At 38.8% G+C, this 72,089-nt stretch overlaps 2 protein-coding genes and 1 long non-coding RNA gene across 3 annotated transcripts in view; 2 read left to right on the top strand and 1 right to left on the bottom strand.

Annotated features, from left to right (window-relative positions):
* Window positions 1–32,726: 32,726 nt before the first annotated feature.
* On the top strand, window positions 32,727–49,267 carry LOC140226534 (uncharacterized). Its single transcript, XM_072306984.1, has 9 exons — window positions 32,727–32,813; window positions 33,454–33,550; window positions 36,111–36,197; window positions 36,669–36,836; window positions 37,337–37,405; window positions 38,965–39,126; window positions 40,125–40,592; window positions 41,323–41,583; window positions 42,816–49,267. The coding sequence occupies exons 3-9, from the start codon at window positions 36,131–36,133 to the stop codon at window positions 46,556–46,558; spliced, it is 4,938 nt and encodes a 1,645-aa protein (XP_072163085.1). The 5' UTR covers window positions 32,727–32,813; window positions 33,454–33,550; window positions 36,111–36,130; the 3' UTR covers window positions 46,559–49,267.
* A 1,464-nt stretch (window positions 49,268–50,731) lies between these two features.
* Window positions 50,732–66,433, bottom strand: LOC140226535 (uncharacterized). The gene is made up of 7 exons (XM_072306985.1): window positions 66,342–66,433; window positions 65,224–65,391; window positions 63,650–63,718; window positions 60,010–60,171; window positions 58,669–59,307; window positions 56,489–56,653; window positions 50,732–55,721 (listed from the first exon to the last, which is right to left on the bottom strand). Exons 1-7 carry the CDS (start codon window positions 66,409–66,411, stop codon window positions 52,168–52,170), a joined length of 4,827 nt encoding a protein of 1,608 aa, XP_072163086.1. The 5' UTR covers window positions 66,412–66,433; the 3' UTR covers window positions 50,732–52,167.
* A 5,321-nt stretch (window positions 66,434–71,754) lies between these two features.
* LOC140247044 (uncharacterized) overlaps window positions 71,755–72,089 on the top strand; it is a 10,985-nt gene continuing 10,650 nt past the window's right edge. The window contains exon 1 of the long non-coding RNA XR_011902586.1: window positions 71,755–71,888. This is a non-coding gene — a long non-coding RNA (uncharacterized lncRNA). The remainder of the gene's footprint in view (window positions 71,889–72,089) is intronic.

The raw sequence follows: 72,089 nt of genomic DNA, 5'->3' as shown, positions 1-72,089 counted from the left end.
AGCGAAGAAAAAAAAAAGGAGGTGAACTTAAAGGGATGGTATAATTCAGGTGAGATTCGGATTCAGGTTTAAACTTTATGCGAGATAATTAGAAACTACTAATATGACAAATTGAATAACATATGACTGTAAGATGGATTAAAAGTCTATTTGATGAAAATCGGTTTTGAGATAGATGAGATATCAAACTGATCAAATAAACCAGCTGGAATCGACCTGTCATCAACTGTGGGGTGTTTTTTTCGACACGTTTGTTTAAAGCGTAGATCAGCAGTTGCGATCTTGCACATTTCATTTTGTGTAGATGGCAGACAAACTGAAGAAAATTCATGCCTCGTATCTTCACACCTCTGCTCAATAATCTCACATTGCTTTCATGCGAGAGACCTATTGTCCGCGTAACCCAGGGGTATACCACAATTTTAGTCCAATTCATTTAGTCCAATTTTTATGACCCACGTCTTTCTTCAGGAATCTCCTCCCTTCAAGACTGAATTCAACGTGTGTTTTTCTTGTTTAACTTTTTTGGGAGGTCATAAAAGGGTAAAACAACCAACTCCAATGAATAAAACAATTATAGACACGTACACAAATGGAGAAGTTTTGAGGACAGGAAAAAGAAAAGCGTGGACTTGCACATACATAATCTATAATGTTGTGTAATATCCTGACACTGTCGACAGTTTCACTTTGTAGGTCGAGGATGAAGCTAAAACAAAACCCACAAAAGCAACGAGGTATCACTATTCAAGCGCGCCTTTTGTTCAAGCTTTAAAAGACGATATCATCGGCTTAATGGATCGATTAGGCAGATCAATAACCTAGCTCTAAACGCACGTTGACATTAACTTCATTGACCACTAAGATACTGCCATAAAGAGTGTGATTAATGTTTGAGTCTGCGTCAAAAACAAAAACTCCAAACTCTGACCGGCAGTTTCTAGACATTGACACAAACCGAAATTTAGCATCGGCGAAGTCAAGACAAGTTGCTGTCCTTGACATAATGATTATCTTATGTTTCGATTCCATATGTATGGCGGTGGGAATTTTGATCAATCAGTAGTAAGAAATTGCAGAGAACAGGCTAAACACCTTCTCGATACTAAAAGTACAGAATAGCCCTTTTAAGTTCCATATAAACCACCGCTCATTTTGGTTCGTGTTTCGCTATTTTTTTCTCAACGATGAACCGCCTTGGAAACTTACCATTAGCATTGTAACGTCCGAGCAGTGAACGAATTTTCTCCGGCATTGTCCTAGATTTCAAAGAAGAGAGGGTATAGTAGTTTCAGGGGAGGATTCAGCCTTTACCATTTTGCAAGAGATTTAGAAACGTCTTTATGAAATGTTTAAGAACATACCATTCTATTAAGAGGAATTCAAAGTTAATTAGACAAAAATCGCTTTTGAAAGTGGCCGAGATATCCAAAAACAAAGTAAGGCAAGCGGTTGTAATAAAAAGTGGGTCACACCTGTTATTAGGATTGCTTGGTTTTTGGATATCATGTTTTACCCCTTGTAAAACATTTCATGTTTTACAAGGGGTTTCTCATTATCTTTAAAAAAAAAAAAAATCATCATCAAAAACGCTGGAAACCTTTCAGCTCCATCCCAATCGAAACTATACTACCCCTTTAAAATCGGAGTGAAATAAGATTATCCAGAGAGGCAGACTATGAGTAGTGAATGGATGTGTAAAATGAGGTCAACTTTTGGAAGGAATGAAAGCTCAGTGTGTATGATGTCAATGTGTAAGGCGGATATTCCTCTTTTGGTTTTTCACCTAGCTAGGTTGCTAAACGATACAAAACGTAGTTTGGTATTAATATGCTTTGATAATGACGTTTCGAGTTACAGTAAATAATGTGTATAATATATCTATATATCTATATATCTATATATATATATATATATATATATATATATATATATATATAGATATATATATATATATATATATATATATAGATATATATATATATATATATATATATATATATATATATATATAATAGAGATAGAGAGAGGGAGGGTGAGAGATTAAGAAATATTGTCAAAATTTGAGGTAGTATAATTTATGCATACACACACACTCACACTCATATACATATTATATGTATGTATGTATATATATATATATATATATATATATATATACAGTTGAACCTCTCGTATCCGGACAAGTCGGGACCGGGGCTCATCCGGATAAGGGATTTGGCCGGATACGGGAGACTCAATGCTTTATACATGTACATACATACACATGTACTGATGTAGCCCATTGTAGTACCACATGTAGTAATGTGTATACTGCAACCTTTTCATTGTTACATTTGGGGATGTTTGGGGATGTTAAAATGTCTGAGGGTAAGCAATTTGGAAGGAAATTTGATGTAATGTATGTTAATCATGTTGGAAGTAATATGTAATTCATGTGTGTTTGTGTATGAGTTCTCAAGGAGTTGGGCAAAATCACGGCGAGATTGCGTCCGGATAATAGAGAGATCCGGATAAAGGGAGGCCGGATAATAGAGGTTCAACTGTATATATATATGAAGAGTTTTATCGCAAAACGGTCCAAGCACCATTTTTTAACATTTAAAAGTAATTCCATCATCAGATAGAGCAAAATTAGACCTTTCCAGTAATACCTCACTCGCGAAATAACAAGGAATATTCTAGGAGTTGTGATTAAAAACATGCGTTATTTTCTTATTATTTTCTGTTTTTTAGCAGCTTTAATCACTATTATATCTGAATAAAAAGAGAATTGACATAGCTCGTTTTGCGATAAAATTCTTATTGATTAGTACGTGAAATGTAGCCCCTTTCTAGGTGACAGCCTTTATTGACACGCTATCACATAAAAAACAATGGTTTGATGCTGAAGCCGACATTCCTGGTGTTCGGAATAAAGAGGGGGTGGGGGGAGGGGCGGGGGTTAAATCATTTTCTTAGAGATTTAGTCTCTATATATAACATGCTTTATCGGCTGGTATTCGTTTGCTTTCGTCCTTTTTTCTTCTGTTGTATCTATTGATTCATTATGAAATGAATGAAATGAAATGAAATGAAATGAGAGGAAAGGAAATCAACTTTAACAAACAAACATCGCCAACATAGTCACAGCATTCAATAGTTGAAGTACAAATTGGAAAAAAAAAAAGAAGCGGCAATAGCGTGCAGGCTAGTCGAGGCCAGACCATTCAATGATATAGATTATGGTAAGTATATCAATATTCTAATACGGTATGTCATGTTTATCCCAATAGTTGAAAATCCTATATCCCTTGACGAGAAAGGTGACGTGTTTGTACATCAAGAGTTCACTTTACAGTACATATATTATTGAAAACAGAATAGGTTTAATTTTGCGCATTTACAAGGATCACACTGGGAGCACCTTTGCGGTTGCAACTTTGCACCTTTCAGACCAGAGAGGAGAAAAGTTGCACCTTTAAAGGTCTGGATAGGGAAAGGAATACAAGCATTATGGTGTTGTAAAAGAATCGTCACAACAACTGTTTTGCAAATTGAAATCAGATATATCAATGGGCGAAAATAAAAGACATGCTGTTGGAAATGCAATGGTAGGAGTAGGAGTGGTGGTAGTATAGTAATAGTATAGTCGTGGTAGACGAATTACGCCTACATGTGGCAGTGGTATAGAAGGTAATTGTAGAAGGTATAAGCAGCTGCTATTGTCATGGCTAATCCTGTCGCAGCAATGATAACAGTTATAGTTGCAATAGCAATATCCTGCCTTCGCCTTTTGGCAAACCCTCGTATCTCTGTTTTTTTTTTTTTTTTTTTTTCGGGGGGGGGGGGTGTTTTGTTTTGTTTTTTAAAGATTTTAGAGGAAAGATTTTTCCCGCAGTTGTAACCCTAAAATCTTTACCACCACTTGCATCTTTTGATACAAGCTGAATCTACTTCATTTTATATGGTGCAGTTCTGTTTTAAAAGTATTTACACTACGAAAATGATTGTAACCACTTGTTGTTGTTGTTGTTGTTGTTGTTTGTGTTTTCACGTTATCAGGGGCTTTCTCGAGATACTTGGCTTTGCCAACGAAGTCGCCACCATTTCAGTTGTATTTCATGGTTTCGACAAACCGCGTACCTTAACCAAGTAAACGTTAATTCTTTTTACGTCTCCCCGGAGGTAAGAGGTGCAGCTGCAAAATAACAACTCTGACGTAAGGCTGTTAATTTGGCAAACCCACGTAGGCCTACATCTCGGAGAAAGGAGATTCGTGGTTCTGCCAAATTATTTTGAGCTGAAATCAGAAATTGCTGAACTTAAGTTAAAATAACTACCCAAAACGAGGTGAAGTCCCATTTTTTACCGAATGAAAGACCACGAATAACTGTAGACGAACAAGTTAAAAAGCTGGAATTTGCCACATGTTAGTTTTGCCAAATCACAGCCAATAGTACTAGGAGCAAAAAGGTAAAATCATTACAATAATTGTAATAAAATTACCAGTAAGAACTGGAGGTGGAAAAGATAGTGTGGTAGTGGTACCCGTTGGTTTTAAGGTGGTCGCAGGGGCGGCAACATTAAATTCAAAATCAAATTCAAATGAGATTTTATTTCCAATATCACATTTTTGTTGATACATTTTCAAGGGGGGAAAAAATCGAAACAAGAAAAGCCTGAGGTTGTTTTTGTTCCTTTTTGTTCTTCTTTTTTTTTTTTGTTATTGTTTGAATGTTTGTTTGTGAGCGGGTTTTTGTTTTGTTTTGTTTTGCTTTGCTTTTCTTTTTCTTTTTCTTTTTGCCGGTCCAGATTGACCAGGATCCTATCAGCTGAAAATAGATGAAGAAACCTAACATTCAATTCAACTTCCCAGCAGATTATAGGACGGAAGTCCAAGGGTCCCGGTCTTATTGTTGTGACGACGTCAAAATGATAAAAGCATAGGTTATTAAACTTTCATTTCAAGCTTTTTCACGCTGGCAGTATAACCATGTTTTACGTAAGAGAGAGAGAGGGAAAGTGAACTTGGGAGGGGGACTAACTCAAAAACAATCTGCCGAGACGTCGTCGTACCAAGGTAGATCGTGTCACTACGCAAAACAAAAAGCTACCAAGAAAGACCCCCCCCCCAAAAAAAAAAAAAAAGGACATGGGTGTGAATTTAAAATGGAGGGGAGGAGGACCTAGCCGTTATCATCATTGGCAACAAAAACACCAACAAAGACATTCATACACGCAATAAAATGAACATACAATAGAAACAACAGAGAAGCTGAATTATAGTAACCGGCAGGTCTTTTAGCCGACAGACAATGCGCCACCTTTGTTTTACTTTTTTTTCAGCGAAACGAAGATCGAGAGCAGAAAATACCAAAGACGCCAAGCACTACTATAACTTACTATAGAAACAAAACATTATCCTCATTTCGAATGGACCACAGATAATAGTATATTTAAAGTCAATAAGTCGCAAGTGCTTTATTTAAGTTTCGAAAGAGAAAAACAGACTGAACTATGACGTAAGTAAAGGCAACAATATCCTTACCCGTTAAACGGATCGGAGGGTCCTTTCGATTCCGGGTGGCAAAAAGCATGTGCAGTAAGTGTTTGTGCCGGGAATCCGAAGATAAAAGAGAAAGGGAAAATTAAGGTCGATAATAAGCGCGTAGGAAGGCTTGATGACATCCTTGTTAAACACGCTATTTTGTGTTGCACTCAGCGAACGAAATCTGTCATCTGCAATTCCTGGCGTTTGAAGCAATCCCCAAAACTTTCCGGACGCTCCCGCCAAATTAAGAAATCAATAATTGTTGTCTGACTCATGTGCATTTTACGGTGATCTTCCTATCATCGAAAGCGATTATCAGCACGTAGAGAAGCGTTAGAGCAGATAGGCTATAAATAATGGATTGCGCCGTCACTAGAAGAACAATTCCATCGTTTTTGTTTAAAGGTGAGCGAACAGCTCTCGAGACGCCAAACAGAGACGTACCTATACAACTAGCTCTCTCATTAGCATTGATATTGTAACGTATATTAGCATTCACGTAAAGTGATCTAAACTGGTAATACCGTGACTGTTTACCTACTAACTCCACTAGGGATCTGGTTGTTATCCACGTCCTCGATCATTACTGCTGCTGCCCTCCCGGAAACGCTGAGGATTATGGGGCTAAAAATGGTAAGTCAAGCATCATGTTTGACAGGGCTCTTATCACGGCCTCTTTTGTAGTGCACCTCGACTTGCAGATATAGTTAACAAAAAAAAAAAAAAATGCCGCCTTCTTATCAGACTGGTCCTATGAGTATGATCATTTCAATGAAATGAAGATGCAGATGCCTAAAATGAGTGACTATTTTCCTTGATCTGAGGCTCGAAATATCGGCAAAGTTTGTCTCTGAAAATTACAAAGCTCCTCAGAGTCTGAACTTTACCGCCACCATGTTTACACTGTAGACCGTATTGGGGCTAAGCAGTCTGGTTGCTCAATATTTTTGACTTCTTTTTTTTTCGACGAAGCGTAATCGTCTTAAGCCGCTTTTCCTTTAACAGAATTTTGTTTTTATCGAATGGCCTTTTGTTTGCTTGCTTTTCCACGCATGTAAGAAACCATAAGTCTCGCAGTCTGAAGTGGAAACTAGCTGCTCGTCATTAAGCGTGGGAAAGATGATAATTATATCATGACTGATAGTGTGCAAATATTACACGCCCAGATCCATGTGCACTGAGGCGGATGAACGCGTTTTAAAGGGTTTCTTCATTGGTAGCGGGAGTTTAAAACCACAGCAACAGAAGTTTGATACAAACTTAAAACTGTGCATTATTTGTTTTATTAGACAGCCCATTTATACTTATCATATACTCAAAAGGTCGAGACCTTTTAAGTCACGACATGTCGTTTTACCATGCACGAACTACTATCTTGGAAATCAATATCGTACCCACTCTACCGGGTCTACCTTCGGTTCGTCGCCCGACACTTAGCGATACTCTCGGATTTGTGTAAACGTTGCTGCCGGCTTTAGCGACAGAAAACTTAACTCTGCCCCGTAAACTTGCCTTACGATGATTTTTTTTTTCCTAAATCCAGCGGCGAAAATTTTTCGCCTTCGTTCTGGAGAAATAAATGCAAATGGAACGGAAAGCATGTGCAATTTATTTGCAGGTGATCCCACCGTTTAAACACGATTTGATCTCCAAGAGAATTAAGATACCATTATTTATGAGATGATACATTGTAATATTTGATACATTTATAAATAACACCCAATTCCTATACAAGATATTGACATAATTGATATTTTGTATACTTACCATGTGATATGTTGACTTTGCTGATATCGACATGTATATCTTCTGTAATATTGCAAATATGTTTGTTTACCTGTTGGTTTATATTCAATAAAAAGTTAAAAAGATACCATAATTGAGCACATTATGTGAAATACACATTGTTAACGTCAGCAAACTTAATCACTTCGGTACCTTATATTGAAGTATGATATAAGATCTGTACACGTGGCAAAGTGTACATAGGTGTGCGCGCGGAATTTGTACACTTAGGCCTGTGACGCATTGGCATTCAAGAAAGGGTTAATGAAACATCGAGCAGTTATACACTGCAAAAACACCGATCAAGTGTCAATAGAGGACCACACCCACGTGCAGGACTGGTGTAGAAAGTGCGTTGTGAGGGTGTTGAAAAGTGTTCACCTGGTACTTCTTGGTGTTTATTTGACAATGACACCGCATGATGTTGATTTGATATTGCTGGTGTTAATGTCAATGGTATATCACCCGTCCAGCTTCAATATGAGACCACACCAACTGGTGTTACTATGGTGTAAATGTGTTCACACTTTTGTTTTTAATCAAGTAGTTTGTCGGAAAATTCTTGATCGTCTTGCTGAAGTTCAAAATCAACAAGAAGAATAGTAACTAAGAAACTATTTAAAACACAATTTTATGCTTTTAAATAACACTCTGAGGTGTTAATCTAACACCATAAATGAGCACCCAAAATTTAACAGCTTGTTGTTTCATATTTAAAGGGGATGGCTAGTAACTGATCAGTGGGAATGCTGGGGATGATTGTCCCAATCCTTTTGGGATTCTTAAGAGTACATCATATCTATTGTTGTGTGAAAATTATTTGCTTCAGAATGGTCTCATATTCAAGTAATGCGCAGTTTAATGTTTTCAGGTTAGCATGCCTGTACAGTGACAGGGCATTAAACTGCACATTACTTGAATATGAGACCGTTCTGAAGCAAATAATTTTCACACAACAATAGATATATAATGTACTCTTAAATGAATCCCACAAAAATTGGAACAATCATCCCCAAGCATTCCCACTGATTCCCACTGATCAGTTACTAGCCATCCCCTTTAACACCGGACTTTTTGCAGTGTAGACATGTCTATCTACTCACGCCTTGATTGGCAGTCAAGTCGAAGAAGACAGAGGGATGGGGTGGGATGGTAGTAATCATAATCCTTTGAAAAATTATAACACCTTAATCTCAGACGAAACGACCTATGGTGCCAATCTATGTGTACCGCAGAGGTCCACTCTTCCAATTTCATGCGGCGTTCCCACTATCACGATTGGCGCCACGATTGAAATCGTGGTCTTAATCGTGGTCTTAATCGTGGTCTTAATCGTGGAGCAATCGTGATGATCTTATCAGATCGTATCAGATCTTGAAGTCACTTGCGACAATCGCGTTAATCGTAGAAAATTGTTGAACCGCACCCCCCCCCCCCCCCAAAAAAAATGTATACGAATAAGACGATTGCACAATTGACCTCAAGATCTGATACGATTTGGTAAGATCATCACGATTTTTTTCGAGATTAAGACCGCGATTTCAATCGTGGCGCAAATCGAGATAGTGGGAACGCCTCATTAGGGGGGAGGGGGGCACCCCACTGTCCCCAAACTGGCACATAGTGATAATAGGAACATGAACACTCGCAAGCCTACATAATTCTTTTTGGGCTTGCCAAAGAATTCGCCACCGCGCGAGATGTTGCTGCCGGAGTCCGAGAAACTCCATGCGATCGCATAAGTGCCCCTTATGAGTTTCGTTCTAAAAGGGGTTATATACGTCAAGATGGATCCAAATCAGAAACGGGTGCGCATGCGTGACTGTGCATTTTGACCCTAGAGTGAGACCAATCTGACTATAGATTTTTTCCTACCTGTGGCGCTTTACTGGTGCCATGTTACTTGCTTATCAGCTGTGAAATGCATCATTCCATGCATACAAATTGTTTGGAGAGTAGGGGAAAAGAGGAGAAGAATGAATCATCACAGAAATATACGCAAAATCACAGAATCTAGTTACTAAAATATAATTTCAGTGATGGTCATCACGATGCTAAAATTTCTGTTCCAGAAGGCGTTAAATCTACAAAATCCCCCAAATTAACTCTAATACATTAATATCAGGGCAGAAACCTAGATTAATTTTTTTCCGAAACACATTTTCTTTATCCTATATCGGGTCCTCTAATTTGACATAGAATTATTGCATGAAACACTTAGAAGCATGTGAAATGAAAATTCATCTCCTGACCATAAAATGAAATAGTGGATTTACCACCTTTTTGTGGTTGACATGCAATGACATCTTTGCCTAAACTAATTGGTTCATGGAGTTGAGACCATCTGCATCATTCTTACGTGGGTTGAGAGCTTGCAACTGAAATGCGTATGGCTATGCTCTATCTATCATTATAAGTCTTTATGTTGAATTTGATATTTCTACGTTACCGGACTTTAAGTCGAGGCTGTCGACTTTTTGTTTTGTTTTGCTTTGTTTTGTTCCAATCACAATGGTGCCGCGGTTGCATGGATCTTTTACTATTTCCGAATGACTGAATTTTCATTCATTAGATAATCAGAGAATATACCAACGGAGTCGATCCAGGCACGCGGTAGGGGGTAAACAAGGAAATTTGAAACCATTAGCAGGTGGGAGGTAGATTGGAAGAGGGAGAAGGGATGTTGGAGGATGGCTAGAAAAGAAAGAAATAGATAAAAAGAAAACTCTTTGGATCAAAGTCCAAGAACCATAAAATGCACGTACAGTACATACTAAGTATTTCATTCTGGTATTATGAGATCTGTTTATTCACATACAAAATAATGCATGTTTGAATAAATGTATGCACACTATCACACTCACATACAGACAGACAGACACACCTACACGCAGACATACATGTAGACATAACTTAAGCCCTATAGCATGCAATTATTAGCCAAGATTGATGTAGAGAAAGTGTTTGAAGAATAAACGTCTCAAAAGTGAGTTGTTGCTACATGCCGTTATGTCTTTCCTCTGGTGCCGAAACATGATACAAGTGAGGAAAAAACAAAACAGTTTGTAGTGAGAAATTTTTGATTACCACACGTCGAGACGGATAGTTTTGTGTATACGCTTGCACGCTTGGAAAAAGAAAAAGAAATATGTTTATCTATCCATTTGTTCATTCTTTCTTCCTTTGCTTTTCTTTTCGCTTTTTTTTGGGGGGGGGGGTGGGAATAGGGCTGAAGGTAGTTTCACAAAAGAACATTGGTGCTTCCGATCCTCAAGCATTCATAAACAACCATTCATGGGGATCGAAAAACAGAAATAGGCCCATAACACTTCACAGACATCACGCGTCAAAACAGGCAGAGGAGGAAACGTCAAAAAAAAAAAAAATGATTCAACGTGACCTGCTGACCTTTAGTAGTCTAGATTGACAGGAGTTTCTTTAAAATGCCCACACCTTATTAGCTCGTTGCTTTGATAATTGAAATTCTATCTCTATTACCTAATTACTGGCAAATATCCTGCCACATGTGCAGTGGACATGGTGAATTGTTTTTTTCTTTCACCTATAGACCTCAATACATACATCTTTCCGAGTACATGAAAACAAATTTCATTCGAATCTAATTTCCGCACTTTGCAAATGTGATATTATGACAAAAGCAATAACTTTATAAATATAATTCATAGCATATATATTATAATATAATGTAAGCGTAATTAGCGTGTGCGTAAGTACGACATAACGGTGTTCGTGTTATTATGATATTTACATCATGCAAAATTAACCACTAAAACCATATTTTCTGAAGTGTGATATGCAAAGTAACCACAAGTAAAATATTCTATATCATATGAAAAAAAAAAGAACAGAAATACGGTAAAAAGTTATTGTCTTTTTTTCCCACTGTGCTTTTGTTTGATGCAGCTCTTGGCAAAACTTGTTCTGATGCTTGTGACGTCACACGCAACTGCCCATCTGATTCGTCGAAATGCGAACCCCACGGTGCAGCGTAAGTACCCCAATTATATTGATTCAGTGAATGCGACATTGTTTAAAAGAATGCATCAGTGGAGGCTGAGGAAAACCTAACAATCTGTCCATGATTGTGTACATGGTAGTGGCAGTTGTGATTTAAAGAAACTATGAAGATTATTCCACGAATTTTCTGGCACAATGAAAGACACTTTAACTTAGCTCTTTCAGAAGGTAGGGAAAATGGTATCACTCCTAATACATTGTCTGCAATCAAGCGAGAAAAAAAATGTACAGTATAATCATAAAGAATAAAATTTTCAATTCAATTTCGATTCAAACAAATTTATTTCAAATCGACCAAATCAAGACCATCCTTTTATAATCATTGTAAATGTTAAATAACAGCAGCATGATGAACATTTACAGTATAGTATAATCATAGCAATATATTACACGTTGTTTTGTTTGAACTTCTTCATTTTTTTCTTTTTCTTTTTTTTTCTTTTTTACAGCGATTATCAAAATCTCTTGGTCACTAAGACAACGGGGACCCATTGGGAAAACAAAAACCATGATTGGTGTGCAACAATGCGTACAGAGCATAACTGAAACGTAATTTATTATCATGCAATATCGCTCGACACTATTCAATAGGCAAAAGCAATGTAAAGAGAATCATACTTTTAGACACTTATGATTTTCTTTTTCCTCTAATTCACCCTTCCTTTTTATCGATATTTGACCGAATTCGGATATCCAGCGCTTGATGGCAGTTCCATGGCCGACAGCGAGGTGGTCTACGAATCGAGCAGCGGCGACATCGACGGCATTCTGCACTCTCTCTTCATGAGCATCGGCAGCGATGGGTTGTCTTCTACCGGAGACGAGTGCGCGGAGCCTGCGGAAGACGAAATCCGAAAAAAGATAGACTGTCTCGAGCAGGGGGACGCGGACGGTACCAGGACGCCACCCCATCCAGCCGCGGAGTTCTTCGACACGCTCAGCATCCGCCAGTGGTGGCTGAATCACTCCGATTTTCACGTTTACTCTGCCGAAACGCTGCCACCGGAATATTATGAACAGGATCTGACGGACGGCGCCCTCAACGATCGAACTCTCTGCCCCTGGCAGTATGTGGTTAACAGTGCCCCTGACAGGTTTGTGTTTTTGTTTTCATCCCCCCCCCCTTCCCCCATATAGCACATATTCAGCTGCAATAACTGGTCTTCCGTTGGGGTCTCGTTGGATGTGAGGCGGCGCCATTCCAACTGTCTATCTGCTAAACTGTAGACATGTAGAGCTACTGCTCTACAGCATCCCGATCGATATCATCGAATACACTTTAATTTGTACTTTGAATGTAAACGCTGCGCTACGCGTGATACTGGCACGTTTATGACGGATTTGCTTCAGGTTCATTATAAACTGGATGTTTCTATCATAATCATACAAACATTGACTGTAGGAGCAGGGTTTTAACACTATTTGCCCAGAGGTAATTTCTCGACAGTGCCATGTCCAGAAGAGAAGTTTGCTATAAAGAATTAGAGATTTTGGCAGAAGTTTGAACACTACAGATAGTTTTTCGTAAAGAGGGAACTCAATTGGAACTGAATTGCATGAAAATTCACTGCAGTAAATGACTATGTACTCCTTTTTCTAACGAACACAGTTATAACGAAGTAAAAATTCAGGTCGTAGCTTTATTCACTCTATCATGTCTACGTTTCTTTCTTTTTTTTATTATTGTTCATTCTTCAGGAATAACGAAATTTCGATATTACAAAAGAAAACTGCCTGTCACGAGAACTTCGCTGTAACCGGAATTCACTGTACGAAGAATTCGTTGGAAAGAAATATAATATTCCGCAACTGTCGTCTTTCGCTGCTCCTTTTCTTTCTTTCTTTCTTTCTTTCTTTCTTTCTTTCTTTCTTTTCAATCGTGTTAATAAACAGAGAGCTTAGCAGCTGCTTGAAGACGGATATTCCAATATTTCTTTATTTCTTAATTATCATAAATATGTTATTACGTTATCATAATATTAATTATTATATTATCATATTATTATTGTTATATTATCATATACTTATATTGTTTCTATTTTTCTTTTTTTCTTTGTTTACTTGAAGATTCCCGAGGGACATCCTCTTCGCACAGTGCCGCTGCCACCGCTGCATCAACCCGACCACACACTCGCTCTTCGAGGGCGAAACACTGTGCAAGCCGATCATTGTATGGCGGACTGTCTTGAAAAGAGGGGAGTGTGTAAACGGCGTTTACCAGTAAGTATCCCATGAATATTCATGACGGTTTGTGAAGTTAGATAAGAAAACTTGTCGATGCTAACAGTTGATGTAGATTTGTGTTTGTTTGTTTGTTTGTTTGTTGGTTTGTTTTACATATCTAATGTTAAAGATGCGTAGAAAAATTATATGAATTATACATTACCAAAAAAAAAAAAAGAAATAGAGGGGATGCCTATAAATTTTGAGATTGACTCTGATTTCATTTCTATCTTTAGTTGCGTCCAATATACAGAAAAGCTGAAAATTGTATTCATAAATAGTAGGATATTCAGTGTTTAAGCATGCACTTGTCTTTTATAATGATACATATTCCATCCTCCCATAACTAAAAACAGTAAATCCTTGACAAGGCTGTTGTTGTTGTTGCATCTTTCAGAGGAATCTTTTGATAGATGATAGACGACAGCAAAAATGAAACAAAACGAATTAACCAATCAATAATATGTGTATTATACTATAATTAATATTGTACCTAACCCCTTTTAATAGTTTGGGCCTCCGTTTACATTGTTTTATTGCCTGCAAACAATGTTTTACAAACAAAACTGTAAAACTACACAAAAAAACATGCACATCACTATACTATATACTTAAGTCCACCTTATCTCAAAATTCACAAACCTGACTGTGACTGCAATAATTTAAAACAATTGTGTACAATGTCATTATCTAAATCCAAATTTACTAAATGGACACTTGCTATAATGCACTCTTTCACCATGATTCTGCTAAACAAAATAAACGACTACATTCAAATTATATTCATTTTATATTGACGTTTTTCGTTGTATTGGGGCGGAAAAGTAATTTGATTTATGCATGGAATTATATCGAGGAAAATAAATAAAACAAACAATGGAAAGAGTTCATTTTGCTCTATATTAGTATGTACTTACTTTATAATGATTATCAAAACGACGCTTAAGTCGTTTTTTTTTTTAGATCTAAATCGCCACAAATATACGTGTGCATGTTTATAATTGTGTATCAAATGAATATACTATTCGTATAAACACATGCTTATAACTATTCTCCTCCCCTTTGTCTTCTCCAAGGTATAACCAAGAAGAACGAATCCCAGTACCTGTGGGCTGTGCTTGCGACCGTGGACGTGTCATCTAGAAGACCGATGAGTATTATGAATTAATTTGCCCGATGATTGTCTTGAAATCTTATAGTAATATATATCGTAATATAATGGTCTGTACTCCGTACGGTTTCCCTCTTTAAATCATCGATAGAGACGAGTCAGCGCTTTCTCCTTTTACTATTATTGTCTTGAATGGCATTCTTATCATCTACGTATATCAATTCTTCATTTCTTATTGCTGAAAATTTGGCAACATTTCTGCTCAAGTATGGAGCAATTACCTCAAAGAGTAAGCTTTAGTCAAACTTATTTTAAACTATTTTTGATCTGATGTAAGACTATTCGCTGGATTAAATTTGGTCAGATATTGTGGTTTGGACGAGACTGGTACTTTCGATTGCAACTACGTGAAACCGATCATGGAGGAGCGTTTTATTTTCTGTTGCGTGCAAAGTAAGAAAGTTAAATGGTAGAATTATGTATGACATGCCCCAAACTGGAAGTACTGCCTTTATGACATCATTGCCATGAAAAGGGAATATTTATCCCACCGGACAGTATTTATTCTAACACATTGGAGTAGAGATCATTAATGTTCTCCTGTTCTGATGTGATATCAAGATTGTACACACTCGATATTAGATATCAATCAAAATTAATAGTCAACAGGATTAACATCAAGATCTTTAATCATGACGTCACTAGATCGTGTCTTTGCACAGGGAACACTCATAATTTTCCTTTTCAGTACTTCGTAACCATTCCCCATCATATACTTTGACTTCATCACGTTTTGTTTTGAATCCATCCTCAATTACCCCCGTAATTATGGGCACGGGAATTTTCAGCCATTGTATTACACTTTCGGTTAAGGTGACTGCTAGGGCAAACTCAACTGATTTCACATCAGATGTTGCGCTTAATGGGTGTCATCAAACTTTATTACGTGCTTGCGATTATGATTGTGTGCGTCTGTGGTGAGGGTCCATGCGTGGGTTGCCAATGTGTGTACGTGTTCGCTGTGACTTTCTTCGAACAGCTTTCATCAGGACTTTGTAAACAAGTTGTGCAATTTTTACTTTCTTAATAACTTTGCTACTTTCGCAGAGATACAACTATTGTAATCAGTTCCACTCCCGCAATATCTATAACGTTGCAGAATATTTATACTACCTACAACAATGTACCAGAGTAGCTAGTATAACCACAGAAGTCAAATGTAACTCTGGAAGGCTCGTGTGCACGAAGAAAGTACCCCACCTGGAGCCATTTTGTTCTAGTCCCTATGAGCACAAAATCAGAGAAGTCGAGGACTCTTCGGCTTAACAACCAACACATCAATTCACAAAAGTATATCTGTGGTTTGATGCTGTTTTTTTTTTCCATAACTGTTAGTTACATTATTCATTATTGCGTAAATCATTGCAAATCATTTTACTATAGAATAGGATCTTTTTTTTTCATAATCCATATTGGCAACACATTTGTGAAGTCGAAAGTTGAAGTTCTCTTTTTTTTTCTATATCTCTCTCCCTACAAAAGCACAGTACAACAAACGGAAGTCTAGCACACGATTTTGGAATAAACTTGTTTAAATTATATCTTAATATATCTCTATGTATACATGTATACCTAATGTACTTTATGCGCCCGACGTATGGATCCATCAATGGGTCGTGAAGCATTTAACTTTCTGTGTATGTTCATGTAATGATCTATGTTTTGCGTGTTGTACGTGGATATGTGATGAAATAATGCATTTAAACATTCGTAATTCCGATCGAACTGAATTAGTTGTTAATATTATGGATGTCAATGCTAACGTAAGCTGTATCAGCAACTGCAGTACTTCCCCACAACCTTGACTTTTAAAGCGTGATTATTCATGATATTCTTGAATTTATTGTAATACAGTGAAAGAAAAGAATCTGCCGTAGAATGGTAGTTGTAGCTTAATGTGTGTTAGTTCTCCTCTTCGGTTATCTATCATGTGTCATTCATGTTCATACATTCAGTTTTCAGTTTGTCGAGTTTTCGTACAGGAGTTCAACATTTTTTATACTATCAGTACTAACTCAGGTACAGTTATTGTAAATTACCTTCTCATGCATTCCAGGCTTAGCCTAATGAATACTTTGTCTTTGATTGTATAAATTTTTTGTCATATGGATGTAAGTCATCGCACAAATTGTGAATCCCTCTCTGACAAATGCATGAATGATAATGCATTACAAGTGATGCATAATGAATGATATGATGTCAATATAATTATTTCATACCTCTGTAGTACTGAAAATTCCAGAAAAGACACTGTCATAGAGGATTAAGAAAAACATAATTCAAATCTGGTTCATTATAAGTTTCACTGATGCAAAATGACAAGCACCGTATCATGGGCTCCTTTAGGAAGCTTGTTTCTTCTCTTTCCTTACCTCGCTGTTACAAGTCATTTAATGTTTTCAATATTTTCCTTCAGACCTTTTCTTTTTTCTCCAACTCACTTCAACTTTCTTTCTTCAAACACAGGGGATAAGAAATGATGATGCTACGTATGTGAGGGAGAAATTTCGATAATAGTAGATTGTTATTGTCCACTTTCATGACGGTATTGTTGTATGTGTATTCCAACTATCGTACTATGGATTTATGTAAAATTAACTCTACAGGGTCTTTGCCAGCAATGATATATTTGTAACTATTTTGTATTTCGTGGACCTGTATTAGTATTTACTCGTGTTACCAGATAGATGAGGAACTGTGTTTTTGGCATTTGATCCAGCGTGATGCTTTCTTTATTTGTTGTCTTGGTCATGTTAGTACAAAATGTTATGATATTCGAATAGGCTGATGTCTGTATTGCAACTGCATGTCATACATGCATGTTATTTGAAATGTTGTATTTCTTACTACGCTTAAAGTGAAGAAAAAGATCTTGTACATTGTAAACCTTGATATGTACTCTGATTCAGAGTGAAATAAAGTAATCCAATTTTGGATAATTTGCTCTTTTTAAACGCTGTGTCTTCCTTAACCTTATTTCATGCTCAAATCTCACTTCTTATAAATTTGGTAACCACAGGGATGAAATGTATTACATATATATACATCTGTATATATATATATACATTATAATATATATGTTAGTACAATATATTTATGTATATATATATATATATATATATATATATATACACACATTATAATATATGTGTTAGTACAATATATATTATAGATAATTATATAATCGTCGCTGGGGCGACAAGACCTCGTATCTACAAAATGTCAAATTAGTCCAGTCAAAATATGAAATGACCCACAACTAATTGCAACAGAAACGATTCCACTTGCATTTGACCCGGAAGAGCTATCAAAATAACATATTAAAAGTTCCCTAAAATTCGAGTGGTGGATCAGTGTCTAATTTGCATAAATTCAAAATGGCCGCCATACAACCTATTTATGCCTATATCTGGGGTATGTAACCCACAGAAAGTAAATTCCGGTGTCTAATCCTATGTTTTTTAGGTCAAGGAATACAATTATGTTATGTATAGCAACTTTCAAACATCCTTTTATATAGTTTTTGCATATATTTGCATATAATTACATGCAAAATGGCCGCCATATTGCCTGCGCAAGCCCGTATCTTCGTATATCATTAATGTAGTACACTCAGGAATAAGTCGCTATATATCTGGACATAAAACCCGCAGAAAATAGATTCTGGTGTCTAAACCTATAGATGTTTTTTAGGTCAGGGAATACAATTATAATATAAGCAGTAACTTTCAAACTTCCCTTTATACATTTTTTGCATATATTTGCATTCAATTAAATGCAAAATTACCGCCGTAGTGCCACTACAGGCTTATATTTCTATCTGTAAAAGGTACCTAGTGATGGTGTCTGTGGTCTTAATTTTACTACTGAGAATCACTGATGTAGAATACGTTCCACTCAGGAATAGTTACCTATATTTCACTAAAAATTTGCATATATTTATACATAAATCTATTCAAATTACTACCGTGAATATGATTTCAGATATACGAATACAAGCTGCAGAACGTTAATTGCACTGTAATGTCTCATCTAAGATACCAAGGGAAAATTGTTCTAATACCATTTAAAACCTTGATGATTATCCTACACCTAGTGTGTATATTCTTGCATTTATCAAAAGTATTGTATTACATTGTACTCACATTTTCTTGAGATACATCCTCAAAACAGAAAACAACTGTAAGTAGCATCGAATAGAATTTATATCTTTATTCAATTGTAAATTCAACTTATCTTCCAAAGTGTGCTCAATAGGTACACAAATATTAAAGTCTAAAATTATGTAGTAGGAATTGTTAAAATATTTCATGATTGCATGATATTTAATGTATTATGTTTTGTAATTTGCCCTCATGTTCACTGCTTATTACTTGTGTCTATGTTGCAATTCTTTATTTCTTCTCTCTTTTTTTTTTTGCCAAAGGGGGGGGGGCATGTCATTAAGTTCATGATTATAGATAAGCTACTCTACAAAAGTTTAATGAGTTTGGACGTATCTCATATAGCTTTCAAAGTGTGCTTACGGTACACAAAAATTGGTCTTAAATCATTCAGCAGGTTTTTTTTTTTTTTTTTCAAACATCTTTTTTCTTACCTGCGATCATTTACATCCATGTTTAGTTGATACTTGTGTCCTTTGTTGCAAAAGTTTTTGGTAAAGGCATGTTTATCAATGAGCAACATATGACTGTGATAATTTGTATGGAAGTGGATTTAGTCATATTTTTGCACGGTTTCACCCAGTGACTCACTGAAAATGTAAAACATTGTGATTTACAGCCAGATACAAAGAAAAGGAAAAAAAAAAAGGAAATGCCTCAACATTTCTATTACTAGTACTCTGGATTCATCAGTCGATCAATACAAACAGCATCCTTCTCATTGGCTTCAAGCTCATACAACACCTATAAATTCTTATAAGTCTTACTTTCACCATTTTTCGTGTTGTATCTGCAGCTTTATTAAAAGAAATGTTTCCTATTGCATTGAGGCTTCGCACTAATAACATTTTCACCAACACACAGTTGTTGTTTTTTTAGAAATGCGAGCAGCATAAGTCAGATAAAAAACAAAATACATAACATCATTTTCTGTTCCTAACCCTTTCAAAAGGTCCCTTCCCTCCACCTCGGTAGCAGCTTTTCTTCAAGTTAAACAGTGGAAGGAAAATGACATACAATCATTGGAATTGGGACGATTTGAGGAAGATGTTTAATCAAAACTATGTTCTGATCACTACAGAAAAAGCTGCAGCTATTAAGGAACTCCTGAAGAAAGTCTGATGCAACTGCAAGACAGGATGTTAGCAACTGGCAGTGTATAGTTGCAGGGCAAGCAGATTTGACTGCACACAACCCACACCAGTGTCAGATGCGGGCCATTATACTGCAGACACTTGCAATGTTGTATTTCTAAAATATGTGAGGAGTGAGATTATGCTGTTCTAATTGGTGACTAGGAATAAGAAGCATTCTCGAAAGACATCGACACAGTTTACAACAAACGTGAGACTTACCACGCTTCAGTATGAAATGGAGCCGAGATCCTGTTTGCTTTAAATTTATCAACTGCAATTTCACACCATCCTAGTCCAGAATTTGTGGTAAACACATAAAACACTGTGAGTGTAAGCTATAGTTTTGTATACTCTTTTTTCACTTTTATCATTGATCTCTATTTTGAGAGATCATATTACATACCTTAGTATCTGTATTATCACAAGCTAGAAAATGAAAATGATGTACAGGAAACGAAAGTTTTCTTGAAATCAAGTGACTTTGATCCATTAGATTTTACACTCATCTTAGCCAAAGGTTCAAGACAGCAAAAAAGGTTCAAGCTAATATTGCAAATAGCCATCATTTATATTCTACTGTCCGGTCGTCGGTCATGCATACATTTTCAACTAGAAATGTCGCTATGGCGACTGATGCCTCCGCCATGATGCATGATTCTCCCAATAGGCGTATAGTACAATGTCTTCACAATGTGTGATCCATGACAGTTTCACATAACTGGCAAAATATTGAAATGACAGGTTTATCAGAAATGTCTTGTGGATTTTTTATAATTTTCTAAGAGTGCAGGCACACATATTTGGGGAATTGAGAATTATTGCTTGAATTCTGACGGACCCTTTTTGTAAGTTTATGCACTGGGTAATTTCCAAGGTATGAAGAAAGAGTGTTAATGACGGTACAAAATAGACTTTTTTTTGGGGGGGGGGGAGGGGCATTGAAACCTGGCCTTTGACCCTTAACCATTGACCTTCTGGCTCGAAATATCCCGGAGAATCTCCATTAGGTAATGCATGTATCAAGTTTTGAAACTAATAATGCAAGCATTGCATATACTAGTATATGAGGATAATAGTAACATTTTGAGGAGTTGACCGTGACCTTTGACCCCTGACTATTGACCCATGACCCCTAAATTCCCTAGATAATCCCTGCTAGTCAGTACATGCGTATGTACCAAGTTCCACAAATATACATTGAACCATTTGCGAAAAAAGTGATATTGCAACATTTTCATCTAACCTTTGACCTTTTGACCTTTGACCTTATGACATGAAACTCTGTCTGGAGAATCTTTACGCAGTAGTACATGTCCACACCAAGTTTCAAGAAAATACCTTTGGGCATTGCATAGATATGGGGGAAATTGCAACATTTGTAGCATTTGACCCTGACCTTTTGACCTTTTAACCTCTTGCCAATGTCACTAAAATCTACTCAACTTATTGTCCCATCATACATCACCCTTGGACCAAGTTTGGTGAAAGCTGCTTCATCCAGTTTTGAGTTATCACATAAACAGATAAATTTTAGGATTTGACCTTGATCTTTGACCTTTGACCTCTGTCTGATTTCACTGAAAAACTAATCAAGTAATTGTCCTATCATACATCATCCTCCAACAAAGTTGGGTGAAATTTGCTTCATCCAGTCTTGAGTTATCGGGTAAACGGATACAATTTCATGATTTGACCTTGACCTTTGACCTTTGACCGTTAGCCGATTTCACCCCAAATTTAAACAAATAATTGCCCTATCATACTTCATACTTGGACCAAGTTTGGTAAAATTCCAGTAAATATTACTCAAGTTATCGCGTAAACGAAAGCGGACGGATGTACGTACGGACGGACAACCCGAAAACATAATGCCTCCGGCACCACTTCGTGGCGGAGGCATAAAAACCATTTCCAGGTTCTCTTTAAAAAAAATCCATGTAATGACAGATTTTCAACAAACTAGGCAGGTAGCATCCCAAGGATGATAGACTTTCAAGGTGTTCAAATAGACACCATATTCCAAAAGGTCCCAGAACCCCGAAATTAAGGAATCTATTATTAAAAAAAAAAAACTCCCCTCACACACACACACACACACACACACACACACACAAGTAGAACCAAGTGTAATAGAGCTAGGTATAATGTACAAAGTTGAATATCTTGGAGATTGCATATAGATTTAAGTTTACTTTCGCAGTTTAACTTGTTTTCGAAATATGACACAATATATATATATATATATATATATATATATATATATATATATATATATATATATATATATACATATATATATATATATATGTATATATATATATATATATATATATATATATATATATATATATATATATATATTATGATGATACTTGTAATCCATGTGTTGGTACCAGTACAGAAAAGATGACGAATCAGGGTGGTAATGCATTTCAGTCCAACAGTGCTATTTAGTCAGACCAAATTTTTGACGAAAACATTCGTCTTTCTTCACAATGTCATTGTCGATCCTGAGGAAGACGAATGTATCCGTCGAAAATTTGGTCTGAATAAATAGCACTGTTGAACTGAAATGCATTACCACCATACTTCGTCATCTATTATATATATATATATATGTATTACGGGTACCATCTACCCCAACCCCCCCCCCCTCCACCCCATGCCACAGGATGCCCAAAGACACCTTAAATATTACCTATAGGTGCGGACGCCTTGGGGCTGGGACCAAATTATTGGGGGCCACTTTTGATTTTTGATCCTCTATTTGAAAACATATGAAGAGTTTGTTTGCAAAAACCGATAAGTCCATTTTTGAAGATTTTGAAGTACGGTCTCTGTCATAAAGTACAAGATAATACCTTTTAAATGATATATTGGTCACTACATATAAAGGTACATTTTTGAAGTTATGGTCAAAAGAAGCAAAAATTTTCTTATTATTCTCTTTATTTTTCTTGACCTTTAATCGCAAATATCTCCATTTGACAAATATGGACTTATCGGTTTTTGCAAACAAACTCTTCATATGGTCAAATTTTCAACAAACTTAGTACTGTAGGTGCATTTATCGCTAGTGTCATGAATATATGAACATCATGCCTCCCTGGGCCATGGAGGTCCCTAAAGGCTTGTAGATATGGCCCTAGAGGTCCCCAAAATCTTCCAATTTCCTCTCTCCCAAGTAATAGTCTGTAAGAATGCATGGAAGGTGAACTTGAGATACTCGAGTGAGGGCTGGACCCCTGGGTCTTTTATTCAGAAAGTGAGTGAGTGACATGGTATCCTGATATGACAAGAACATTCTCTAAACAAATGTCCAAACTCATGAAACTTTTGTAGAGTAGCTTATGGATATAAGCTACTCTTAATTTGAATAGATTTATGTATAAATATATACAAATTTTTAGTGAAATATAGGTAATTACTCCTGATTGGAACGTTTTCTACAACAGTGACTTTCAGTAGTAAAATTAAGACCATAGACACCACCACTGGGTGCCTTTTACAGGTAGAGATTATAAGCATGTAGAGGAATTATGGTGGCCATTTTGCATTTATTGAATGCAAATATATGCAAAAAAAAAATGTATAAAGGGAAGCTTGAAAGTTACTGCTAATATCATAATTGTATTCCCTGACCTAAAAAAACATAGGTTTAGACACCAGAATATATTTTTTGTGGGTTTTATGTCCAGATATATAGCGACTTATTCCTGAGTGTACTACATTAATGGTATACGAAGATACGGGCTTGCACAGGCAATATGGCAGCCATTGTGCATGTAATTATATGCAAATATATGCAAAAACTATATAAAGGGATGCTTGAAAGTTGCTACAGATAACATAATTGTATTCCTTGACCTAAAAAACATAGGTTTAGACACCGGAATTTACTTTCTATTGGTTACGTATCCCGAGATATAGGCATAAACAGGTTGTATGGCGGCCATTTTGAATTTATGCAAATTAGACACTGATCCACTACTCGAATTTTAGGGAACTTTTAATACGTTATTTTAATAGCTCTTCCGGGTCAAATGCAAGTGGAATCGTTTCTGTTGCAATTAGTTGTGGGTTAACCCACTTTTTGTCGTATTTTGACTGGACTAAATGTGAAGGAGAGCCAAAAAACATGGCGGCCAAAGCACTAGAGCGAATGGCAAAGCCTCTCCTTTGACATACCATGGTGGCTTCATTTTTGGAGTAAGGCAGTTGGGATTTGGACAGGACATCACTTAAGCAATTATTTGACCATTAATTCAAAAAAAGTCATTTTCATCAAAATGCAGATACAAGGTCTTGTCACCCCAGCACACTATATATATATATATGTGACCCTGCACCTCAAAACGTCGCCAGACATGAATTTTTAAATAAGACCATATTCTGAAAGAGCAGACTTTAAGCTTTAAAATGATGTATAACTCAAATCAAATGGACTCTCCTAACCTATCTAAATATTGGAAAGAAAGCACAAACTCAGGAAAAGTGTGAACTGAGAAAGGAGACTCTGAAGTACAATGTCTATTGAAACGCTTAATCTTTACCAAACCTTGCTGGCTGTGCGATGAATGGGACAAAAAAATAGGAAGTAAACCACCAGAGTAACAACAATGAAGGGATTATAAGATTGAAAACTGAAATTAAGCATGCCTCATTAACACATTCTGCCCATAATCAATGCCAACTTTCAAAGCAGTAGCACTATCCTTTCAAAAGTTATTAGAGTTGAAAGTGAAGAGTGTGGACGAGGTTTTTCAGAAATGAAAAAGGTATATTCTACAGACACACCCAATCACACTATTCTACCAAAAATGTTGGAGATAAACTGCTAAAAAACACACTTTTCTGCCCGCTTTATGATACCAAATTTTAGCATAATGTAAAAGAAGACCCTCTCTTACAGAAAATATGAAAAAGTCAAGTTCGGCTAGGTTGACCCACTTCACTTATTTTCAGTCCTCACGCAAAATCAGTATGTGCGACTTTGTGTTCGTTTTGAGGTGCACGGTCATATATATATAATATATATATATATATATATATATATATCCGTTTGGTATATATCTGTTGGGAATATGTAGTTTGTTGAGGATTGAAAAGTACTCAATGCTGTAAATTATACTACAATGGTCTAAGCGCGTATAGTTTGTTTTGTTTTGTTTTTGTTTTGGTATCACGCGCTAAAAATGTGTTAATTCAATCCGAATGCATTTCTGGGATGTATTCATTGCCTGATGATTGCACCTCATGGAGGTGGCACGAAACTCCGAGTAGCAATAAATACGGATGAACCTATACTGTCAACCGAGTGATAAACTTGTTAGAGTGCGTGTACGTGTGTGTGTATGTACAGAGAAAGGAGGAAAATGTCAGTAAATGTGACCGTGCACCTCAAAACGAACATAAAGTCGCATACACTCATTTTGCGTGAGGACTGAAAATAAGTGAAATGGGTCAACCTAGCCGAACTTGACTTTTTCATATTTTCTGAAAGAGCGGGTATTCCTTTACCCGGCATGACGCCGGAGAGATCCCCTTTCATGCAAATGCCTTGTTGCACACTTTGCATACAAAGGGTTTCTCTCCTGTGTGTATTCTTGTGTGATTGATCAGCCACTGCTTGCTGGGGAAGGCCTTAAGGCCGTGTCACACCAGCCTTGCGTGCGACTTGCAAAGAACAGTTTTGACTACCCGGACGTCCCCGTAGATATCCGCACATGACAGTGCCTAGCATGTATCTCAAAAGTAGTCGCCCGGAGGTGCGTACGCATATTTTTTTACCCGCAACCGTGTTTAGGCCCTGTCACACCTTTCCGGGCAAGCTACTCGGGCTTGTTACGTGTAGGGATTTTCTAGCATACCGGACATTCCTGAGGGCGGAAAAGGATTTGTGCGAGTCAGCGCATGTGTCTTACTTGCTGGACGCGTTATACTTGCGAGTATATACTGTGTGACCTTTGTACCAGTCGCGTGGGGGCTGACAACTTAGTGAAGGAATTCCTCTAACTGTCTAATGGAATGGCTGAAATCTCACAGAATTTCATTATCTTGGCTGCATACGGGACTGCGAAGTACCTGCCTGGGAATCGCCTGGGAAGTACTGCCGCTGAGGGTCTCCTAATGGCGTTCTGCGTGGACCTCTACGGGCATTCTCGCGACTCACCCGGAAAAAGTTTTGGTCATGCTCAAAACTTGGCTGCGGTTAGATTGGACTTGCGTGAGCACCTCCGGGCAACTACGCGCTAGATACTGTCAGGTGCGGACCAACTGCGGAGAGCTCCTTGGAGTAAATTTGTTTCCCCGCAAGTCAAGCCGCAGAAGTTCCCCCGTACGGTATGACAAGGCATGAATGAAAATTGCAAACATTCTTGTTCGCCCGCTGAAAATCTTCTACGTGCTGGAAACTACCTCCTCGCCACAAGCCCGCGTTATAGTGTGACACGGCCTTTACCACATTGTCTGGCACACAAACGGCTTATCTCCCGTGTGCATTCTCTCATGCGTCTGAATGCTGGACCGGCTTAAGAGCACCTTGCCACAAGTTGTGTGTGTGTTTGTTTGTTAGTTTGTTTCATTTCTTTTGCTGAGTTTCATCGGCTGACAAGCCACAAAAAAAGAAGGAAAAGAAAATTAAAGAAATAAAAAAGGCTTCAGCTCAATACCATGCTGCCAGTACAAGCTCAATTTAATGTTGTTTTTGTTGTTTTTCTATTTCAACTGGGGGAGGGGGATTCCGCGATTCATTTTTTTTTTTTTGTCTAGACTTTAACTGCTGACAAAGGGAAGGGGTACCCCGAACCCCCTCCCCTATAGTTACCCTGATGTGATAGGGTAACAAGAAAAAGAAGTGTGACTTTTTTTCCCTTGAATCTATGCCTAGAGATATATGCTTTTTTGTCAATCTGATTCCAGCTTTACGTTCCCTATACATGCGCTTTGAATCTAAGCACTGCTCTTCTCCATTGCAACTGTATTAACTTCAACGAGAAGGAAGGAAAAGATGTTAATGTCTTTTTATTAACATAACTTACTGAAACAAACTTTACTATAAAAATGATTATTATCATGTAGGCCTAATCTATGATGTTATATACAGAAATAGTTGAAATTACATTTCTTTAATGAACTGTATTTTTGCTGCTTTTTCTTCATTCAAAATGTGTTTTTCTTCACTTTGAGATCATCAACGATAGAACGACACAAATCTGAGGTAATTGTGTCCTTTAAAAATAGTCAGGTAGTAAGTAACCGTATTAGTTTATGATTACCAAAGATAAATATAATTGAAAAGACGTATTTCCCTACAGAAGTCCTGAGTCAACAATTGTTCCAGAACAATAAGATATTATTTTTATCCAGGCACATTCCCTAAAATATCCTTTTTCAATGACACGAATTGATGAACCCTATACGTTACCAAAACTAAAAACTTACGTTATACTACATTAATGTAGGGACCTGATCCATTAGTCTTGAAGGAGAAATCTGTGTTATCTCTCATCTTGTTAGCTATTCATTGAATTTTATTAAAACAATGTTAGAATAAGTGTTTATACTTGAAATATGACGTTTTTAAAGCCAAGCTGAATATCAACGCCCACCAAACGAATTTTTAAAGATACTATGATTATGATCCCTTTTACTGCTTCCTCCAAACAGACAAGAACGTACAGCTGTAAATGAATTTGATATGTTTTGACGGAGAAACTCATCAATATCATAACTGCAACAATTAAATTGTATGGGCTTTTCCGTGGATTGTCTGTAATTAACATGTCAATATCTTGAAACCTACGTTACCAAAATTTGAAACCTGCTCTCTAAAAAAAAAAAAAATCGAGTGAAAATATTCACTCTTAAAAGAGTGAATACAAAAAAGAGTGAATTTCGAGTGAAATTGGAGTGAATTTTGAGTGAAAATGTTCATTTTCACTCATTTTGGAGTGACGTCAGGGATCACTCCAAAATCTTCGAGTGATCCCTGTGAGTCACATTCACAGCGTCCATAGAGTTTAGTTGATTAATATGGGGGGGGGGGGGCATGATGTACAAGGAAGGGGATCTTCTGTCTCTTTCTCTGTTGTCTCCAACTATTCAAAGTACCTCAAAGTTCCAAAATATTCTGCAGCCTGTGCTTCACTATAGTGTGAAGCCGCTCCCATGATGCTTGCAATTCTCCAACTTCTCTCTATTTGCTCAAACTTGGTCTTTTATAACAAATTTACTATTGGCATCCTTTCCCTAAAAGTATTTCATTTGCTAAATCTTATTTTGGGGTGTGCTCTTCAATGGAAATTAATTTCTTATTGGTCAGATCTCACATTAGCTCCTCCCATTCGTTTCTGTGGAACTCCGTTTTCTCTGATTCATCTCAATTTCTGATTAATTCGCCCACTGTCTTTTAGTTTCTTTATTTCCTTCTTCTCTGTAACTACTGGTCAAGACTTATTGTTTCTTGGATAATAAAATCATAAAACAAATGAATGCTAGTGTCCTTATGACGTCCAACGTCATCGTCATCATTTTTCTGGGTTGTTGTCCCTGAATTTGTCTTTGGAATTCCTGTCTGACCTACTCCACTAAAGTACATCAAAATAAAGGAGAAGTTCTGGCTGGAGAACGACCTTCCAGCTCAGAGGGTCATTCATGTTTAGGGATCAGAGGGCAAAAACACGTCATTCCCGTAATCTGGATTGGGGCTTTGGGGACGGAGAGTGCAGGGAACTGACCACTAGCTGGAGAAAGTAGCCAATGTCAAACTCATAAATTACAGTTGTAATTCCTAAGACCAATAACTTTTCTTGGGAGAGGAGAATCGACGAAAAAAAAGGAAATTCTAGCTGGAAGCAAAATAAAGGGTTTCATAAACTCCAAGAAGGGGAAAAGACTGATTCATACTGACGTCACAGGGTGACTTGGAAAACAACTGTAATGCTTCTGTTTTCTTTAACTTTCTATCCTATTCTATTCTTTATTATATGTGCTAGTAGCCATATGGGCTACATCTGTAACACCTAAAATATAAGGAACTGAACAAAAATGTTATCGGTTTAGTCTGGGAAGACTTTTTGGCACCGTACCAAGTATTACGCCACCATCGTCTCGAAACGGGAAACATTCATTCCGCGCACGCACCTAGCTAGCTAGCTAGCTGCTGCTGCTATGCTCTCCACTCCTTGACCTCCGCTCGCCCGACTCGGCGGCCCCAAACGAAGGCAGCTTTTGCTGCTGCTACCTATGTGGTACCTGACTACCTTGGTAAGTGAAGAGTTTTTTTTTTTGTCATCAATAAGCCTAAATATCGTTGCTGGTCATGGTGAAATTGTCATTTACGTGTCATTATATACAGAGTAATGTTTCAGTACGCGGAAGGGCCGCGGTAGGACCACCGAATTAGTTCGGTGGGTAGGACCAGCTACATTAACATAGGTTTAGGCCTATAGCCACGCACGCAGAAATGCACCGAGCGTTGAAAAACGAGCATGTACTAATGATACACCACACATCACATCACATCAGATAGTAGATACAGAAGTAGAGGACTGGTCCTGTAGTATTCCGGTCTCAACATAATAATAATAATTGTTTGGATATAAACTCCAAATTTTATTGTCCAAGAATGGAAATTCATTTTGCCCAATTGATCGTGGGCCCGGCAGCCACTGAGCAGCGCCAGATCGACGTTGCTCTAACCTTTTCAACTGTTGAACGGCAAACAAGGTAGCAGCAACTCCCATCTTTTAACGTCTTTTGGTATGACGCGGCCGGGGTTTGAACCCACGACCTCCCGATTGTGAGGGCAGCCGCTCTACTCACTGAGCCAACACATCGGTTAATATAATCATATAATATAATCATCTTCACATTTTGGCTTTCCATATTCCATATCTATGCCTGTGCTGAAGTTACACTGTAGAAGCCCAAAATAATCTAGACCCCTAAAACCCAGGATAGCCTTCAACTTTGCTGCATTATGTGCGTTGAGGAGCAGAGGTTTTAAATGTTTCCCCCCTCCAATGTCTGTCTAATAAATCTGTGAAATTATTAAGACGTACGAGTGTTACACAAGGGGTACACAAGGGGGTTTGTGCGAGTGTCGAGACTGCGGCTTGGAGGTGAACGAGCAACCTGCATGAGGGTGTGTCCACGATACACGGTTACGTGCTCACTTTAGACCAGCATACAAGGGGGACTCAATATGGGGCCACCCTATGTAACCCCGGCGCGGGGCGCTGTAACACAGTAGGCCTACGTATTGTGGTCGTTGCTGCGGTTAACCCTGTGATGGTCAGTGCACGTCCATACCCTACAATATACCCTTCGTTTGGATACTATTTGTACTGTAGACCTAGCCAGCACTAACGTTAGGTACCGGTAGCCTGTGGTTCAATGGTCTGACTTGCTATTTGGGTTTCGGAGACATATATTTGTAGGTAGACGGACTTGAGTAGATCAATTGGATAGTATTACCAGGGAGGTGGAGGTACTTCCACCTCCCTGGTATTACATGTAAATTGGGGGATCCAGAGGCGAGGGGGCGCAATTAGAGTCACACACCCCCCTTTATTTATTGTTTAAAACAAAAGCAAGAAATACACAAAAAAAGAAAAATGAAGTGAAACCCGGAAGTGGCACCAGAATTAACGTTAGAAATATTAAGGGGGTTTCACACCGAGCTTTACGTACTGTTGCGTAGAGTTGCGTAGTGTTGCGTAGTGACTACGCAACACTACGCATCTGTATGCTGTGAGTACGCAACTCTACGGAAGAGTACGCCGAGGGACGCAAAATACGTACGTGAGATGTACGCAAAAAATTAAACATGTTTAATTTTTTCGCGTACCCTCCGCGTAGAGCACTGATACGCAGATTTTACGCAAGTCTACGCAACACTACGCAACTGTGCGCCATTTATACGCAACAGTACGCGATTAAACCGTGTTCACACGAAGGCACTTTTTCGGCTCGCGTATGACATGGCGTAGTGTTGCGTACTGTTACGTAGACATTTGCGTAGACTTGCGTAGACCTGACGTACATTTACGTAGTGTTGCTTACAATTACGTAGGCTGTTATTATTGGTGAAGATTTGGCATTCCAATGCGATCCATGCTTGAAAACTGCATGATATCATTCATTCCACTGGACTCTGAATGTCTGGTGTCTGTTATCTTCCTGTGCTCTTCGAGTCTTCATTATATCTTTTGTAGTCCTAATGACTGCAAAAGGCCGAAAAGGAAGAGCAAACATTGCTGTGGTAGGTGCGAGACTTCTTCTCCTGCTCATTTATACATGCCTCTACTGATCAACATGCAGGCAATTTGCCAGCACTGTGTGAACTAATCTGGCAGTGAAGCTCCAGCGGGAAGTTCCCTGAATCACCGAGGTAGAGGAAACAGAACGTGCTTCCAGCCTTATTACTTTTAACTGACCAAGAAAGGGTACACGTTCTAATGGAGAGGGTTCAACAGCACCCGATTTTCTATGATAAGACTTGTGAAGACTATAACAAGGAGGCTAAGAAGCTGCTGTATCACTCATTAAAAAAATGGAGATTGGGGTAGAAGGTATGCTACAGTATAGTGATCAACCAGACTAGCGCACGCAGACATGAGTGAAAACTCAACGAGATAAAGTTGGCAGGCTAGTAAAGATTTCTGGAGGAGAATCAGGGAGAATCGGAAGCTACTGCAATTGCAAGTGCCATTTAATCACACTGATCTAAATGATGGGTATCTCATCTTCCCATGGCACCATGAGGTAGTTCCTTTGCTCATTTTCTGTTCTGCTTGTGTTGACGCTACATTTGTTCCATGTCTGGCAGGTGGGCATTATATAAACGTATCTCCACGAACCTGAAGTTACTTCATGATAATGCTGCTGGTCATCTTGATCAAGTGAAGGTTATGGCAAGTTTGAAGCTAGGTTCTAAAGATTTCCTGAAATTTGTATCTTATTGTGTGATTCTCGGTGCATGTCGTGTCAAGAGTTTATTAAACGCCTGTGGCTTTATTCACATGAAATTGATAACTGAAGAAACATCGTCGGCACGTAGTGTTTTTTTTTTTTTTTCCATCAGTTGTTCGTATTGTCCCTTGGTCGCCGCTGGATCCGAGATTTGACCCACATACTTCTTAATTCTGATTCTTGCAACATCTTATTTTCTTCGCTTTTCTCATTTTTGCAAAACGTTCGTATTTATGCGAATGCTGTTTCTAGGACAGCTCTAAGTAATGCTGGAGAACTGGAGATACCAGCAAAGAATTTAACCTCCCCACCATATCATGTTTGAACAGCAGGCAATTAGTGGAATAAGAAGCAGAAGGCTATGCTGAAGTAGATCTGTAGTTTCATTAATTTGTGCATACGCCCGCGGTACGCAACTTCCCGCAACTGTAAGCAACTCTACGCGGCCTGTACACCCGACCTACGTTTATGTACGCAACTCTACGCCCGCTACACGCCGAATAATCTAGGTTGATACGCGCTTTCTACGCAACCATACGTATTCCTACGCCGGGACTACGCAAATCCTGCGCGGATCATCACAATTATTTTTCATGAGTACGCAGCAGATTTCGGCGTTGTCGCTACGCAACTCTACGCAACTCTACGCAAAGCTTGGTGTGAAACCCCCTTTAGTTGCACCCCTTCTTTACAGAATTCCTGGATCCGCCCCTGTACACTCTGTAGCAGGTTTTTGTCACAGACAGTCATGAACTTGCGAAAGCACACATCTCATCAGTCAAGAGCAAGTACGCACGTGGCACAGAAAAGCTGCATAGTATAACGTGTTACCGTACATGTATGAAATATGCTCAAAACACAAAAGTTTATATGTTGATCTAAACGATAGACATATTTTGTGTATAAACAGGTATATTAAGTGAGGATCAAAGGATACTGACCCCTAGATTAGGATTTGTGTTTATTAATTAATAATGTATTTTATTTATTCATGATTATTTATCTTTTATTATTATTATTATCTTCTTAATTATTATTATTAATGATATTATTATTATTATTATTGTAAATAGTTCGATCAGTGCCGTGCCGTATTGCTGGATCAGAATTCAGATCAAAATTCAGATTTACGCAACACATAGCCAACAGTTTGTGAGTTCGTTAGTTTTGTTGTTGTATTGTTAGCATTAGGGTGCCTAAATACAAAAAAGCATGGATGTGTAAATTACATAGTACCTCTCAGATAACAGTTCACTGTATCGTACAAAAGTACTTCTTTATAGCTAACAACAAGACTGTACGTGACATGACAGTTTTACATACAAATTGTACGTAACCTGTTACATGGAATTGTCTTATACCGGTATATTCAAAGTACGTACAAGGTCTGTAATGATTTTCATCGCTCTCAATGTGTGTTATAAACAGAAGGCAGTGCCCGGTGCTATGAAGTCCACATGACAGACATTGCATGGGAGAGGACTTGTCAGCAACATCGAAATGGTAGAAGAAGAAACAGAACCAGGTTATCTTTTTCTTTTATTTTTTCCTTTGAAGAGCTGTATGCATGTTGTAATTTCTCTTCAGGTTTCTGCATGTTAAGATACTGTGCAGTGTCCAATTAAAGATACCTTTATTATATGTTTTCTTTGTTCGGGTGTTAAAATGCTATAAATGTAAGTTCAAGATATTCTCTATCATGGGCTACAAAAGTCTATCTGAAATACATTTTCAAATCACTTTCTTCTCAGGGGGTCAAGCTAGAAATAAGGAATAGGTTTTTGGAAAAGGCTTTGTTTTAATGACATAATGTATGTTTTTTCAAATAGATGCCCTATTAACTGGTTGATGAAATCTTGCTGGGCATTAAAACAGCGGTACCCAAAATTCCAGTGTCTTATTCAGTTTCTGAACTCTTTACGGTATGTGCCATGGTGGAAACCCCTGTGTGCAACATTATTCTGAAACATAAAGGTAGTTATGCTTTGAGAAAGAATTCTGTTTTTCCAATTTGTATAACTTCCACAAATTTTTGTGGGCATGATATTGAGCAAAGTTGTAGAGGAATGCCAAACTTTGCTGCGATATAAATTGTATGACAAATCTATTTTCAATGTTTCTTTTGAATGACCAGTTGCTACATTACTGTAAAGGCATGACTTCTGCACATAAAACAGTGACAGAAACTCAAATTGTATGCACAAATCTAGTTGCGACAACGCTTGATAGTACTTCACCACATAGAATGCAAGCCTTATGTGAGAGGAACAAAAGCGCGAGAAGCGCTTCCATTGTACTGCGGGATTAGTGATTTATCGATCGGCTTTGGCAGCTTTGTGTTTTGAGCAGAATATGCGAAGTTGGCACGCCGTTGACCGAGTTGGACGTGCGAACGTGGCACATAAAGAGTTAATTGATAGTCAGAATATTTCAGGAGTGATCTCCGACAGTGCACCACTTTTTGTGCCAGGACAATGATCTATATATTTTTTATGCCTCCGCCACGAAGTGGTGCCGGAGGCATTATGTTTTCGGGTTGTCCGTCCGTCCGTACGTACGTCCGTACGTACGTCCGTACGTACGTCCGTCCGCTTTCGTTTACGCGATAACTTGAGTAATATTTACTGGAATTTTACCAAACTTGGTCCAAGTATGAAGTATGATGGGGCAACGATTTGATTAGATTTTGGGTGAAATCGGCTAAAGGTCAAAGGTCAAAGGTCAAGGTCAAATCATGAAATTGTATCCGTTTATGCGATAACTCAAGACTGTATGGAGCAAATTTCACCAAACTTTGTTGGAGGATGATGTATGATGGGACAATTACTTGATTAGTTTTTCAGTGAAATCGGACAGAGGTCAAAGGTCAAAGATCAAGGTCAAATCCTAAAATTTATCTGTTTATATGATAACTCAAAACTGGATGAAGCAGCTTTCACCAAACTTGGTCCAAGGATGATGTATGATGGGACAATTAGTTGAGTAGATTCTAGTGACATTGACAAGAGGTGAAAGGTCAAAAGGTCAAGGTCAAATGCTAAAAATGTTGCTATTTCCCCCATATCTATGCAATGCCCGCAGATATTTTCTTGAAACTTAGTATAGACATGTATACTACTGCGTAAGGATTCTCCAGAGAGAGTTTCATGTCATAAGGTCAAAGGTCAAAAGGTCAAAGGTTAGGTGAAAATGTTGCAATATCACTTTTCTCGCAAATGGTTCAATGTATCTTCATGGAACATGGTACATATGCATGTACTGACTGGCAGGGATTATCTAGGGAATTTAGGGGTCATGGGTCAATAGTCAGGGGGTTCAAAGGTCAAGGTCAACTCCTCAAAATGTTACTACTGTATTTCCCTCATACATGTATACTAGTATATGCAATGATTGCATTATTAGTTTTAAAAGTGTTTAATATATGTACATGTATTACTTGATGGAGATTCTCTTGGAAATTTCCAGCCAGAAGGTCAAAGGTCAAAGGTTAAGGGTCAAAGGTCAGGTTTAAATGAAAAAAAAATATTTTGTACTGTAATTACACTCTTTCTTCATACCTTGAAAATTATACTCAATGCATAAACTTATAATAAGGTCGGTCAGAAGTCAAGTAAAAATTTTCAATTCCCCAAGAGTGTACCTGTACTCTTTAATAGACAATTATAGCAAACCCAGTTCGTGGAAAGTGAACATTCAAGATATTTCTGACAAACCTGTTATTACGATATTTTGCCAGTTATGTGAAACTGTGATCACACATTGTCAAAACATTGTACTATACACCTATTGGGAGAATCATGCATTATGGCGGAGGCATCAGTCGCCGTAGCGACATTTCTAGTTTTTAATTTGTTTACATTTGTGGCTGTAATTTGAGAAAGTTTTGTGTCAAAGTAATACCTGTATGACACCTCATAAATTTATGTTTGATGCAACGTATATATTTAAAAACAATAACTTCAGACAGCAGTAATACTCACATGACATAGGTGTGTACCCAAACGATATTCAATGAAACGCAAATTTAGTTCAGAGAACTCTCCACCTTGAGCAGTTGTACAGAAAATGTCATTTTGTACCAACAGGCAAGTGTCTTTGAGACAACATGGCAGGGATTGGAGAAGGACTGGCCAACAATATGAATATGGTTGAAGAAGTGATTGTGGAAACAGGTAATTTAATCTAATAGATTTTTAATTTCTGTCTGACAGATAAACTTGATTAAACATTTGACAAGTGTTTACAATTGTCAAAAATAGGAAAATATGTGCTTTAGTTGGAAATTTGGTTGTTTCTTTTCCTTAAAACTTGATTTGTTTGACTCTAATTTACCATTTGGTGATCAAAATATGTGCCCCCTCCCCCATTCCTTCACAATATGCATTCCATCATGCAGCTTTTGTGTGTGTGTGTGTGTGTGTGTGTATGTGTGTATTAAGGGATTATCTTTGGCAAATAGGGCTTACAAACAAGGGGGTGCATGACATTTGTATACTCACTAGGCATGTACTTGAGGTGTAGTTTTAATACAATACAGTATGTACATGTAGGTATTACAGTCTGCAAAGTTACAAGTAGGTGTCAGAGTGCCAGGTGGTTTTGACTCAATTTTGTGTCTCCCTGATTCTTCCTCATTTCTTCAGTCATGCCAGGAGACAGCTTCTTCTTTCCAGAAATGATGCAGAATGGTGTTGCCATGGAGACGGGCGGAGCCGGGGAGATACCGCTGCAGCTGGTGGAGCAACCGGAAGGCAGGATCCAAGTTTTGGCTGGGGCCGATGGAGACATTATCGAGATTGTGGATGAGACTGGTAAATCTTCCCATCTCTGTCGCTTCCTGCCATGTCATGTTTGTAGAATGGTATCCCAACGCAGAAGGGATCACAATGGTAGAGATTGGTGTTTGACATCATCTTTGCTGGACCTTTGATGCCTTGTAGGACCGGGGGGGGGGGGGGGGGGGGGGGGGGGGGGGGGGCTCCTGGGGCTGTTGACCGCGTGATTGCAAGGAAAATTGGCACCCATCTGTTTGAATTTTTAATCTAAGATATTACAAACAATACAGTAGTTTTTACCTAATTTTGAGAGTTTGGTTTCTCTAGTCATGTCATCAAATTACACGTTCGGCAATGCCAACATGTCTGATGGCATGCTCAGTATTTTTCCTTTTTTCATGATATAACCCTAGGTTTCATAGTTCACTTTTCATGCATTACATTGGTAGGCCTGACATTCCTGTAAACAGTTGGTTATTCAGCATCTTCCTTATCAACATTCTTATTTGGATTTCATCCTTGATTTTGATATGCAGGAAATCTTCCGGGCGTACCAGCATTGAGCATGGCCGGCGACATGGCCCCAAAGCAGCTACAGATATTAGGTTGGTTCTCGGTCGGAGGCAGCAACCTCCACCACAGAGGAGAAAATGTTTGCTGCTTTGTCCGTTTCCATAGCAACTTATCACACACACACACACATACACACACACACACAAAGGAAATTTTATACCAGGATGTATTAAAGACCAATTGTAATGTTTGAAAAAAATATGTTTGTAACCCTGTAGTTAATCATCCAATATCATGCCACTGTGGCTGATCCAGGAAGGACCACACTAGGCTCATGCCCCCCCCCCCCCCCCCTTTCCTTTTTTTAAGATATAAACAAAAGATATAAAAAGGAAAAAACATGGGTGGAGGAGTGCATGGGCCACCCTATGATTTTGTAAATGCGCCCGCTCTTGATGGAATTCATGCATCCGTCCTTGTGCTTTATCAAAACTGTGCAATACTTGCGGTAGTAGTGAAAAGTTTATTAGGTTTGATGATAAGAAAAGAGAAAAATGGTTTTCAGTAAAGTAAGCTTGCCCAAAACAGTGCCCTCTAGACACACCTGTTCTGTTGAGTTGTGAGGTACAAATAGCTCGGTAGGAATTACATCTGCCTTGTAATCAGATGGTTCAAAATGAGTCCAGCCCAATAGTGTCAGGTGGAAACACACTGTTCCCTTTAATAAGACATTTAAACATTATCAGAGTGGATTTCCCTTTTTGTGGCAGAGCCAAGACTCACCTAGAATGGTACAGAAAACATCCCACTTCACTTTCTCGCAGAGAGATGAACGTAAATCCGATGAAGTGGTGTGCCCCTCATACCCACACTGGAGCAGATCCTGAAAAATCAGACCCTAAGCTTTGAAATGATGTATAACTCAATTCAAATGGACTCTCGTAGTCTATGTAAATTTTGGAAAGAAATGCACACTCTCTGGAAAAGTGTAAACTGAAAAAAGACGCTCTGAAATAGAGAGTCTATATTCAAGCGCTTAATCTTACCATGCTGTGCTTTGTGCAATTGTGAATTAGACAAAAATATAATGGCAAAGTCCATAGCAACAACAATGACAAGATAATTAGATGGAGCTGAATTTGCTATAAACACATTTCATCCATGACTAGTGTGGATCAACAAAAAAAGCAGTAGTATTATCATTCAAGTTATCAGTAAAGGGACCTCTTTGACAAACCTAATCAAACTATTCTACAAAACAACAACAAACATGTTCCAGAAAAAACTGCCTAAGACACGATTTCTTCATTTTTTTTTTCTTTTGTAAATGGTCACAATCTTGAGAATATTGTAGAGGAAGAACTACTCTTTTAGGATATATGAAAAACTCAAGATTGACTTAAGATGACCCATGTCACCTATTTCGAGTCCCCACGTATTCAGGACATGAGACATTTTGTTGTTTTTGTAATGCACAGTCACATTATCAACCATTGCCATTCTATTAAAAGAGAACAAAGAGGAAGCAGCCAGTTTAATTTTGTGCAGCCCACATTCCCCATATACATCAGCAGTTGTATGCCAGAGAGAAGACGTAAATGAGTTAAATGTCATTTCCCGATCTGCGTCCCTCCTCTCCTCTTCCCCACAGGAGGTGAGGCTACCGTGGAGGTTACCACGGAAACAGTGGAGCACATCCTGGAAGCGACGATGCTGCAGTCGGCAGGGGGCAGGGATGAGGAACAACCCTCCCGGGACCAAACGTTGACAGAGCCCTCTGAGGTAGTCGAGGGAAAGAATGAAATCGGACCAAGTACGTGCTTGATGTTTTGTCAATAGTTTTGTTTGTTTTTGTTTTGTTTGTTTATTTGTTTTCTGTGTTTGTTTGTTTATTTGATTTCTGTATTCGCCACAGAGCATCAGGAGTGATGTTATGTTTCAGAGCTGTAAGATAAAAACCTTGTGATATTCGGCATGTACATGTATGTCTTTTTTTTTTTTCATATCTGCCGAACATCCTTCTGATTATTTCCTTTTATCCGCTTTCATGTTATGTCAGTTACGGGAATTCAGTGAGGATTTGTGTTCGCGCAAATAGGAGGCCTGTAGAACTAAGGTGTTATGGCTATGATATAAGACTGGTGTACAGCTACAGTATAGGGCTCGCACGGTTAAATAATTCCCCGAAAAGATTTGTGTGAAATTTCAATATTTAGAAAGTTCAGTATAATAACTGGGAGAAATGAGGTGTTAATTCTTTGGTAATCTGAAAAAGTGACATATTCCCTTTCATCCATCAAATTTCCACGGCGGTTTCTTTAGCTCAAACTCTGTTGAAGTGTCTGCAAAGCCAGCTTTTACTGAAAAAAAAAATCACGTAATTTATTTTCTGTGCATGCACCCAGCCATTTCTTGGTCTCTTCAAATTTCCATGAGAAAAGCTTTCAGCTTCCAAGCACAATGCTGTTTGTAGAGGAATTCATACTCAATATCTGCAGCTATTCATGTTGTTGTTGTTTTTTTTTCAAAGTGCCTTTTCTGATTTTTAATTATTTTTTTTATTTTTTTATTCATTTTACTGTATGTATAGTAGCATGTTTGGTATGATTTTGTGATTTGATCAAGAATATTCCATCATATTTTCTGGTGTAAGCCTTCCAGGCTGTGGTGTAAATCTATAATGGCTACAGGCTGTGGTGTTAGCTTCTTCCTTGATTTGCCTAGATAACTGTGACCGATGTCAGTTGATTGAGGAAAATGTTTTGCTATTGTGGAGATGCTCAAATTCCTACTTTTTTGTTCTTCTACCAGGTGTCACCATGATCTTACATACAGGTGATGAGAAGGCAAGCAGCCAGGAACTTGGGCCTTCAGCCCAAACAGCTGCCAATAAGGATGTAGGTAGCAAAGAGTTTGATCCTCCAGCCCCAACAGAAGTGGATGGGGATTTAGACAGCCAGGAGCCTCTACCTCAAGCCCTACCAGCAGCCGATGAGGATGCAAGCAGCCAAGAGCTTGGCCTTCCAGCACCAACAGATCCCTCAGCTGCCAGCCCACAACCTGCCGATGTGTGTCCTCCGATCACTGGAATCAGCCAAGCTCCCACGGGAGGCGGCGATGAAGCCACGTCTGTAACTGTCTTCCTGGCCATGAATGGGAAACTCCCTCCAAGCCCATCACTAGCTTCAAGCTCTGATGAGTGTGAGGACCCTATAGAGACTGCAATGACATACTCAGATGCTGACTTGGAACCAGGAAACAGGCCTACCAGTAGAAGAGGTTCATACTCTTTGTCACTTCCATATCAAAAGTGATGATTACCATTCATGAGCTTAGTGTCTGTGTGTGTGCAATCTGATGAACATGACAGGACTTGTAATGAGTCTTACTTTCGTGTTTGTATCAGATAATAGATATATCGTTATATGTGTTTATATGTTTGTTTGTGTGGCGAAAGGGGTAGGATAATTTTGATTTTTTTTTGCATTGGTATGTTCTAGTGTTTGTATACAATTGAAATATGTTGTGATTTTGTGGTCATTACTGATTTGTTGTTTTCATTTGATCTATTGTTGTTGATTGTGTATTTTTGGCATACATTCAAGATGAATCTTTTTATTTTGTAAAGTTATAGTATTAAATCAAGTAAAGATCATTGAAAAACAGAAAAAAAAAGGTGATTCGAAAAATTTATACTCAAAAATTCACATAGTCTTGTTGGCCCATTTTGAGCTTTGTTTCTGTGTGTGTTTGTGTGTGGTGTAATGTGTGTGTGGAGCATTAAAATATGAATCGAGAAATTTGAACTTCAAATTTCACAGAGTTGTTTCCCTTTTCTTTCTTTCTTTTTCAGCAGAGAGAAAATTTAGCAAAAATATTATGGTCATCTTAAAAGACAACTTACTTGTACATGTATTCCAAACAAGATAGTGGTACTGATGATAGTCAAATATCCTTTACTGTGATAAAATTGCAGTCCTTCTCTTTTTGGGGGGTATTTTCTTACCAGGCATCGCCATGATCATACAGGCAGCCGATGAGGATACAAGTGGCTGGAAACCTTGGCCTCCATCCCCAGCTGATCGTGGCAGCACAACCCCACCCTCTGCCACCACCAGCCCTCAGCCTGCCGATGAGTGTCGACTGATGACTGGAAGCTGCAGAACACCCAAGGCACTCTCTAAAGCTCAGAAAACTATCTCCACGGAGGTCAAAAAAGTCAGGACCGTGAAAAAGATGAAGAAAAAGAAAGGAAAAGGAGATCCTGCTGGTAAGAGTTATTTACCATAGAGCTCGTATCATGGGGATTCAGAAAACCTGGAAAGTCATGATATTTGGCTTTGTCCTTTTCCAGGCATTAACCCTAACTGCACTGGGGGGGAGGGGGGGGGGGGCTGGGAGGCCCCCCCCCCTCCATACTTTTGGCGATTGCATCGCGACCGCCAGGAATTTCAGAGTCTCGCTTCATGACTTTTTCCCCTGAAGTCTTGTGCACATTTTGATACCACATTTGTCCATATCGGACCTACCTAGGGGGTGTTATGGGCCAATTAGTATGCGCATGTCATTAAAACCGCTATTATAATCGCTACATATATTTGTGTACAGTTACAATGTACATACTGTTAATAGACCATGGCTTGCATTACTTTATAAATTTTGCTTAGGAATTGGTTTTCCACTTGGTATATACTTCTATATTGTTCTCAAATAAATTGGGCAAAGTTTAGAAACAATGGGTCGACATACATAAGGAATATAAAACAATAGAAAACATAAGAAATAAAAACAATACAAATACAAAGAAAATTGTTTTTTTCTCGTTTTTTTTCTCTCTCTGATTTATTTCACATTTGGGAAACATTATTTTTCATTATTACAGTTTTCATGTAATTTTGTACTTGTTTAGGCTGAAATTATGAAAATATCTCCCAAATGCATAAAATATGCATTATGAATAATTAATTAGCTAATTATGCAAAAATTTGCATAATTGATTAAAATAAATTACACCGTCAGATTCAGCACGCGAAGATCTATCAGCATGCAAATTTTCAAGTTCATCGGACATTGCGTTTCCGAGATCAGGGGGCCTCGGAGCCCCGAGTTTGGCAAGCTTGACTGTAGTAGCCTCTCTGGTAACATAAAGCATGCAAAATGTCAGAATGCTGTGGGTTTCTTTGCATGCTTTATTTGTCATGTACAAATTGTATATTTGTTGTGAAAGCTTGAATTTTCTCGTGCTCTTAAACCCAGCTTGCAGGGTAAATACTAGGTGGTAAATTACACAGTAATTGTGAGTTTGGAAACCAATCTTGAAAAACGAGTCTCACATAACCACTTAATGACAGAGTAAACATAACTATCAAACAGACATAGACTAGATCTGAGTCTCTTTTTGTGTACTACATCTTCCTTCAGAGTAGAGCTACATATTGCTGATCCTCAAGGTATAAATTGTCTCGTATTTGTTTTCCCTACTTGTTGAATTCCACTATACAGTGAACAAGAGAGACCCAAGGAAAACTAAGGTCAAGGCAAAGCTGAAAACCAAACCTGAGTCTGTTAAGAAGAACAGCCTGGCCATCAAGATTTCCAAGAGACCGACCAAGACAATAACCATGAAGGTGGCTGCAACAGCCACAACAGCCACAAATATCATCTGCCAGTTCTGCTGGAGGGAGTTCAATAAAGAACGCCTCTATGAGGTCCATAAGAAGACTCATGCCAAGGAGGATGAGCCATACGTGTGCCGATACTGCAACAGCTGCTTCGAGAAGGATTCGCAGCGGAACAGGCACATGCGAAAAAAACATGACTACTTGAAGTGCTTGCAGTGTGGCGCCTCGTTTGACAACAGAGTGTTCTTTGAACGCCACATGCTGATGCACATTGGGCAGCCAATCATGTATGCCTGCAAAGTTTGCGGATCAACATTCACACGGAAGGACTACCTAGTCGTACATATGGAACTCCACAAGTCTGAGATGCCTGCTGGCTGGGATCCTGCCAGCATTCTACCTGAAGATAGTGGTGCACCCAAGAAGAAAGGGACAAAGGTGAAAAAGGGCACACTGTGCTGTCCATGCTGCAGTAAGTCCTTCAAGACTCTACTTCTACTCCAGAAGCATAGTTTGAGGCACAAGCGGAGGTTTAAGTGCCAGTTCTGCCCAAAGCGATTCACGACAAGGATCAGGCGGGATGATCATATGAACGTTCATGCTGAAAATTCTCCATACAAGTCCCAGAAGGTGTTGCCTTACAAGAGCAGCAGCAGTCAGCATAAAAGCTGCCAAAGAATCAGGGAAACGGGAGAGAAGCCAGACCAGTGTGCGGAGTCCACAATGAGGAATCACCAGCTGCCCCCCACAGAACTCAAAATTGAGTGTGACGTGTGCCACAAAAAGTTTGCACGGAAATACGACATGCGAAAACACAGATTGACCCATGGGGGCCAGGAGCACAGAGAGTCAAAGCTTGTGAGATGTGAAACTTGTGGCAGGGGTTTCCTTAATGCCAGCTGTCTACGAAAGCACCTCAGGGGCAATAGATGCAAGGCGAAATTCCAATGTGCTTTCTGTGAGCGACATTTCAGTCGCAAGTCAGATTGCACTGTGCACATGAAGGAACACATGGGTCTATCTGATGCAGCTCCCGTAGCAGAGGGCAGTCAAGGTGAGAGCAAAAGGGGGAGTGAAGACAGAGGCAGCGAAGAAAAGGAGAGAGAAAAGAAAAAGACGGAGAGCTATACTTGTCCCATTTGCGGAAAGACCCTTGCCAGTTTTAAATCGCTGACAGGTCACTACAGCACCCATATGGACAAGAAATTGTTCAAGTGTGATATGTGTGACCAATCTTATGCACTGCGGAGAAATATGAGGAAACACAAACTGAGCCACAATGCGATCAATCTAGCCTGCCGCAAGTGCAACAAGGTGTTCTTGGACAAAAATGCTCTACAGAGACACATGGTTGTGCATTCGCATGAAAAAAAGTATGTATGTGATGTGTGTGACAAGGCGTTCATTTCAATGGCTTTCCTCATTCAACACAAGAAATGTCACATAGTCAGGGATACAAGAAAGAAGCCATACCAGTGCAGCGAGTGCGAACGTTCCTTTTTGGACCGGAACTCTCTCAGGAACCATCAGCTGATTCATGCACATGGTGACATATCAAGAATCAGGAAGATTGAGTGCGAGGTGTGCCACAGAATGTTTGTAAGCAGTTACCAAATGCGAAAACACAGGTTAACCCACGGGGGCCAGGAACACAAAGAGGAAAGGCTGGTGAGGTGCGAACAATGTGGTCGGGGCTTCCTCAACGCTGGTATGCTGCGCCGGCACCAGGGGCATAAGGGTTGCAGGGCGAAATACGTGTGTGCTGTCTGCAAGCAGCGCTTCAGTCGTCGAGTGGACCTCACTGACCATATGAAGGAACATGATGCCCCTATGGACGGGAAGTGGTTCAGGTGTGATATTTGTGACAAATCATATGTGAAGAAAAAATATCTAAAGATACACATGCTCAGCCACAGTGGAAACAAGCAGGTCTGCCTGGTGTGCAATAAAATATTCTTTAGCGAAGCAGCGCTTAAGAGACACATGATGACACATTCAGGCGAGAAGCCATACGTATGCAACGTGTGCCCAAAGGCATATGCCACCAAGAGCTCGTACAATTACCATTTGCTTATGCACGAAGGGATACGATCACACAAGTGCCCAATCTGCGACAGAGCATTCATCACGAAGAAAGACCTCACAGGGCACATAAGGATGGTGCATAAAGTATGTGCTGCAGCCAACAAACCAGGAGTGTGGAGGTGTCGCATTTGCGACAAGGAAATAAACAGCAATGCAGAGGTGGTGGAGCACAAGAATTCACACGTGGAGACTTCTAAAAGAGAAAGAGTGAACAGACAAGATGGCAAGCCCTACTCCTGCGCCTCTTGTGATCGGTCTTTTACCAAGAAAGCCTTTCTTGTGAGACACCTTTTGCAGGTTCATGCTGCCGAAAAACCTTTCAAATGCGACAAGTGTGACAAGTGTTATGCCCACCCACGTTCTCTGCGGCATCACAAGTTGGTTCATGCCGATGCTAGGCCACACCTTTGTGACATCTGTGGGAAGTCTTTCCGTGATGGCAGCTCCCTGAATAAGCACAAACAAACACATTTGGACCGAAGGATGCATGCCTGTCAACTTTGTGACAAGAGATACAGTAACAAAAAAGGGCTGTACAGGCATGTGAAGATGAAGCATAGTGTAGGGGGCACTACAACGGAAAGCCACCCATGTAAGATATGTGGCAAAGTGCTCACTAGGCGAGCAGGGTTGGTGCTGCACATGAGAATGCACACCGGTGAGAAGCCGTTTGAGTGCCAGACGTGTGGTAATGCTTTCGTCAGCAAACAGCAGCTGGTCGATCATACAAGAACGCACACTGGAGAAAAACCTTTTAGTTGCAAAGAATGTGGCCAGTCCTTTGCACTAAGGTCCACTCTACGGGGGCATGCTGTTACACACACAGATCTACGGCCGTTTGCTTGCAAAATCTGCAACAAGGCTTTCACCGACCGGAGTACGCTTTACAGCCACATCAGAAAGCACACCGAGGAGAAGCAACACCAGTGCAAGGACTGTGGAAAAAAGTTTTGGACCGCCTTTAAGCTTAAGAGACATAAGCAGAGCCACCTGAACCAGACTGTTTTCAAGTGTCATGTCTGCAACCAGCCGATTTTCGGGCAGAGGAAACTGACAGAGCATCTGAATGTACATGAGAAGGAACAGCAGGTCGCCTCCAAGGCCCTGGCAGCAACCATGACAGAAATGGAGCACATCATAGAGAATGGTGGATCTGGGCAACCTATGCAGAAGACAGGCAACCAGTCCTCAACCCAAAAGAAGGAGCAATTTGCCTGTATGACATGTGGGAGAACCTACAGCCACAAGAGAAACCTCCTCAGGCATCAGAGGCAGATGAATCATCAGATAGCACACAAGAAGGAACATCAGGGGCTGGTAGCAACTGAAACAGAAATGCAACACAAAGGCAACCAGTCCTCAACCCCAAAGAAGAAGCGATTTGCCTGTAAGACGTGTAAGATAACCTACAGCACCAAGAGAAAGCTCCTGAAACATGCCAAGATACATTTGTCGCAAAGGCCGTTTCAATGTGACATCTGTGAAAAGTCCTTCAGCAGACGATTGCTCCTCAAAGAACATACTGCCTCACACCAGTGAGGCAAACCGTTCGCCTGTGAAATCTGCGGCAATACACTCCGCATCCAGACCAAGTGGAAGCGGCACATGAACACTCACAGTGATTAGCGGAAGATTACAAGTGCAATGCCTTTAAACAACAGTTCCAAGACAAGAGGGCTTCGAGTTTGCCAGACCTTCGAGGGGAGCAGAAAAAGGGCCTGGGAGATCTCATGATTTGATTTCTTTTTGTGAAAGCTAAACTGGACTGTAAATTCATCTTTGCTCTTTGCTGCAATTAGCAAAGACAACATAGAGCTTTAGAACTGTGAAACCGTTGATTCATGCATTCTGGAGTGGACTTTATTTAGCACAATTTATATTATGAGGATTGTCGGCTGCATGTTGGACTTATTGATGCAGATGTACATGAACAATAGAAGCTGTAAGTGCAACAACTTTTCTGTAAATTCTGCAACAAACATGCAGAGATTATGTCACCTCTGGTTTACTGGACTCCACAGGATAATCCTATTTTTCTTTTTTTTTTTTTCTTTTGAAATCATAAATTTTCATCTCTATAAACATGCATAGTTACATACATATTGTATACATGACTTCAGAAAGAAACAAGCTGCAATGCATTTCTGACCAATAAATTTAATTTTACCTGACTTAAAAATGGTGCCCCAATGCCTTCTTCAGTAGAGTGTGAGCAATAACAGTGTCAAAGTAAGGTAAAAATAAGTCAGTTCTGGGTTCCACTTTGAGCATGAGCTGGAAAAAATGATCTGTACCAGCAGAGCATGTTGGTTTTTAAATTCCTGTACTGCATGGTACCTCGGTCTTGAGAGAACGTACGTTTTCAATTCTCTTAGAGGTGTGTTTCGTGTGGAGACTGGCCGATCATTTGTAATCAGAGACTAATTTCTTGGGGTCATCCCACTAGACTGACATCCACGAATCTTACAGCTCATGAGTTCAACATTGAAAACAGGTCCATGAGTCGTACAGCTCACGAGTCACACACCCCATGAGTTTGACACTACAGCTGTATAGGCAAATACGGTGTAAAGCCCGTAAGTTCCACACTTAGTAAACAAAGCCCAGGAGTTCGACAGAACAACACCGGGCGTAATGTGTTGGTATCGTGGGCCTTGTTGGCTTAGTGTTGAACTAATGGCCTATAATATGACTCGTGAGCTGTGTAACTCATGGACTGTTCAACTTGTGGAATGTATCATTTGTGGGTGTGGGTCTAGTGACATGCACCCAATTTCTTTTGGCAACGATGAACTCATCAACCATTGAAATTCTAAATACATTGTACATGTACTCTGTTTTCTGGGGAAGGGGGTTCCCTCCCCCCCCCCCCCCCATCTCTCTCTCTCTCTCTCTCTCTCTATCCCCTGGTGCCAAGCAATACATGTACTCTGTTTTCTGGGGAAGGGGGTTCCCCCCTCCCGATCTCTCTCTCTCTCTATCATATTAAAGGGATAGCAAGAATAGATAGCGAGAGATAAAAGTGAGAATTTGGCTTTTAACTTCTTGTGAGATACATACCAAGAAAACACTTATAATACAGTACAGAGCATACTATTTTAAGAGGAATTCAAAGTTTATTTGATGAAAATCAGGTCTGGAATCACTGAAAAAAATAAAGCAAAATGTTTGGGTCTCACAATTTATTGGAATCGCTGTGTTTTTGACATGTCAGCCAACATTTCAAAACCAATATTCATCAAATAGTCTAACAATGTAGAATTCTCAAATAATTACATATTCTCTTTTTCATAAGTGGTTTCTCATTTTCTCTCCAAAAAAGGAAGAAACATGGAATTAGGTCTCAATCAAATCCATACAATCCCTTTAAGAAAAAAAAAATAATGCATACATTTTTTTTTTCTTTTTCATACTAAACAGATACCTCTTCATGCTTTTGGTTTACATTGTGATATGTATAATTATGTATAGACCCTATTCATTTCTTGTGTTTGATGATAATCCCCGAGTGTGTTAAAATATGTGTATTTATGCATTTCAGTATATAAATGTAGGTATGAAAGTTGAAATCCATTTTTTTTTTCTTGAAAGAAGTATATGTACCATGTGTATATTATAGCTTCCAGGCTTATCCCCGGGTCCTCCTCTAATGAGATAATGTGAAAATTGTCAGAGTCTTATCTTCAAACCCTACAGACCTTTTTTTTTTTTTTTTTTTTTTTTTAAATGCGTATGTGTTACGCAAGCATTAGTGCTTGTTTTATCATGGCAATTTTGAAAGCATGCAGGGGTAACAATTCTGCTGTCAGGTGCATGATGCAAGTGTGATGTTGTCTTACTTGGTTTCTCTCTTTTTCTCGACATTTTGCTCCTTTCTCTGTTCATGATTGTATAGAAACTTACACATGCACACACTCATACACTATCATAGTACAAGTGTATATGAGTGATGTACACTGTATGTATATCATGCATTATATATATGAAGTTTGTTCGCAAAAATCGATAAGTCCATAATTGCCAAAAGATATTTGCGATTAAAGGTCAAGAAAAATAAAGAGAATAATATACCTTGTATAAAAAAAATTTTTCGCTTCTTTTGACCATAACTCTAAAAGTGTACCTTTATTACTTGAAGTGACCAATATATCAGTCAAAAGGTATCATTTTGTACTTTATGACCGAGATCGTACTTCAAATCCTCTTCCAAAAATGGACTTGTTGGTTTTTGCAAACAACAAATAATCCTTCATATATGCATTATATATATATACATATATATATATATGAAGGGTTTGTTTGCAAAAACCGATAAGTCCATTTTTGAAAATTTTTAAGTACGATATCTGTCATAAAGTACAAAATAATACCTTTTAAATGATATATTGGTTACTACATGTAAAGGTATATTTCTGAAGTTATGGTAAAAAGAAGCAAAAATTCTCTTATTATTCTCTTTTTTTCTTGACCTTTAATCGCAAATATCTCCATTTGGCAAATATGGACTTATCGGTTTTTGCAAACAAACTCTTCATATATATATGTATATATATATGTATATATATATATATATATATATGTATACATATACATATATAATCATACATATGTATAATCTCTATACATATACATGTATGTGTTGTTGTTTATGTTTTGGTTATTAAAAAAAAATGGAACAGAACTCAAGCTCATGCTCTCAATACCAACAGTTTATTTTTACACACAACTTGAATCAAGAACACAAGGGGGTTAAACAAGGCAATGTGTTTGAAAATAAACTGTTGATATTGACAGCAGAAGTCTCGTGATTTCAATTTTCAATATGTGTTTATAAATAAATATATTGTATATACACATGTATATGTATATGTGTGTATATATTATGCTGGATCCGCCTTCAGGGATACATTGTATAGATATGCTATGTATGTAAGCAGCAAAGCATGCGCGATTGAAAACTACAATACAGGATATCGTTTAAAACATTGAGTCAATTGTTTCTCAAAGGTTGTACGTCTCTGTTATGAAGTAATATGTGTAGGCCTATACATGACTGTATTAAATGTGCACATCATGTTTCCCTAAACAGTTGGCTCCATTTGATTTGGGAATACATAGTTTGTTGAGGATTGATGAAAAGTGTTTGCTGCTGTAAACTACAGGGCCATGTATGTGTGTATAAAACATTAATGTATATTTTATAGGTCTAGGTTTAAACCTATCAACTCCATATATATATACATACATGTATGTAGTCATATGTATATATATATATATATATATATGTATGAAGGGTTTGTTTGCAAAAACCAATAAGTCCATTTTTTACTATTTTGAAGTACAGTCTCTGACATAAAGTACAAAATACATGTAAACCTTTTTATGATATAGTGATCACTACATATAAAGGTATATATTTTAAGTTATGGTCAAAACAAGCAAACCAAAAAAAAAAAAAACCTTATTATCCTCTTTATTTTTCTTGACCTTTAAACGCAAATATCTCCATTTGGCAAATATGGACTTATTGGTTTTTGCAAACAAACTCTTCATATATTATACACAATATATATATATATATATATATATATATATATATATATATATACATTTATACACACATAAGTATAATATGACAACAAAATGGGTGTGACATTGAGTTAATATCTACGTGATTAACTATCAAAAAACAGAATTCAGGGAATATTTCAATCTTGAAAAGCGGTTTGAATTGTGAGATTTCCAGTGCTTCATCACAAAGACTGTAAAAGAATATTTACACATGAACAGTGCTAGAATTCAACAGATTTCCCAGTAACATCACTACATAAAAACAGGGTAACATCAACATTTTGTAGTTGAATTCAAGCTTAAAAAGACCAAACAAAAAAGACCAGAAAAAAAAAGAAGGAAAAAAAAAAACATACAGTGTAAACATAGTATGATTTTTGCTCTCCCTTTCACAAACAGGTTTAGCAAAGACATAAATTCTTATACTATTACTAAAATCCAACTTATTTGCAATAAAGACTCTGTGGAGATAAAGCATATCCTGTTCAAAGAGCATAATGCAATTTGATATGATATGTCATTTCATTAATTCATGTATGCTATTATAGGCTATTTCATGGCAAAATATGTTGTTGTTTTTTTAACATGAATTTCTAATTACAACTGATGGATTTGTCAATCAATCACTGGCAGTAAAACAACTCTGTGCAAGAATTCCATTCATCTAAAACCAAAATTCTTTTTAAAACGTCATAGATAATGGTACAACATATAAATGATTTTCAAATGAAGAAAAGGTCTATGGAGCAACTTGTTACTATCTCAAAGAACATTAATGCAAGTTTGTAACATTTGTTTCCAAGGTCCACTATCAATAAATAATATATATTTTTTGAATAGAAGGTATAAACAGCCAAAAACAAAATAATATAGTATTTACAATGAAACGTCCCGTGGATGACAAGTTGTGTAGATAGCATCTCTATTTTACATCTTCCTCTGGTAAGACCACCTAACATTAGAATCTCCTCATTGTCCACATTGTGTTAAACAACATCCCATCAGAAAGGCACTATCCATACATGTATGAAATTTCTTTTTCTTTTCTTTTTTTTTTTTTCTTTTCCAGTGGTTTGGAAGATATTGCATTTAACAGAACACAATGAAATCAATATTGCTCAAATGCAATAAGTTTATAAGAATATTAAGAAAACACAAAACAATATCTAAAACCTGAATTAGGCAACTACATATACGTACTATAGTGCAAACAGTGAACATCGCCAGTGTCGAATCCAAAACTATCAGTGAGAACTCCTTCCACTTTGATGAATTTTAACCTACACAATAGCAGTTACACATGTTTATATCTATCTGGGATAAAGTTAATCTTCAATTTATCTTCTCTTTTTTTTTTTTTTCAACTAATGTGAGGACAAAAAAGGCGAGATCATATTCATCAAGCGCTGATATAATTACCATACATTTGACAAGTATTTCTTTCTTCCAAACGTAAGAAATCTGCACAGTTGACATTTGTATTAATGTTGCAATTTTGCTTCCAATTTGTTTTTTCCCTCCAGGTCAAGATGCTTCATCTATGGCAGGAAAGCTGGAAATCCTTTTTAGCTTTATTGTCAATGGCATCGAATCATGTGATCTACTAGGCTCTCACTCTGTTCGAATGGCTTCCCACACTTGTAGCACTCATAGGCGAGCTCTGTGGTTGTTTCAACAGTGTGAGTCTTAAGGTGCATGTCGGCCACATCCTTGTCCAGGAACTGCTGCTGGCATACATTGCACTCATAGATCTTCTGGTGCTGCTCATGGGTGTGCATGTGCCGCTTTCGCATGGTCCGGTCGCGGAAGGCCTTGCCGCAGACTTCGCAGGCAAACGGTTTCTCACCCGTGTGCAGGGTGGCATGGTCCTTGAGGTACGACTTTCTGGTGAAGGATTTCTTGCAGACGTCGCACTCAAAAAGCCTCTGCGCTGTGTGCGTCTTCACGTGCCTGGCGAGGCTCTTCTTGGTGCTGTAGGTCTTCGAGCATGTCTGGCAGGCAAATCGCTCTTTCTCCGGGTCTGACGACTCCTTGCCTTCTTTCAGAAGAGTTTGCCCAGATGCATCTTTTACCATGATGTGTTGCACGGCTATCATGGTTGCCGCTAATGCCTGAGACGCATTCCGTTGGTCCTTCTCGTGCTGTGCTAGATGCTCCGTTAACTTCCTCTGTCCAACTATCTCTTCCCTGCAGACACCGCACTCAAAGACGGTCTTGTTCCAGTGGGTGCGCTGGTGAGCTTTGAGGTTGGTACGAGTCCAGAACTTCTTTCCGCAGTCCTGGCACTGGTGCTGCTTCTCCCCCGTGTGCATCTTGGTGTGAGAGTTGAGTGCACTTTTGTCACTGAAGGCCTTGTCGCAAAATTTGCAGGCGTACGGTCTTTTACCCGTGTGTATGATGGCATGCCGCCGGAGAGACCCCCGTTCTGCAAACGCCTTGTTGCACACTTTGCACACGAAGGGTTTCTCTCCTGTGTGTATTCTTGTGTGATTGATCAGCCGCTGCTTGCTGGGGAAGGCCTTACCACACGTTTGGCACACAAACGGCTTATCTCCCGTGTGCATTCTCTCATGCGTCTGAATGCTGGACCGGCTTAAGAGCACCTTGCCACAAATCTTGCATGGATAGGATCGCTTTTTATGAGGCGGTGCAGCTGTCACTACACCCATGTGCTTTATCTTCACATGACGGTTGAGAAAGTTCCTGCGAACGAAACGCTTGTCACAAAGGTCACATGCATACGGCCGGCTGTTGGAGTGCAAACGCTTGTGGAGATTAAGATAGCTGGCATCACGGAAGGACTTCCCGCATATGTCGCAAAGGTGCGGTTTGGCACTGGAATGACTCGATTTGTGTCTCCGCAGAGACGACGGATCCGTGTAGCATTTGTCACACTTGTCACATTTATAGGGTTTTTCACCAGTGTGAACCCGCATGTGTCTCGAGACAAATGCTTTCTTGGCAAAAGACATGTCACAAAGAGTGCAAGAGAAGGGTTTGCTTTCACTGCTTTTCGTTGAGCCGTCCTCTGCCATGTTCTCCCCTTCTGCCTTGGGTGGAGTTCTGATCAAAGGCTCTGGGTGGTTATCCTTGTGCTCCACCAGTTCCTGGATGGTAGTGAATTCCGCGTTACAAAGACAACACCTCCATGCATCTAGCTTGTTACCCGCAACACGTACCTTATGCACTGTCTTCATGTGCTGCGTGCACGCACCCTTCAGAACGAACGCCCTGTCGCACAGCGGACACTTGTGCGCGCGCACTCCAGAGTGAAGCTGCATATGGGCCTTGCGAGCACTCTGGTCGTGAAACGCCTTCCCACACTGCTCGCATTTGAATGGTTTCTCACCCGTGTGTATCAACATGTGTCTCCTCAGGGATTTCTTGTCAAAGAATGCCTTGTTGCACTCAGGGCAGACAGGATTAGTCCCGACATGGACGAGCTTATGTTTCTTCAGACTTCCCTTGGTGGCAAAAGCTTTGTCACACGTATCGCACTTGAACTGTCTCTTGTCCATGTGGGCACTGTAATGACATGTCAGTGAATTAAAATTGGCGAGAGTCTTGTTGCAAATGGTACAAGTATAGGCCTTTTTCTTTGTCTTCTTCATATCCTTTTCTTCTTTTTCCTCTTCCTCTGTGCCTTCACTCCCCTCTTTTCCATCACCTTGACCACCGTCTGCCATGGTTGCTACATTGGATAAATCCATGTGTTCCTTCATGTGTGCAGTGCGGTCTGACAGACGATAGAAGCGTTGGTCGCAGAAAACACAGTCGTATTTCTCCTTGCACCCACTGCGCCCAAGGTGCCGCAACAGACTGCTAACGTTGAGGAAGCCCCTGCCACAACTTTCACACCTCACCAGCTTTTCCTCCTTGTGGTCCTGGCCCCCGTGGGTCAATCTGTGGTTGCGCATGACATAACTGGTTGGAAACATCTTGTGGCACACGTCGCACTCGAATTTCTTGCCTTCCACGTGGAGCATCCAATGTTTCTTCAGAGTGGATGCGTCAGAGTAGGACTTGTCGCACTGGTCGCACTTGTAGGGCTTCTCTCCTGTTTCACTTATTCTGTGGCTGATCTTGTGCCGTCTGAGACTGCTCTTGTCTCTGAACGACTTGTCGCACTTGTCGCACTTGTGGGGACAATTTCCGGTGTGAGTGTTCAGGTGAGTGTCCCGCGTACTCCTCGTCTTGAATCGCTTGGGGCAGAACTGACACTGGAACTTTCGCTTGGCCCGCTTGTGGCTCTTGATGTGTCTCTTGAGCAGCTTGTTAGTCTTGTACAACTTGCCACAATATATGCAGCATCGGTCTGCGTCCTTTTGTACTTTCATCTCAGTCTTCTTGGGGGTGGCACTAACTTTACGGCCGACACCAACTTTGGGACTGTCACCAACTTTGGGGCTGGCCCTAACTTTGGGGCTGGCCCTGTTTTTAGGGCTGGCCCTAACATTGGGGCTGGACCTAACTTTGGGGCTGGACCTAACTTTGGGGCTGGCCCTAACTTTGGGGCTGGCACTAACTTTGGGGCTGGCACTAACTTTGGGTTTAGCACTAACTTTGGTGCTATCCTGGGGTACAATACTGTCAGGATCCCAGCCATCCGGCATTTCCGATTTATGTATTTGCACGTGTAGTACAAGGTATTCTTTCCGTGTGAAGGTCGAGCCGCAGATTTTGCAAGCGAACATAGTTGGCTGCCCGGTGTGCATCTGCATGTGGCGCTCGAAGAAATTTTTGTCGTCGAAAGCAGCACCGCACTGCACGCACTTAAGGTAGTCATGCTTCTTTCGCATGTGCTTGTCCCGCTGCAAGTCCTTCTCGAAGCAGCTGTCGCAGTAGCGGCACACATATGGCTCGTCCTCCCGAGAATGTGTCTTTTTGTGGGCCTCATACTGACGTTCTTTTGCAAACTCTCTCCAGCAGAACTGGCAAACAAGCTTCTCGGGCATCTCCACAGCAGTCCCCGTCGCTTTCTTGGCTGGCGTCTTGGCTGATGTCTTGGTAGACATATTGGTTGGCAACTTGGGTATCCTGATGGTCAATACCTTGCTCTTGCCAAGTTGAGGCTGAGATGGAGTTTTCAACTTTGTTGCGACCGTAGCTTTCCTGGTAGCTTTCTTCTTCACTGTATAGTGGGATTACACAAAAAATGAACAGAAATACAATGAAAAATGTTACATATTGTTGAAGAATGTCATAACAGCTATACGGAGATCAATTCAAAGGCCTGCTTGTGATGAATGATATACGTAGTCATTCGATTTACATTTGTCTCCGTTTTATTTTTTATATGCAAAAGTCAAAGGATTCTCGATCATCCTTTTTTTTTTCTTTTTTTAGGGGGGGGGGTAGTTATCAATTAGTATGAAAAGAAATGCTTTCGGATATCAATGTTCCGCGCGCATTCATTTTTATAATCGTTCACATCATCAGCAATCACGCATTGAAAGGAGATGTGCTCTTGCTGACATGCAAAAGTCTCCTATTGAGCTGTAACGCCTGAAGTGACCAACAGGTTTCTTCTTCTTGTTAGTTCTCCTCTTCACAAAAAAATTGATAGTACAGTATTTACTTATAACCTTCACATCAAATCATAATAATCTGGAAAAGATATTTTCCTCAGTAAAAACAGCTGTGGTTGCTGAATCCTACACAAAATAGAATAGTTATACTGTAAAAACCAGAAATCTTGGCGAGCATGAAATGTGGTCAAATTTTGCCAAGATTTCGCGAAAGTGATATACGCGTGAAATGTTTTGTCTATACAGTGCATTTGATACCACAAGCATTTTGCCATAGTTTCCTGTCACGGGAAGGGGCCAGGATAATTGTCCAAGGGCTAATTGCCCTAAAACCATTGAAACACAATTTTCTTTTCTCTTTATTACGTACCAAGATCTGCCTTTTGTTTCCGCTTCTCCTTCAGGGCCTTGGCCTTGACCTTTCTGGGGATCACTGCCCTGGCCTGAGGCATCGGTTTCTTCTTCTGGGTCAATCTCCTACTTTTCGTGACTGGCGCAACCACTATGTCGTATGTCTTCTCCTCAGCCTTTTTCCCTGCAAATAGAAATAAACAACAAAGTGAAGTTTAGGGATTGACGTTCTTATGAAGACATGCTGTGCACACACATACACACAAATGTATATGTGTAAACAAAACATACAAAATATGTTGGTAATATGTTGTTTAACTCTTTATGTGTCATGTTTGCACATCCAACTCAGTCGACGGCGTGCCAACTTCGCATATTCCGCTCAAACACACAAACCCGCCCAAACCGATCGATAAATCGCCAAATGCCACGACAGTACAATGAAAGCGTTTCACGCGATTCCGTTTCTCTCGTCTATAGCTTGCATTTTATGTGGTGAATACTCAACTAACAAGCAGTGTTTCATACTGGATTTGAGTGCAAATTCTATTTAAGTTTCTGTCACTGCTTTGTGTGCAAAAGTCATACATTTACAGTAATGTATCTCCCGGGCATTTGAAAGAAAAGCTATTATAGATTTGTCATAGAATTTACATCAATGCCAAGCTTGGCATTTTCTCTACAACTTTGCTACTTCGTCTACAATTTAACAGAAATTTATAAATGTTATATTGATTTGAAAAGCAGATTATTTTTTCAACGTATGACTACGTTGGTGTCTCAAAACAATGTGGCACACGGGGGGTTTCCACCATGGCATTTAAAGAGTTAAAGGCATTATTTACCATTTGCTGATGAAACAAAAACCCAGCTTTAGTGCTTCAATATAGTTCTAGAATGTGAGTTTGGGGTAGAAACAACCAATGTAAACATTTGAATCAGTACAATTAATGATTAGTATTGCCAAATGAATACTGTACAGTGTATAATATAGTAACAGTTCATGTTTGGAGACTAAACATTCTACAGTTTTGGATTATGGAGAAAATGATTATATCTTCTTATATTTTAGGCTTCACTGCAAAATGTTACAATATGCACCAAATGTGATATCTTGAAATTTTTTTCTAAACCACTACACCCAATGGTAAACAGTACTTTTAATGCATCCATGCTGGACTAACACACATACACACATACATGAATTATGAAGACAATATGTTGCATAATGATGATATTTTTATCATGGCCCAATAATCTGTGACTAATGTGTGAAGTACATGTTGTACACATACACATTTTATAATATACATGCCTTTACATGACTATACATTTACCCACATGCATACATACAAAATGGTTTGGAAGACTCACTATACATATGAGACCATGCATCAAAAAACAAACAAAAAGTCACACCCATTGATTTTACCTGAGGGCTCAAAAAAGGTCAAATGGGTCAACCGAGTCAATTTTGAGTTTTTCATATTTTCTGAAAGAGCTTTCCTTCCTCTACACTATTCTTTAGTTTGGGATCAGAACATGAATGGGAAAGTGTGTTTTCAGCAGTTTTTCTACAACTCTTTTTTGGGGGAAGAGTAGAAGATCAGGTAAGTCTTAGAGTCCCCTTTTCATTTCTTGAAATCCTTATACACACTCTTCACTTTCAAGTCTAATAACTTTTGAAAGGATAACGCTATTATTTTGAAAGTTAGCATTAATCATGGACAGAGTGTGTTGATAGAACATACTAAATTTCAGCTTAATCTGATAATCCCTTCATTGTTGTTGCTCCAGTGGTTTACATCCTGTGTTATGTCCCTTTCATCACACAGCGAGCACGGCTTGAAGGATTAAGCACTTGAATACACGCTGTACTTCACAGCCTCTTTTCTCAGTTCCCACTTTTCCAGAGTACAGTATGTGCTTTCTTTCCAGTATTTAGATAGGTTAGGAAAGTCCACTAGAATTGAGTTATACATCATTTTAAAGCTTACAGTCTGCTCTTTCAGAATCTGTCCTTAACTAAAAATCCATGTCTGGCGACTTTTTGTTGGTTTTGTGGTGCAGGGTCACATATTATAAGCTCTTGTACAATACAACTGTATGTTCATTTTATTACAAACATTATCACACACACACGCATGGAAGCTACGGTAATAGAACACCGCTGAGGTAAGAATGAACGAGAAAGCAAACCTTTTTCACTGCTGGGCTGACTTCCTGGTTCCACGTCATCAGCTGGGTTTGTCACTGCAGTCTCTATAGGGCCCTCACTCCAATCGGAGACTGAAGCTTCTGATGGGCTGGGAGGGGGTTTCCCACTCACAGCCGGAAAGACAGCTACAGGCGTGGCTTCGTCATCGCCTCCCGTGGGAGCTTCACTGATTCCAACGATCGGAGGACACACATCGGCAGGTAGTGGGCTGGCAGCTGAGGGTGGTGTGGTGGAAGCAGGATCTGTTGGAGCTGGAGGCCCAGGCTCCTGGCTGTCTGCATCCTCATCGGCCGCTGTTAGAGCTTGAGGTAGAGACTCCTGGCTGCCTGCATCCTCATCCACTGCTGTTGGGGCTGGACGACCAAACTCTTGGCTACCTACATCCTCATCGGCTGCTGTTTGGGATGGAGGCCCAAGTTCCTGGCTGCCTGCTTCCTCTTTGACCGCTGTTGGGGCTGGAGGCCCAGGATCCTGGCTACCTGCATCGTCATCAGCCGCTGTTAGGGCTTGAAGTAGATGATCTTGGCTACCTGCATTCTCATCCGTTACTGTTTGGGCTGGGGGCCCAGGTTCCTGGCTACCTGCATTCTCATCAGCTGCATGCAGGATCATGGCGATCCCTGAGAGAAATGCCACAAAAGAACATACATGATTATCATATGTTTGTCATTACCATCATCATTAATCCATTGAGGATGAGTCCCAAGTATACGCGGGCAGGTGTCTATGGGAAATGTCTATGCGCATGGGTCTATATGTTGTAGCAAAATCAGTCCGTCCTCAATGGGTTAATGACCATCATCATAGCAATTACTGGATGCATTGCTAGCTAGCTAACAGGCGACTCTTGCTGAGTGCTTGAAAACTCACTTTATTAGGCGTCAAAGAAAATTAACTTTACTGTCTTGAGGGAAAATAGTCTTACAAGTACAAAAGAGTGCTTGTGAGCTGGATTTTTCCTACCTTTGTTGTGTTTTGTTTTGTTTAAAAGGAATATGGTATAGTGTTGATTGAGGTGAGGATTCAATGGTTAAACTTTTGCGAGACATTCAGGTTTTTTTTTTTTTTTTCAGTATACTTTTTGTGCACCATACAAAGGAATACATAAGGTGTCATCACTTTCAGCCCCCCCCCCCACTTTTTTTAACCTGGGGGTAAGTAAGTGGCAGTAAAAAGAAATAGATAGAGATCTTGAAGTGGTGATGCGGTAAGGTTATGTTTTGGTGCTGAGGACCCTTTTTTTTTTTCGCTTGTTAGCTGAAGAAACCCAGGTGTGGAAGGGGAGATTTGAAAACGTTCCGCCGGCCCTGTAATAGGCCTACCTAGTCCAATTTCACTCTTTTCCTCGACCACCTCAGACGGCTCCACCACCTTGGGCATCTCAGCGGGTCTCTCCTCCTCAACAGCTGCCACAGAGTGCAGCATCATTGCTTCCAGGATGTTCTCCACCGTTCCCGTGGCAACCTGCATGGTAGCCTCACCTCCTGTTGAGATAGAGGAGTCAACATAGATTGCTAGAGAAATGGGCATAGATGTGGCACAGGTAGGGCAAAAACATTTTTTTTTTGTGTGCAACTTTATCAAATTATTTTATTCTTAATCTCTCCTGTTAAACTGATCATATCCATCCTAACTAAGAAATTACATGGCACTTCTCTATAGATCCACTAGCAGCTGAAGTGTACAATGTTTAAAAAAAAAAATAAGTTTGAAGGAAACATCCTTTTCAAATTACACACTATCTTTCTCCACTCTCATTGTGAGATCATCTAATGCATTTTATCTATTTCATTTGTTCTTTCTCCAATATATACATCAAAATTTCAAGCTGTAAATGTGATGAGGATAAAATGAGACCCTGCATCACAAAACGAACAAAAAGACGCACACACTGATTTTGTGTGAGAGCTGAAAATAGGTGAAATAGGTCAACCTAGCCAATTTTGACTTTTTCATATTTTCTGAAAGAGCTAGTCTTCTTCTACATTAAAGTTTGGGATCATAAAATGAAAAGGAAACTGGGTTTTTAGCAGTTTTCTGGAACACTTTTTGGTAGAATAGTGTGATGAGGTGTTTCTTAAAGAGTCCTCTTTTCATTTCTTAAAAACCCTGTCCATGCTCACCACTTTCAACTGCAATCAATATATCGGCTTCATTAGAAAATATTTGAACCGCTCTTCTACCGAAAAATTAGTCCATGCTTTGATATCCTCTAGGCTCGATTTCGGAAACTCTGTCTTATTTAACTTACCACAAACTCAGCTCTCCATGCTACAGAGGCTTCAAAATGCGGCAGCACGCATCATCACACTATCCAAGAAGCACACTCACATCACCCCTATTTTGAGATCACTTCATTGGTTACCAGTCAAAGATCGCATTATTTTTAAGATTTTACTTTTGACTTTTCATTGCATTCAGGGCGCTGCTCCTCAGTATAACATTAACTTACTCCATAATTACATCCCTGCTAGATCTTTATGCTCATCCAACTCCGGTTCTCTGATAATTCCAAGATTCACTACAATATGGGGCACACGTGCCTTTGGCCATGCTGCTCCCACCTTATGGAATAACTTACCTTTAGCCGTAAAAAATTGTTCTTCATCAGACTCCTTTAAAAGCAGTCTAAAAACTCACTTGTTTAAAGCCTCAATTTGACTACTCATTACATGTACTTGATATTTGTATGTCCTTTATCTCCTTCACTTTCTCTTCCTTCCGCGCCTAGAGCACTCTGCAGAGTGGATTTGGCGCTATATAAATCATATCAATTATTATTATTATTATTATAACTTTAGAAGGAATGACGCTACTGCTTTGTAAGTTGGTATTGGTCATCAACAGAATGTGTTAATAAAGCATGCACAAATTCAGCTTAATCTAATAATCCAGTCATTGTTGTTGCTCTCGTGGTTATCATCCTGTTATTTGCTCCATTCATCACACAGCAAGTGCTGCTTGGTAAAGATTAAGCGCTTAAATAGTCACTGTTCTTCAGAGCCTCTTTTCTCAGTTCACGCTTATCCACAGTATGTACTTTCTTTCCAATATAGGTTAGAGAATAGGAGAGTCCATTTGGATTGAGGTATATATCATTTTAAAGCTTAGAGTCTGCTCCTTCAGAATCTGACCTTAACTATTAAAAAATCCATGTCTGGCGACTTTTTGTTGGTTTTGTGGTGCAGGGTCAAAAGTGATAATTTTTGAAGAAATTTCCCACAAGACTTGATGGTTTACATCACATAGTATGATACTGTAAAACGAGGAATGTTCGCATGCATTTTAATTTCGCGAATTTCGCGAGCGTGAAGATTCGCGAAATTAAAATGCACGCGAAAGTTATTGTCTACACTATATGCCTTGAATACCAGTGGCAGTTTGCGAAAATTTCATGCCACAAAACAGGCCGTTGGCTCCAATTCGCGAAAAATTCATGCCGCAAATATATCATGTTATACAGTAACATTTATTACTCAGAGTTCATCCACATGTAACATCCTTTTATTTTCTTGTTATATCAGACTGATTGCAAATAGCTGGGGGGGGGGGGGGGGGTGGGAAGACGAAATCCTCTGTTTATTACATTTGTTCTTCTTCAGGGGCGGATCCAGGAATTCTGTAAAGGGGGGGGGGGTGCATTTGCAAAATAAAAGGGGGAGGGGCAGAACGCACCCCTCCGCTCATTTTTTCTTTTTATTTCTTTTGTTTTAACAAAAAAATGAAAGGGGGGCGCAAGCCCGGTGTGCTTCTTCCTGGATCTGCCACTGCTTCTTAATGTTTCTTTTAACATCTTGAAGCATGTATGAAGCTGAAGCAAACAGCTGGGTGATTTGTGATAATCTATGTTTTAACTTTTGGCTATGGAGATATCATTACTAAAGATTAGTTCTACATGGCATAGTGGTTTCGTGTAGGCCCAATCCTTCTGACATTCACTTTATGGCACATAATGTATTTATCGAGTACTAAATACTTGCAGTGTGAACATATAGTATATTCATGGGAGCTATTTTCACAATATAAAACAAAAACAAAAAGCTATCATGTCTCATTTGAATTAAATACTAATTTGTTCACCTGCTTTTTTTATTTCATTGAATTGTTTCTTTTTTAAATACGCTTAAGAAGAGAATGAAGTACAGTCAACCTTGCCTTAAGTAGAATTTGAATCTACCTATTTGGACTGAAAAAAAAAATAGCTACAACTTAAAGAAATTGTGACTGATGGGGGATCAAAATCAATGGAATATAAATAGAAGATGAATTGAAAAGACCATGTCCTTCAACTATAGGCAATTATTCGACATATGGGAGGTTGACTTAAGCAAAAATGACTGATACACAATGTATGTACAAATTGTTTGTGTCTGTGTTCAGTTCTAATAATCATGGCATAGACATGGCTTTCTATGAATACAACTGCTACCACATGCCAAAGTACTAACCTAGTTTGCAGGCACAAACCCATATTGGTCGTAAAGGAGTCTGTGTGTGCCAAGAATACTACACGCACCACTGCAATGCAGCATCTCCCAAAAAGGAGAGAAGCTACAACACAGGGCCTTTGAGGAACAGTGCCAGTGGTGCATGCAGTAGTCTTGTCGCAGACTCCTGAATGACTAGTTTGTACCTGCAAACTAGTACTGCCGGTACTAAGTAACCAGCCTCTTTGACTTGACTAGTAGTTGCTTCCATAGTAACTGCAATGTTTGAAAGATACAACTATACAGCAAGTAGTATCATTGAATAATATCACATACAAATAGTTAGCCAACATCTGAAGTCCAGCCGCCTTTGTGTGTGTGTGTGTGTGTGTGTGTGTGTGTGCACGTACATATGTGTATGTGTGAGAAAAGTTGTACCACAGAAGAATTTAAGAAGCAACTACAGTAAATCCAAAGGATGATACAGGCAGTATGTGATCATTGTGGTAGATATCGTTATCACCCAAAAACTCACCTGAAATCTGAAGCTGTTTTGGAGCCATGTCGCCGGCCATGCTCACTGCCGGTACTCCTGGAAGATTTCCTGCAAATCAAAATCAAGGATGAAATTCAAATTATGACAATGATGACAGGGATGATGACAAATCACCAAATATGTGCAAGGATGCCATCCTTGCAAAGAGCGTTGCAGTATTCTGAAGGCTAAAAAGACATTCTGGTAGCAAAACAGTATTTGCACATTTCTGGCAATATTACATTTTATAATTATACACTATGAAAAAACAATACTTTCCATAAAACCTGCAGTAATTTTGTGTTTAAAAATACTGAAGAAAAGTAAAAGTTATGAAATGTTATGATAGCTCTTGTTCCAATATCCACAACAGCAATTCTACTCGAACTTGTGATACAAGCATAGAAATCATTACTACACAAAACTGCCATCATATACCATGATTTTCAATGAACTTTTATCCATTGGCACCACTGCTATTGCAACACAAATCCTTCAGACCATTTGTGACCCGCTACAACAAAAGGATCCTAAAGTCGCTGACAGGTGAGCCGAGAAAATCAAGTTTAAAGTCAGATCACCAAAATCTGTCTAAACGTTCGGATTTCTGTTTTTACATAATTTTGTAGTCTAATGTATCTTCTATCATCTGCCGAAATTTCGAAGCTAAATGATCAAAGGAAAGGTCTGAAAATAGCATTTTTCTGTGCCATGCTTGGCTCACTCGTCAGCGACTTTAGGATCCTTTTGTTGTAGCGGGTCACATTTACTAGTGTATGGGCACCTCATTTTGTTTGTTTGTTTTTGTTTTTGTTATTTTTTTTTTTTTGATAACAAGGCCAGTTTGATAAGTTCCATGACAATAACCTTGGAATCAGCTTTCTCACTAGAGGTCTTACACAAACAAGGAAATATAAAGTGTTGGCTCCGGACCTGGAAAGCATCATATCTGTTACACACAAAACAATTATTATCACAAGACCACTTTAACCCGTTGAGGACGATTTGATTTTGCTACAACACGTATTTCCCATAGACACCTGCCCGAGTATACTCAGGGACTCGTCCTCAACAGATTAAAAGAAGGATTCACTGACATCATAAACACCACTTCTAGTTTTACTACTTCTCATAATTATTAAAACTTATCAAGTCATACTAATCCTTCTTCTAGTGTATTTAACAATACTTCTGTGATTATGCACATGTCTGTATATATCTTTATATTTTTTTTTCATACCCTTTTCTTTTTTCTACCCAAGTTTTGTTTTTGTTTTGTCCTCTCTCTCTCTCTCTCTCTCTATCTCTCTCTTAGGTAGGTTCTTCCAATACAGTTGAAATTTGAGGGCCTACATGTACACATTTGAAAGTTCTACCCACATTTATGTTTTTTGTTTTGTTTTGTTTTGTTCTTTTATATAAATATTTTTTTTTCTTCTCAACTGGTAACTAAGTTCCAGCAAAAATGATGTCAATCACCAATCTTTACAATTGTGATCCCTTCTGCCCTACATGTCAGTATACCATTCTACAAACTTGTCATGGCAGGGAGCGACAGAGATGGGATGACTTACCAGTCTGATCCACGATCTGGATAATGTCTCCATCAGCCCCCGTCACGACTTGGATCCTACCCTCTGGATGCTCTACCAGCTGTAGCTGTATCTCCCCGGCCCCGCCCGTCCCCATGGCGACACCACTCTCTATCACTTCTTGGAAGGCAAAGCTGCCATGGGGAATGACTGAAGAGATGAGCAAGAATCAGTATTAAAGAAAGTATAAGACCACTCTAAAAATAAACAAACAAAAACAAAACAACAAAACAAATACATGTACATGTGGACGTGGAGCTCTGTCAAAACCACTTAACACTCGAGCAGTGATGCAACTTCAAGGGTAATCCCCATACATCATCGTTTAAAGGAGATCTCCGGATGATTTTCAAATTTTTACATTTGAACATATATAAATCAGTTACACTGGGTACAGGGTTTCAGGATTTATAATGATTGGGATGAAAAATAAGAATGTTTTCGAAGTTTATAACAAATTGCAATGAACAAGGATGATGACATGGCAGCCTCACCATAAGAATGCATGAGATGTGGCTCAAGGAAGCAGCACAAAAGAAGAAGGCATGCATAGATTACACACAGGTGAGCTTGCAAGCATGCAGTATTGTAATGGAATGACACTGCTACATTTCTGAGATATGTGAGGCTCCTATGTCATCATCTTTGTTCAGTGTAATTTGTTTAAGGTTTTTGAAAGTACTGTTTCTCTGCTCAAGAACCACAATAAATTCTACGAATCTATACATGAAGCTGTTGATTTATGTACTACACGATGTGAAATTATGAAAATCGTCCGGAATGTCCCTTTAATGAATAATAATTTAGTCTGTGAACTTCTGCTGACCAAGATAAATAGACATACAGACAAACAACCCTCGAAGAAAAGCTAATATATTATGAAGGAGAGATGAATAACACATTTTGGTCACAAAATGGTGATCTACAGTATAGCTAGGGTGTGTCAAAACAAGTTTCAGGAAAACACAACAGCCTGTTTGCATCTAAACTGTATTCTTCCCTATATTTTAGACACAAAGAAACAAATATACACAGGGTATCATAAAAGGCATACTACTACAAAGTAATTTTTATCAAACAAAAATAAAAGGCTAAATCACCTGTTTCAACAATCACTTCTTCTTCAACCACCTCCATGTTGCCGACCAGTCCTTCCCCAATGTCTGCCATGTGGACTCCACAGCACTGCTGGGGTTTTTTTGCCTAGATAACACACATGTTAAGGGATGAAATGAAAAAGGAGTATCACCTTAAATTGTAAATCAGTTTCAATTTTTAAACCTTGAACTAGCTGAGATCTTGAATGAAAATAAAATAAAAATCTTTTTCAGCAAGTATTGTTGTAGGTTTTTTTTTTGTTGTTGTTGTTGACTACTTCAGAACTGACACTAGGCATACAAAGAAAATATAAAGGATATTCAACAAAAATTCACTTTTCTAGAATTATGAAAGAGCAGTGGACCAACCGCTTTCAGAAAGCAGGGGGAATAATTGCTACCCTTAACATATGTCAATATCAAGTTGATGGAATTTGTAATTTTCATGAAAAATGGATTTTTGTAGTATTTTCTTTATATTTTCTTGATATTGTAGTCCACTCATACGTCATAACCTCTAGTAGTCTCCTCATCCAGCGGTTCCAACACCAAAACTTTAAAAATTCATAACTTTTGCATCGATTGTCCGATTTTCTTCAAACTTTCACTGATGTGTTCTACTAATGTTGCTGCTTTCACTCAGTCCACATTGTTCTCGGGGTTTATCTTCCCTTTAAGAGCAATAAATCGCTGTCAAAAATGTTATATATCTAGTGTTTGTGTCATGTAACGTTACACCTCATTTTGAAGACGATACAAACTGTAGATTGAAAATTTCAACTAACAAAATTTCCTTTCCATATATTTCAAATATCATTTTCATATTCTATGCCAAACACAAATTTTTGTTTTGACAAATAGGCCTACCATAATTGTTGTGAAGAATATGAAAAATTGTACCAATAATATATTTCAAACTTTCCGGTTATAGGCCTACCATTTTCCAAATTTTCTACCTAATTTTGTACCGGTACATTGATTAAATTACAGCTGTACGACACGAATACAACAATTTCAGGTATTTCTGAGATATTTGCATAATACCTGTACCAGGGTACTGTAATTGTGAGTCATTTTATCAATGCCCGTGTTAGTCCCATATATTGTTTTTCTGTACTTGGTACTCGTGCAAAAATGCATATTTTGACATCATTTCTGGCTGTAACATTTCACTTTTAAACTTTTTTTTCTTTAAATAGTTTGACAAAACTAAATGTGTTTTAGTAAAATAGAGGGTTGTTAAATTCACAAATGAACCCGTTGAGGACGGACTGATTTTGCTACAACACGCATTTCCCATAGACACCTGCCCGAGTAGGGACCTATACTCGGGACTCGTCCTCAACGGGTTAATAGGCCTACAATTATGTACTTGCCCAGGTAACAAAAAGACAAAAAATGTACCGGTACCTTTATTGTGGGGCCATGGCCTAGCTTTTAGCAATTTACGGGTTAAATGTGTACAGGATCTCTTTTGATTTGACACCCTCCATGAGATTATAAAAAAACATACCGGTACATTTGACATTTTTATAAGAGCCTATCGAATTGGAAAAAAAAAGAACACACATACATATTTCAGTATCTTACCAGTATATAGGCCTATCAATTGGTATTTATATTCTTTCTATCAGAAAGTGTCCAGCAAATGGAAACATTTGAGAAAATATTCTCATTTTCAATATTGCTGTCAATTCTTTACACATCAGCATGTAAGTGCTGTGTTGCTAGCTAGGTTTAAACTGTCACGCTTTCAATGTTTTAAACCATGATACTGTATATCAACTTTTATGTTAGAACGTTATAGGGGCCAGGGCCTATATTTGTTTTGTTCTTTTTTATCAAAACTATAAGCCCTAACGTTAAAACATGATTAGGCCCAAACTGAGTTCTCACAATGAAGGATCAACTGTCATGTTCTAGAATAGATTCAGCATGGCAGCTAGAGTTCTATAACAGTTAGGCCAAACAGTTATAGTCCATCATATAGGCCTATAGTGTATGCTCGATCGAAAACAGGTTTTGCTGAGGATTTTGTTATTGTGATAGATCTTAATTGGACTGACAAAAGATGATTTAGGGCCTAATTTTTTTTTTCCATCCACAAAGACATGGGGTATTAAAACTCAGAATTGATTACCAGATGAGATAGAATGATTTAGAGTAGACCCCCTAACGAGTGTCATAACTAACGTTAGGTCCTACCATAATTTCCACAATTGCCTGGAAAACTTACAAAGAGGTCAGATTAACTACCGGTACGGTACATAAGCTCTGCATGGCACGGACGTTTGAATCACAAACTCTGTTTTGTTTGTTGTGTGTTGTGGGAGGTCTTAAAAAGCTAAGCTGTTGTTGTTATGTATGGTTGAGGGGTCTAGATATCGCGCACGAAAATTTGAAATGCTCTTATAATAGAAGTTATTCCATAATCGTACCTGAATTTCTCAATGAATATCACGAAAATGCAGAAAAATCACCTCCCAGAATCTCCTGATGATACGATGACGGAGTAGTGCGCTGTCGCCGTTTGTATGTCGGACTTTTTTTTATGCGTTCTATTTCTCAGGGTATGTAAAGATCGCGCAGCTGCCCTCTGTAGTTTCATGCGTGAAAGTGTCTGCCCCTCTGCGGCTGTAACGTGCTCCGGCTTCCGTATAATGATAATAATAATAATAATGATAACACATATAATAATAATAACAATATTATACACAAGTTAGGTAAAACTGCTGTTGCTTAACAGGGACAAATTTAATATCAAGTGCAAAAATATTCTAGAATATTTTTTCACTTGATATTAAATTTGTCCCTGTTAAGCAACAGCAGTTTTACCTAACTTGTGTATATTATTGTTATTATTATTATATGTGTTATTACTATTATTATTATTACTATCATTATTATTGTTATTATTATTATATGTGTTATTATTATTATTATTATTACTATCATTATTATTGTTATTATTATCATTATTACTATCATTATTACTATTATCACCACCACCATCATCGATCATCATAATCATTATTATCATCATTATCATTTTCATTATTATTATCACTTCCACCACCATCATATTATCATTCTTATTATCATTATTTTCATCATTGATATTGTCATAATCGTTAATGATTTTCATTTATAAAGTTTTCTTACAATATTTCTAATCACTTTAACCAATAATATACACGTAATATAAAATGGAAAAAAGTAAAATAATTAAATTATGAACATATATTGTGTGTGTGTGTGTGTGTGTTTGTGTGTGTGCTTACCCATTCGTCACCCTCTCATTTTCGTCACCCATTTGTCACACTCTCATCTAATTTGTTTTCTTCAGTATCATTATGGTTATGGCCCTCCCCTGTCACAAATATATCACAAGTTAGCGCAAGAAATCACAAGCAAATTCAAATTAAAATCACACTTCAACTTCGATAGACTGAAATATTTATTCCTTTGTAATATTATAATCGTTGTGTTAAAATTTGACTTAAAACAACATTTATTAACAGTATTTCAGCGTAGCTGGCAGCATACATTGTTCTTGTGTATGATGACATCACGTGGTAAACGATCGATCGAACAAATTACGAATTCTATCGACTACGAACGAGACAAGCGAGACGACACGTCTAGGCTACAACATCCTTAGAACAGATTTTAAGGGAAGGTAGGTTTGTTCAAGGTACAAAATTGGAAATTTAGTGGAAAATTTGTTGGAAATCAAAATTTCTTACCTGCTTCCTTCTCATGTTGAGCGGTAAGTCAGGTATGTTTATTCCCTGGGCGTATCGGCAAATTTTGCGCTTAGTCCTACGCGTAATATCGCTTGCTATACGCAGTTACGCTATGCGCGATCATTAGGTCCCTGCGCGAGACCTAGTACCCTTACTATACCAAAGATCATTATTGCCTAGAACCTTAATGGTTGTCCGTATACACAACAGGGCTGCCAACATTGGAAACTACTTGAGAGTGAGACTCCCATGTAGGCCAATGCTGGTAAATTTCGGAGTCAAAATGAGTGAGATCAATAGAAATGCATGCAAATGAAAAAAAAAAAAAAAAGTTTTAGAGTGAGAAAGGACCAAAATGAGTGAGTCTCACTCTCCGTCTCATTGAGTGAGAGTTGGCAGCCCTGCCATAAACAGTGAGGGATGGTTACGTTACTATAACACTATTGCCATTGGGAAACACAGCTAACAGCCTAACGTTACATGATACATCTTGTAGTAAATACAAACTTTCGCGGATTCCCGCTGCTTACAACGCTACGTTGTCGAATCACGCGCGACGTTGCCGGCCGGCCGAGTCTAAAACACAGCTTCGTACGGATCATTGTGGTCATCGTCCCCGAAAAGCTCGGCCATGTCATGGCTTTCGGGCGGGTACCCAATCCCACCCCGTAAATAATACACACATAGAAAAGACACTCATACACAACAGCTCGGCCGGTACCACGTCGAGTACGAGCCGACCCAACGGCCTGCAAAATCTCGTCATGTGAACAATACGCATGTACACGGTCTCGTGGCGTGGGTGCTTGTTTCCCTACGTAAAGCGCATTATGTACAGTATAGAAATCCTCTTGTACGTGTACGTATGTTTTCACAGTATATCGACCACCTACGGCCAAGTCCTACGGAAACGTGTTGAACACGAAAATGTTAAAATCTAATGTGATCTGTCACGAGTTTCGCTGATAAAATCATCCCTTACTTACCTAGAAATCTAGTCCACAATGATACCTGTGAAACTAAGATGGTTGCCTGCTGAAACAGCAAAAATTACACGAATATCTCCGCCTTCCTCCTTTGGCTGGATTTCTACTGCGGAGCGATATTCGTGAAAGAGAGGGTCGAAGTGTTGCATGTTTGCCGTAGGACGAATGGTGGCGTAAATAATGTTACCTCCGTCATGAAGGTCGATTTAGGATTGGTGTGTCTGCGGTGATGTGCAAGCTCATTGCAAAGAACAGAGCTGATTCAATTTGGTATGGATTTTTAGAGGATTTTTTCTCGGATGGCATAAGGTCAATGAACTTGGAATGGAGTTCTGCAAGCTGCGTGTAGAGGTTATACGCTTGCGCTCACGCTTACGCTCGCGCTCTTTGGCGCTCACTAAAGTGCGTGCATCCGGCTGGAGCCCGATGACGTAACAAAAGGCTTCTATACTAGTACAGGGCCCCATTTCATAAAAAGTTGATATGATAACAACTCTTGCTGGAATGTCAATTGTCATGGTAACAACAAGAATGCAGCTTCCTGATTGGCTGTTGCTATGGGAAGTTGCCATTCCAGCAAGAGTTGACATATCCTAACATCTTGTATGAAACGGGGCCCAGGTGTATTGGCAATATAATTTTATCACTGTTGTCTAATATGAATGAATTATATTCTAACTAACAAGATACTCATGGCGCTGTAGAATCTAAGAAATTATCCGCCGTGTATTTCATATAGGCCTAATTATATCAATAATGGCGTGAAGAAAAGCTTGACTAACGATGTCGATGGATAAACAGAATCTTATTGCTTACAGGTAAGCTAATGAGCTTTTTTGTTGATATTTGATTTTACGGTACACTATATTTGGAAGCAATGCAGGCATCTTACGCTGTAAAGTAGGCTAAGGGCCTATACCATATGCAGGTACAAACATCATTTTGTACCTCCACGGGCCTATTTACGCATGTACGCAAGCAAATTACGATTGTCAAAACACCATGCAAACAGGTGTAAA

Source organism: Diadema setosum, chromosome 3 (assembly GCF_964275005.1).
Source record: "Diadema setosum chromosome 3, eeDiaSeto1, whole genome shotgun sequence".
NCBI classification, from domain to species: Eukaryota; Metazoa; Echinodermata; class Echinoidea; order Diadematoida; family Diadematidae; genus Diadema; species Diadema setosum.
The sequence above is the reverse complement of the archived record's forward strand: the minus strand, read 5'-3'. Positions and strand labels throughout refer to the sequence as shown.

What these genes read in the sequence shown, in the direction of transcription:
- LOC140226535 (XM_072306985.1), bottom strand. Translation starts at nt 66,411, where the DNA reads ATGGCAGACATTGGGGAAGGACTGGTCGGCAACATGGAGGTGGTTGAA. An exon ending in AAAGAGTGAAATTGGACTAG is followed by an intron (nt 59,308 to 60,009) that starts GTAGGCCTATTA and finishes CATTTCTCTCAG; the next exon opens with GGATCGCCATGATCCTGCAT. An exon ending in TCAGCCCAGCAGTGAAAAAG is followed by an intron (nt 56,654 to 58,668) that starts GTTTGCTTTCTC and finishes TTCTATTTGCAG; the next exon opens with GGAAAAAGGCTGAGGAGAAG.
- LOC140226534 (XM_072306984.1), top strand. Translation starts at nt 36,131, where the DNA reads ATGGCAGGGATTGGAGAAGGACTGGCCAACAATATGAATATGGTTGAA. An exon ending in CGAGATTGTGGATGAGACTG is followed by an intron (nt 36,837 to 37,336) that starts GTAAATCTTCCC and finishes TTTGATATGCAG; the next exon opens with GAAATCTTCCGGGCGTACCA. An exon ending in AAAGAATGAAATCGGACCAA is followed by an intron (nt 39,127 to 40,124) that starts GTACGTGCTTGA and finishes TTCTTCTACCAG; the next exon opens with GTGTCACCATGATCTTACAT.